Source organism: Tachysurus vachellii, chromosome 16 (assembly GCF_030014155.1).
Source record: "Tachysurus vachellii isolate PV-2020 chromosome 16, HZAU_Pvac_v1, whole genome shotgun sequence".
NCBI lineage: Eukaryota > Metazoa > Chordata > Actinopteri > Siluriformes > Bagridae > Tachysurus > Tachysurus vachellii.
This window is the reverse complement of record NC_083475.1, coordinates 14,969,523-15,033,806: the sequence shown is the minus strand read 5'-3', so window position 1 is coordinate 15,033,806 and position 64,284 is coordinate 14,969,523. Positions and strand designations below refer to the sequence as shown.

The following is a 64,284-nucleotide window of genomic DNA, read 5'->3' as shown; positions in this document are numbered from 1 at the left end:
CAGACTGTTTCAGGATAATCTTGAGTAAAATAAATAAATAAAAAAACAAAAACAGGCATAAAACAGCACAAACAATTACTTCATATATCTATGAGAATTACCCTGGTTACCAATGGTTCAATACAGAGTGAGAATACTGCAACTGAATCCATCTGATTATTTTATTGCAAACCAAAAAGTTAATGCATTCGACAGCCTGATGAAGAAATGATTAAAAAAAAAATAAACATTACACAGAAAACTTACAGTACAGGATGGTTGTTTTTTTTGTAATTGACTTAAAATTTGAATTTTGAGTTCATGAATTTTTTTTTTTTTAAATAGAAAAATTTCAGTTGTTTGGCAAAATGTAAAAACATTACCTCATATACACTAATATTTGGAAGCAAAAACTATAGCTATTCAGAGAATAGTCAATCTTCATACATTATCATCATACATTAAATCTGTTTTCTGTTTAATCAACAGAAACTGAGACAAGAAGCAACATACAAATCATATGGAGCATTAACATAAAAATCATATGGAGCATATCCTTACAGGATATGAAGTTGCATTTCAAATTTAGAACCAAATTCTTATGATTCCCAAATTGAAATATCAAACAAATGATGCAGATTCACTATTAAAAGTTAAAAATGCATATGTGCCTGCTTCTTCCATCATTTGTTCAATTTAGATTGTAATGCAGCAGAAATAAACAAGATTAAATACTTTAAGCACTATATCATGCATGATATGAAAACTAAAATAAAACACACACCTTAAACATTAAAACTTATCATGAAATCTCTAGATTGAAATCGAATTTGAATGCTGCAAAATACACAAAGATCCTCTCTGAGCTTCTGCATGTCAAAACAATTTGGCAGGCTCTTCCTGCTGTTTCCTGCTCTTGGAAATCACTGGTCCTGGTGTGACTGAGGAGCTTTGGGGAACAGCTGTTTCGGAGTAGTGTTAAGAGAAAGGCGCATCAGCTGGGAGCTGCCCAGTGGTGTGTCCACCTGTAATGATGGCACAGAGTTATCATCTGAGCTGCAGTAGCACCAGGCAAAATACTGGACCTACATGGTAATGTTGACATAACTGTAGATTACAAAGCATAAGATCACGTCATAGGCTGGGTCATGTTTGATGTAAATCCAATGCCGAATACAAGGATTTTATTGGAAAGATTGGAATGAAAAACTACACCCGTGCTGTAGAAGAACTCGAATGGCTTGCACAGAGCCCTGATCTCAACTCCATTGAACACTTGTTTTTCCAGAAGCATGAAGGATAATATAACAGCAAGGACAGGATGAATATAGAATGGGGTCTTCAATAAGCACATATGGGTGCGATGAATCTTTCACCAGATTATGTTCTATTTTGGTCAATTCCAATGCCCAGTTAGTATCTACTGTAGTTTATTCAAACCCCCCCACAGACACTAACCCATGATGTTGGTGATGCTCTAGTAAACAGGGTAGAGAGTATCCTTACAGTGTAAGGCTTACACCATCCTTAGCATAGCTACTGCATTGTCAGAATTTTTTTACCCCCTCTATGATATGGCATAGTCTCTTCCACCATGCTAATTATGACACTGTGCTGTTTGCAATAAGATATATGCCTACAGTGTTCTTACCTTCAATTGTTTGGATGGTGTTGTGCTGCTGTCTGTGACACTCACTCGCTTACTCGGACTTGGACTCGCTAACTTGGGGGAACTGAAGCAGCAAGCTTGGGATGGACCAGGGCTTGAGGATGACTCATGTGCAGATTGAAAAGAACCTCGCTTTGGCGTGTTGAACTGACTCTGACTTGGCTGACTGAGAAAATATTTCTTCGCTCCTCTCAAGTCATTGAGCATGTCAGCAACAAGGCCATCCAGTCGTGTATTGCGTCTGATGACGTGTCCTCGGATGGCGTTCTCAAGCCCGCCCTGTTTTGCTATGACATACACACGGTTCTGACCCCGTGTAACTGCAGTATAAACGTGTTTCCAAGTTTGACCTTTGCCATCGTCAAGAACATACACGATAGTCTTTTCCTCTGAGCCCTGACAGGAAAAAACCATAGCAGTTTTAGCCCCAATACCTGCTGTGTCAAGAGTAGTTCTTTAATTCTTAGTGACTAGTAAATCTATAGCATCTATAGTGTCAAATACAGCCTAGCTAGTAAAAGAAAGACACAACAGCATTTCTCCACAGCACTGAGGAACTGAAGTGACTGAGGGAATATGTGAAGAGAAGAAATGAGTGAGGTGTGTAAATGATGTTCACCTGAAAGGTGTGAATGGTTCGAGCCCAGGCATGCTGCAGTTTACACTCTCTCATTAGCTCTCTGTAATCAACAGTCAGCTTTCTGTCCTGCTTGTTATCTAGTGTCAGGTACCTCCGTTTACTGCGCTTCTGTCCAGCTTCTTCTGTAGTCACATCCTGTAATAAGAAGTCATACACAATTCCTGGCACAATTATCAGACTCCAAATATGACCAAAATCCCTTCACAACATCTAGACAAAATAAACAAATGAACCATTGCTTTACATAAAAATCATTAAAGTTACATCTTTCTCTTAAACGATAATAAAATTAAAGCATCAAGATTTTGCAATGGAATTTTCTACACACCTGTGTAATAAAGAAAATCTCTCCATTGCACAATCGTTCTTTTTTAACTTTGCTTTCATACATATCGTCATTTTTGACTTTGGCTTCATCTTCTTTGTCTTTATCCATCACATAGCCGTTCCTTGTGCAACATACCTTATCGCCAATCTGAAAGTTCATTTTCTTATCATAAGTCCTGAAGAGCGAAAAACAAAGGAGTAAAGTGATGGTGCCTTGAAGTCGGACTAAAAAATTGTTACAGTTGGAAACTTTTTAGAACATAGTTGATCCTGTTACAGTCAAAATGCAAATTAATAAGAATACTCACTTGGACTTAATCACACAACTTACCTGGTGGTGTGATTAGAGTAATGCTTGCAGCAAAGCTCATTAATCAAAGCACATTGCTTCCTATAAAAAAATAGAGAGATTTAACAAAGTACTTTGTATATTAACTGATCTAAAGACAATACTATTCTAAACAAATTTAGACTGTTCAGCGTATAAAGCCATGTTGATTTGACATCAGTATGTAAACAGTGATGGTTGAGACAGTGATGGTTGAGAAGACTACTTAAACTCAAACACAGAATAAGCAGCAGAGCTCAAAAAACAGGTAAGAATCTCTGATCTCTGCCTGTAAATCTAGTACAACTCTTAAAAGTGGTCATTTAAATAAATTATATTATATACGGTATATAGACACAATTGTCAGTCAACTGATTAACCCCATCAACACACAATAAACCTAGCGATAATTAATCTTAAAGATTTATTTACTAGGTATATATTTACTAGGCTCCATCTAAGTTCTCTAAGCCATTTTTACCTTGTGAAAGCAATAAATTGGGAATTTGCATCATCTTCTAAACCAGATGCTCGGCCATTCAGCAAACTCTTTATAGAATTCTGTAGATCTAAGATTTAAAAAGAAATTGCACAAAATATACATACAAAATATGTGTTTCTGGCTAAACCACATACATTTCAGCTTCTATTGTCCATCTACACTGATGTGCGAATCGACCAGAAGCCACAGCTAAGCTTTTAAGAACAGTATATTTTACTGTACGTACCATCATAATTTTCATCTGCTGGAAGAAGGATCTCGATGAATCTCTTTTCAGGTGATGGCAGTGTGAACGCTTTACGAAATTCCACAGTGGCATCATAATTCAGATGATGAAACCTTTTACTGACACCCATATCTGCTATTCTAAGAGAGAAAATGGCTAGAATTTAAATTACATTGCGGTTAAACACAACCAAAATAATAGTTCATTACAGACAATACAAAAACAACTTACAATCCAGCGTTTTCGACAATGAGTTTTGATTCAGCTCGGTGGTTGGTGCACATTTCAATGGCCCAGTTCATTTTCTTTAGACTGGTGAAGAGATCATTGAGGACATTTCCTGGTTTAATGCTGGGCAGCTGTCTTATATCACCTTTACCAAAATAAAAAGAAACCCCAAAATGTGCGATGCATTAAAGTGCAGTCTTCCTTTTTGTTACACTGACACATTAAGTAATACACAATAACAACAAGAACACATTTAACCAAATGTAGACAAAAGATATTTGTGTCTATAATTCTGCCTTTTTTTGCAGTGATTTTGCTCTGTAACTATAATAATGACTAACAATTAATGGAAATGAACTCAATCACATATTTTAAGACAAAATCATTATATAACTTTCTCTTGAAAGGGATCGTTCCAGATTGCCCATTACTACAGTTACAGATACACTACTATATATACAGAAACATTACTTTATCCTCACCCAGAATGATGAACTTTTGTAGCTGAGCATGTTTGGTGAGCAATAACAGGATGGAGGAAAGCAACTGTACACACACAAGACTGCCCTCATCCACCACCAGCACTCGGACTTTGTCAAACTTCCATTTCTGTGGATTCCCATTTTCGTCTTTTTTTGTTAACTTATAATTCCACAAGACCTAAAGGCAGTGTGAAGAAAAGGACAGTCCAAGTAAGTACTGGATTGTCAATAGATAACTTAGAACATGGTGCATCTCCTCTAGGAAGTTGAGGTACATTATAATTCTATATACAGTGGGTTTAGAAAATATTGAGAAGCTTCAGATTTTGAACAATTTTTTTACACATTTAACATAAATCTACAAATAATAACCCATAATGACAGTGCAAAACCATTTTAGTAAATTCTTGCAAACCTATTAAAGATCAAAAACTGTTTGAAACGGTACATCTTTAACTCTTCTTGGAGTCACATGTTTGACAATTCTGATGATGCTCCCTTCTTGTAAAGCTTTGCCTGCCTGGATTTAGGTCATTTCTCCCACTCATCCTTGCAGATCTTTTCAAACTTGGATAGCGAATATCTGAACTGCCATTTTCATGTCTCACCAAATATATTTTAAGGGTTTCAAGTCTGGTTTTTGGCTATATGCTTTATCTTGGCTGGAGGATTTGGGTCTTTGTTGTACTGAAAGGTGGAACACTGCCCAAATCTGAGGTTGGGTGCAGGTTACCTCTCTGTATATGGCTTGTATTAATTCTTCCCTCAGGTCTGACCTGTCTCCTTGGGAGTGGCTTCTCTCTATCTGTTCTAATAAAAAGAACAATTCTGTGATAATTTTCCAGACTGATGGTTTTAAACTTCTTCCATCTCACAATAATATAGCCAACTATGCTCCTGGGAACCTTTATAGCTTTAGAAATGGTGTACAGATTTCTCTCTCCTGTACAGATCTCTCTCTCTCAACACAATATAACTGCAGAGATCTACTGTATGTAAAATTCTTTGGACTTAATGGCTTGGTTTTTGTCTAACATGCACAGTGAATTATGGGACCTTATATATAAAACAAGGTTCCTTTCTAAATCATGTCCAATTACATTTTTTAACAAAATAAAATGCAACCACTGACAGGGGCTGAAGACTTTAAACATATAGTCTATATAGTGTGTAGATTCTTGGTTTGGTGTTTAGTTTAAAAGATATTTAATTTAATGTGATTTAAAAGTATATCAAAAATATAGCTACATTTAGATCATCTCAAAGCAAATTGGTTAACAAAATAGCGTCACTGTCGGGCGGAAACCTCATATGTCCAAATTTGGTCAATTCCATATTTTTTCACATATCGATGCTATTGGTCAGTCCCCACGTGGGTCTGTTATTTTTACAAGTTATCTAAAGTCTTGAAAATAGCTTGAGCGCAAATCTCATAACTCCATTGGACACTTCAACTGTCCACCTCTTCCTCACTCCGCGGGAGAGCTTCGCGGCATATTTCTCCTTAATAAGAGTCGCAACGAATCAACACATCTTCTGAGGTAAATGTCTTCAAAACATTGGGCTCAAAGAAAAAAATTCTTGACCCCCGCTAGTTCTGGTGCTAAAAAACAAAGATAATGCAAAAGAATGCATTCGTTTGACAAACCCCCTTTACAAAAACCAGAAGTCCAACTAAAAAAAAGGAAAGATATTAAAAACCTAGGGTAGATTAAATAAAAGAATTACAAAGTTGAATTGCAATTCAAAAAATATTTAGATAACTTGAACCAAAAGTGTTGCCTAATTGTTTGTGCTGATAATGTAGAACTGGACATATGTAATGTAACCGCTAGCTCTGCACAAATCCACAGATTTATATACTGGTTTTATTTAACTCGGACATTTGGTGAGGAAAAAGGAAGACACTACGAACCTGATGCATGGTGTAAGCTGTAAAGCAGGTTTTCTTGGTCAGTAGTGATGCAGCTCTACCTGTGGGGGCAGTAAGAAGAACCTCCACTGGCTTTTTGTCATTCTCTTTCTGCTCACCTTCCTCCAACATGCTGTCATTATTCTCTCTGCCCTCCTGCTGCTCCATGGCAGCTTTAAAGATCGTACTGACCACGGTGGTTTTGCCACAACCTCCCTTTCCACTGATCACGGTCACAGCATTAGCACACATCATCTCTGCTGCTCTGACCTGGTCTGGGTCAAGTGCTATATCAGCATCCAAGGTGGCCTCAGGTATTTCATCCATGTGTTTGTGCACATCTGAGGCTGACTCTCTGCTCAGACCAGACTTATCTTCTCTGTTCGCTTCTGAAGCAGAAGAACATGAATTGGTTGCAAGCGGGTCTCTCATTCTCTCACGAGCTGCAGAGCGCAAAACCTCCCTCACGTCCAGATCGATCTTCCAGGGTTCCTGCTCTATTAACTGGTGGAGACATTCAGCAATTTCCTTCTCATAGTTGTAGAGATTCTTCAGAGCAATTTTATCTTTTTCTACATTCAGCACTTTATGCTGGCGGAGGAAGGCCACAGCGTCCCAAACGCTCACTTCTGGCATCTTCATCCACTCGTCCAGAAGCTTCCGTGGGATGTAGGTGTGGCCGAACCGACTACAGTAGTTTTTAATCTCATTGTACACCTTCAGGGCATTTTGCTGCACAGTAGGCATTTTCCTGAATAACTCACAGGACATAAAGTTCTTCAGTGTAGTCTCACATCGGACTAAGTGGAACTCTTTATACATGATCTGTTGATAAATTTAAAATAAGAAATAAGTGATTAGTACATTTAACTTAGATACACAGTATTATTTACTCAGATCTTCAGAACAACCATTTTCTGATTCGCAATTGGAAGCAGCATCAATTTAATTAAAGTGTGCCTGTAAGATTATTGAAAAAAGGTGGAGGAACCTTATTATAGTGAATAACAATTGGGTTTGTCTTTTAGCTTACATTGTTTTCACATAATTTTTATTGTTAACCTTTTTTTATCTTTACAATTTGGTCCCACTAGCTAGCTCTCCTTTTCAAACAACAGCTACTAATTACAAAGGATGACGGCTTGCATGTGCTTCGCCCAAGACACATGAAGCCATAACCTCTTCTATTAAAACTGCTTTCCTTCTATCCAACACCTTGCATTTTTAAATAAAAAAAAAATGGCTCTAGAATCTTTAGATGGCTCTAAAAAAATCCTCCAGACTAATAATTAAAAAAAAACTTCAATTAGTTTTCTGTTACTAATGTCCAGTCTTACTTACATAGCCAAACCCAAACTTCCATACTTCAGTCTTGATAAGTTCCTCCAGTCTAGCTAACAAGGGAACCTTATGTTTGTGTGGAGAAGCATCCATGTTTTCTTTGTCATTTTTAGCCTGCTGTTTCTCCTCCTCCTCCTCCTCCTCTCGCCCCTTTTGTAGCAGATTTAAAAACTGCCCTGGCAGCAATGTTGGCAGGTATTTCATGATATAAGGATAGGTGGTGGTGGCCCTTACATTAAAAGCAGCATCTATTTGACGACAAGAAAACAAGATTGAGGGAATTGAGTGAAAGACTGCTGTTTTTGCCTGCTATAATACAAGTGATAACAGGAAGTTACTTTTTTGCAAATGTTAGCAAACTCAAACATTTTTGAAACAATGAATTGTGAACAAATGAAAGGGAGAAAGTACTGCATTACACTAGAAAACAAGCATGTTTCAACATGTTACTAATACCTGATTTAGATATCTGAGTGATGACATAATCAGAAACTTGTTTTGCTTCACTGCTGCTCTCTCCAAATTCATACACAGCTTCCTCTAGGTTTCTGAGGTTCATATATCTGTCCTTTGGCAGCCACTTCATGAACGGAACAACAAAAGCATCATCCACCATACACTCCTTCAGGAACAGAGATATGATAGACTGCCTGTCATTTTTCAGGTCAGTCCGGAGTTCATAGGCAGGGTAGCCATTGACCACCAGTTTACGGGTGTAACTCTGGGCGATGCAGGAGATCTTCCACCATGGGTTCCTGAGAGGAAATCGACCCCTAACACGTACTTTCTTTCCATCAAACATGAAATCCACTGGACATAAAGCAATGACGAAAGAATTAAAAACCACATAACATTTAAAGAAAATATATAGCAAAAACATCAAAGATATTTTCACAAAGTTTGGAAATGATTGCAATTATTAAATGTCTTATAAACACAGATCATGTTCATATATTAATTAGCACTAAGATGTACTGGCCTTATAAGACATAGAATCATATGTAACTGTACATAAGTATTGTCTTGCATCATTACAGCACATTATTGAGCTCTTTCTTGTATGTTAATTAATTGACATGCATTTCTATGTATAATTCATTGTCTTTATTGTAATATGATACCAACTCCATGAAATGTATTCGCATTCACATTATGCCTTCAACAACCAGGAATATGTAAAAACTAGAGTTGTAGTCTAGAGGAAACACCTGTGTGACAGGTAACTTTGTACAGTCCGCCATCTTCTTCTGTAGCTTGTGAACCATTTGCGCATGCGCAATAGCACAATCAGGCTGAAATTATAGCTCTATTTATAGAATATAAACATATTCGTATAGAATATACGTATACCTTCATCCGACGCGGGTACTGACTGCTGAAAATTGAACGCTCCAGAAGAGATAGCATCCATTTCATTCATGTCCAGAAACTCTGGCACTGTCTCTTCCTCTTCTTCGTCTTTATCCGACTCTTCATCCACGTTGTCTGTCTTTGGTGGTAAAATGTAACCCACCAACCTTTTAAGGGACCACATATTGTTTTGCCTTTTCTCCGCAGTCATTAAAAAAAAACAGCGTCGTCTTCAGTAGTTCGGGTTTCCCGCGCTACGGGTCGCGTGACTCAGTTCTGCCGCCACTTCCGTGTTAACGGTTTCTGACAGTTGTTTTGAACTCGTTCTGAATCGTTTGAAAGGATTCAAACTCGAATCATCAGTTCGACTCGAAATGACTCCCTGAGTTTAATATCCAGTTATATCTACACTGACTTTCCTGAGTCTCCATTGGACACGTGTGACATGATACCTGAGTATTTTCTGTGTATACGCATCAGTTATAGTATACTGATGACGCTCGAGTAAACCGCACAGTATGCGCATGCGTCAAGGTATTTTTTTTACTCATAAAACATTTATTTTTTTACTCATAAAACATAAAACTCATAAAACGTTCTTGAAATATGACTTATCAAACTAGTTATATTAGACAACATTTTTATTTTTTATAAACATACAAAAAAAACATTCAGACAAGATATATAAATGATTTTTTTTTTTTTTTAAATAAATGAATATTGTGTATAAAGTTTCTGTGTTCTATTGTGTATGAAGATTCTATGAGTTGGATCACGGTTATTGTAAAAGATTGACTTGATCAAGACAATTTACTTAGTATATTTTAGACTTGGAAATAACCGCCTTTGCACATTGCACAACAGGACATGCGTTTCTCTAAAACCACAAATAGGTCCCTAAAGACGTCTTCAAAGCTGCAAATCTCAGTTCTTCTTTATAAACCTTTTCTATATCCTCTTACTATACCAATCATTTGTATACTCCTTACAATCTTTAATTTCATTATCCATCATACCAAAGAGGCAAGAATGGAAAATACTCTGTTGTGTTGTGTTATTTTACTTCATTACGATACTTAAATATTATTTCTGGCATATTTATACTTCATTTGAGTTTCATTAACTAAGGCAATTAAGCCAATAACTATTTAATTATATTTTCCAAGACAAAATATTATCGAGTCTTAGGATGAGCAATGCTGGCTTTATCTCAGTAAAGTATTTCAGCAAGCTGGAGTATACAAAAAGACTTGTTTAAAAAACTTTGTCTCATTAATGCTAAGGAGACAAAGTGCAAAATGGTGTATATATGTATTTGGAGCTACTAACAGTTTTAGATCAAATATATCATTTACTTTTCACATACTTTAAAGTATGCAGTAACTTACCAGTTTAACCCACTCAAGTCTTTCTTTTTTGATACGTGAGTACATTTAAAAGTAGCAACCCTTTTCACTTAAGCATTTTTGGATCAACGCTTCCACTTTTAATTGAAGAGACTATTTTTAACTTAAGTATAATTTCTTTCTACGATTCCCACCATTTTTCTGTTTAAATAATTTGTTTATCTTAAAAAATGCTTATTCTTTAGCAATTATATTTTTGAAAGTTATTTCAGTTCAGCAGTGATGAAAAATCAAATTTACAAGCTTTATATTTTTTCAAGTAACCAAAAGAAGATTAGTGGTTTTAAATGACCTAGCCAGAGCTAGACACGAATCCATCTGAAAATCTGTGGGGTGTCATGAAGCAGGTTGTGCTCTGGAGACTACTGTACAATCTGAAGGCGGTAGAATGTTTTTAATCATGATGTGCCATGCTAAATAAAACACTCACCCCATAAAGACTAATACAATCAAAACGAAGGAGAAGTTTATTATAGTGGAGCAGTGACAAAATACAAAGGACTTTGGGTTCATCTGAGTCAAGAGAATGCAAGACAAATCTGCTCAAACATTTTATACTGTTATGTAATTTAAATGAATTTTCACTTTGAATGCAAATTGAGAGTAAGAACTGAGTATCTCCCCTATGGTCTGGTGATAATATTGTTTAGCTAGATGGTCATGTACAGCTTGGCTTGGTATTGTTACAGGTGTTATCATTTACATTTACGGCATTTGGCAGACCCCTTATCCAGAGCGACGTACATAAGTGCTTAAATCTCTAACATTGGATACATTAATGCTGGCTCACTAGGTTAAATACTTAATCACTTATATGTCAGGTGATACTATTGTTTAAATGGTAATCATGGCCACATACAGTCTTTGTTCAGAGATGGTTCTTGATGTCTTGCTGCCTCTCCCATGCTAAATTTTTTTATTTAAACAAAAAAAATTTTGCTGCTACATAATCATTAGTTCATTTTACAATTTTTTCTTTTATTTTACCCCTTATATTCTACACTGTCTGAAAGCACAGCAACACACCAACAAGTAAAATATATAATTAAATATTAAATATATTATATTATGTAAACTATACAAACTGATATGATAGTAATGACTGCACTGGATCATTCATCGTCAGTACATCTTTTTTGCTGAGTATCGATATCGGTAACCTTAGAATACAATATTTCTAACTTTGCCTTTAAGATACAGTACTTAAATAGCTAAGATTGTGTTCCATATAAAAAAGATCCTTTTGCACTTGAGGCATTGAGGTATTGCTGAAATATGTACAAACCCAGACATGGACAATACAGAGTTACTGAATCAGTCTGATGTCATTGAAAGCAGTTCCTCCGTCTTGAGTAAGCCTTGGTTGTACAACTGGATTTTATAGCGGAGCCTCATTTTAGCAGGATTTTCTATTGTACTTTCACAATGCTGTCTTCTGTCATCTGGCAAAGCATCAGAAAAGAAAGATTTAAGCGTGTCATGTAAAACCAGTTTAAGCCATGTATTAAGTTAAGTTAAGGCATGGTTATGGTTATGACATTTTGGTATGGTGTCTTTTGGCAGATTTAAGTGACTTTACTATCCAAAACAGACATAAGATTTGTTTAGTAAATATCTAGAAACCATGTGATTATTTTTTGCTGTAAAATTATTATATACCTTGAGGGATGAAGGACGGATTGTGGCTAAAGCCATTGGCCCAGCAGTCCTCACAGCACGTTTCCGCTCCGGCTGCGCAGCTGCACTCAACAGGCCAGCTGCTGTATAGATCCAGTGCAGGGGCGCATTCTGTCTGATGGCACTGCACAACTGCGTCTTCTCTCCTCCTGTTCATGACAGAGCTGCTGTACAGGCATCTGTAATGTTCTTTCTTATCCACGAACGTGACCTCTGACTGGCTGCATTCTAGAGGTTTGGACTCTACGTTGAGCTTAGGCTCATCGTCCTCCTCAGGCAGGCTGGAGCTCAGTCTATGATCAGCAACAGGTACAGAAGGTGATGTCATGTCAGCCAGGGTCCGTGGACACTCATCCAGGGCAAAGGGCAAAGGGAGAAGCTCATTAAGCTTTGCTAAAACCTAAAAGATGCAGATAAACAGCAATAATTCAGTTTATTTTTAGGATGTGTAACATTTGTTGAATTTCTTCCAGAATCAATAAAGCCTCTATCCATCCATCCATAGAAGCATTGCTCGTAAATGGTATATTTACATTGACCATGCTTGGTCTGGCTCGGGCTCGGCTGTTTGTACACTCCAGACCCAGGCGGAGCAGGCAGAGGGCAGCTGTGGTGGGCCACTCTCCTGCTCTGGAGTCCAGAAAGCATAGGCAGGCATCCACAGAGCCCTTCTCTTCTGCCTCTAAACTCAGCTCATCCCTCTTGGAGAATAGGAATAAAAATTATATTAAAGTATGTCTGTCTAGAGTGACGGTAGCATCGTTCATAATTATTGGAACGATTCAACTGTTTATGGACTCCTTCAGGATATAAATCCACAAAGTCTGTGAAATTTGAAGGAGCTTGCAAGTTCTCAAAATGACTGCAGATTTTTCACAGATTAAAGACATCACAACACTGATTCAGCCATAGGCATTTTTAATTCACATGCGTCGAGCACACTTAAGTACAGCTATCATAGAAACCACATTAATTACCTATGTGTCTTCACTGCTTGTAGTAAAATATCCCATGCTTGCAATTTCATATTCAAATAGTTTTCAGGTCATTTTTAAGGCAAAATCAAGCATGTGTGGCCTCAACAATCACAAAAAACTATGTGAAACCCTAGAAGGACAGATTAATTAAACTCTCAAACATTTGGATCACAAACAGCTGATCCAAATGTTAAATAGCTGTACAGATAAGCATGCTTATGAGACTACAAGGAATTTTGCTGCTCACAAGGAAAATCCATAATGTTTTTAGACTGTTTTGCAGTTAGCATCCAGCAACTTTTGGGACGATTACACCTTGACACAAATCACAGTCTCCAGATTTAAAAATAATGGAAACAGAAGTGTAAATTAACAAACCATAGACTTTAAAAAAGCTTAAATTGGGAATGGTCATGTGATCTGAAGCAGGTAAAAGTGTCTTCATTCTTGTTAGACAAAACCTGAAGATGATTTAAAAGCCATTTTTTTCATATTGTAAATACAATACTAAAGAAAATTTAGTTAAAGAAAGAAAGAAAGGTTTTTACTTTACCAGTAATGTTTGCTTTGGTGTCTCCTGTACCACTTTCTTTCCTGTGCATGTCTCCAGAATGACCTGTGAATAAAAGTGAACATTGTACACTGATCTGAATAAGATATGTAAGCAAGAATGGTGCAATATCTAACAAAAATAATCAGTGAACATTTTGGGTTGATTATATCATTAGAAACAGGAAGTAATGAAAATATTTTCAATGTAAAAATAGTAATGTCATTGTCATGTGTAGGTGTTGTTGGGCTTCCAAAAAAAAAAAAAAAAAAAAAAAACACAATGACCGTTTCTTCTTTTTTAATTACTTCTTCACACCCAACCACTCTCTCTTTAGTTTTCCTACAGTCCTTTTTAATCAAAATAAAATTCCTTTTAGACGTACAATATATTACATTACTCAAATATAGGATAAATCCTGCAATACTAGTTACATTTATTCAACACAAACAATAAAATCTCAAATTATTTTTACTTGATTTTATTTTCTTTCATTTTGGTTTAGTAAGAGAGCGGTGTTTTGAGGAAGATTGTTCTGTTTGTTATTTTGGCCTTGTCCTCCCCTGAAGCCTAAAACCCTTGTCAACTAATGAATAAAAGATTGTGAATTATAATATCTCTGTATGGAGACTTTCATTTGCCCATTCTGATGCGACTGACCCCTAGACAGTCGTAACAATCTGCTAAAATAATACGATACTAAATAATTAATAAAGTATTGTTTAATGGGCATCACATGATGATTGTATTTCCTTTTTTAGCAATGTATAACTTATATGTTAAGCTCATTTAATATATCTCTATCAGGGTTACTAATTGCAGGTTACAACTAATTGTAACGAACTCTACAGCTTGAATCAAATGCCTCCGGACACTGTAACATGCAGGGGTCACAAGAACAAACCGGCCTATTCTGTTAAGTCTCATTCAATAGATTTTGCACAGTTCCAGAAAATCTGTAAAAAATGTCTAGTTTAAAGACTAGAATCAAAAAAATTAGGGAAATATTTCAATTGTATTTTTTAGTATAGAAATAATTTAATAATTTAATATAATAATTTTACAATGTATTATTTATTAATAATAATAATAAATTATTTAAAAAAGAAAAAATGTTATTATTTAGACTGAAACAAAGATCCTAAATCTGTTTTTTCTGCACTAATGCAACCTACGTGATGTAGTTTAACTTTCAGTTTCACAATAAAAAAAATGCAAAATGATATTGAAATTTAGGATATATTTATATATTTTATGCAAACAACAAGAACCCTGTTAATTTTGACTCTCTGTTTGAGTGAGTGTTTGTATGTCTCCAACAGAAAGTCCTCACACATATTGTAAGACAGATGTGTGTGTGTTTGTGTGTGTGTGTGTGTGATCACCAACTCACCATACCAAAGCTGTAAATGTCTAATTTGACCGATAGTTTTCCATCACGTATATACTCCTCTGGTAAGTAGGCCAGGTTGCTGCGGGAACCTGTGTCCATGGTGATGGTAAAGCTCTGGTTAACAGTGTGGGGTCTGAGACGAGCCATTCCAAAATCGGACAGCTTGGGCTGTAAGCGTTCATCCAGCAGAATATTTGAACTGCAGAGCACAGATACATAGTTGAACTGAAACCTGTAACATGGTAACCTGTAACAACTGCAGCAGTGCATAAACCCCGAAGACACAATAATAAAAGCACCTTGTGATGTTTCCACAGATAACCATGCAAGGTTGAGCAGTATGCAGGTGATGTACAGCATTTGCTGTGCCTTTGATTATATTGAGTCTCTGCTGCCATGACAGGAGCCTCCCGCTTTCCTGTGTGAAATGAGAGACCCTGTTTATGCTGAGCTAGTCAAAAAAAATGAGCAGTAAACCTGAGAATTGTTTATTGTGGCTGTACTGTTAACATTCCGGTTTAACATCCAAAAAGACATACACTCACATACAGACAAACAGACAGACAGACAGACAGACAGACAGAATCCCTGATGCCATCTTAAGATCCATTTTATTTCTGTACTAACTCAACCGAACTCACTTTACTAGAATCATGTGCACCCTGTTCTATTCTCCTCCCTTTGTTTGCCACTTGCGTGATGTATGAGTCTCACTTCCAAATCATAAAGGGAAGTCAATGAGGTCATGTTAAAAACAGTACTAAAGAAGCTCACTGATGACCAACGCCCTGCATTTTGAAGCTTTCACTACCTACAACATACCAAGCTTGACAATGATCAAATTAGATGGATCAGTTATAGGACAATAGTCTACTCTGGAACTGAAAGGCCTATTATTTTATTTATGCTATACACTGAATTTCAGCTTTCTCTTCCTCATATGTTAAACACCCACTGATATCTCTAATCTGCTGCATTCTTCTTTAATAGTTCTTTTTACGACATCTTTTTCAGCGGTTGTTTGTTTTGGAGGGTTTCTACCTTCATTTTTTTTCTACAGGAGGTAAAAAGCAACTTAATTCAAAAATGCTTTAATTTTTTTTCACACTGTTTTTTTTTAAATCAATAAATAGTTCCAGAAGCAGCCACCTAAGCCATTAATGACACTAACTCCACCACGTTTCACAGAGGAGCTCGTAGGTTTAGCATCATAAGCAAGTTATTTCTTTCTCCACACTTTCTTTGTGATTTTAATCTGACTTTCTGATGCTGACGACTGCTTTCCATCTTGTGGATTGACCTCTGTGTTTCAGTGAGTTGTAAAACTTTCACCTCTGTTCCGTGGAGGTTGGTTGTGAGGTCTCTGATTTGTGTTTTTTTTTCACAGCTTTCACAATGTCTCTGTCACCTATCTTCTCTCACATTCAAATTGTCTTGCTTTTCTCAAGTAGACAGCTCTGTGGTCACGTTGTTTTTTGCTTTTTAAGAACAAATGTAAATGCTTCAACAAGTGCAACCCAAACCAAACGTACTACTGTTGTCAACATTGTTTAACAACTGATTTACCTCATTATGCAGTTTATGAAACAGAGATCCATTAGACATGAACGGATAGACCAAACAGTAGCGCTCATCCTCTGAAAAACAACCCCAAAGCTCCAAGATGTTGGGATGATCAAAGCTGAGGATGAGAAATAAAAAGGATTATTATAACATAACCAAAAACCAAATGTAACTAATGATAGTACAGTGTACAATGTTTCTAATGTATGTTAAATAAAAACTGGCTAAACTTACAAATTTAAAACTTCAATTTCTGTCTTGAACTTTTTCCACAAATCCTTCCAAGACTTCTTGTTCCCCTGTATTTAAAGTAATAGGGATGATATTAACATTTAAATTCAGCTTACACTAACAAAACACTGCTTTACAACACACAAGGAAAATTACAACACATACTAAAATGACATTATCCAACAATAAGTATAAAAGAACAAAGATGTAAACGGAGATAATTAAATAGTAAAGCCAGTTTAAGAGGCTAGGAAAGTCAACAAAAAAAAATATGTTTTTAGCCTAGATTTAAAAACTGAAACAGGACGAGCATTTTTGATGTCTGGAGGGAGTTGATTCCATAAGTGAGGAGCAGCTACTGCAAAAGCTCGATCACCCTTCGATTTGAGGCGAGATCTAGGGACGTGTAGGAGAGCTTGTTTAGAAGACCTAAGGGACCTAGGTGCTGAGGAAGAACGAATTAGTTCTGTAATGTAAGAAGGTGCCTGTCAAATTAGTGCCTTAAAAACAATTTTTGTAAAGCTAGATTTGTAAAGTTTGTCGCGACAATCTTTGATGCTGGCTTTGACGATGCAAGTATTCTCAACGGATGGTGCTTTTTGGAGGCAAGTGGACATAAGGGTTAGTGTTGCTTTTGGAGGCAAGTGGACAGAAAGCTAGATTGCCAAAACATTTGGAGGTAAGCGGAGACAAGCATGTGACATCATCCAAATACTCCTGAGGAAGTTCCCCACATTGGGCTGATTGTTTTGATATGTCACTTATCCATGTTGTGCTAATTTTTGATTTTCACGTGACATCACGTGACATCACGTGACATCATCAGAATACACATGAGGAAGTTCCCCTCATTGTTCTGAGTGTTTTGATATGTCACATGTCCATGTTGTAAAAAGTTTTTGGATTTTGCATATTTTGGGGGCGGGGCTGCGGCAAAACCGAAAGACCAGTCGGTACACCAATTTAAATCTTTGTTCAGAGTAACTCCCTAAAGGAGCTGGCCGAGTTTGGTGTAGATAGTTCAAAAGCTTGCCGAGTTATAAACCTCCAAAGTTTATAATGGGAGTCTATGGGAAAAAAAGCCACTTTGAGACCCGGTACCGGAAGTACCGGTACTCGGATCGCTTAGAAAAGTAACAGCCTCAAATTTCAGGCCAGGTTCTACAACATATCCGAATCTGGTGCATGTGGCTTGAAAGCTCTGGGCTGCAATAAATTTTATAAATTTTTGTCTAAGCTTAAATAGGAAAACAGAGCCAACATAATAATCTTGAACTGTTTTCTAAAATGAACTGAGAGTCAGTAAAGAGAGGCCAAATCTGGGTTGATATGTTTGTGCTAACAGCCTTGCGGCTGCGTTCTGGGCCACATGCAGACGAGCTATTGAGGACTGGGGAAGACCGAAGTATAAGGAATTAAAATAGCCCAGACAAGAAGTAATAAAGGCATGAATAACCTTCTCCTAGTCATTAAAGCCAAACCAGTTTACTCTTATCAATCATTGTGTTCTTGTGCCATATATTCACTTTTTTGCCTTTTATTTTTACCTTATTCAGCCTCCCAATTTATTGTACAGTAGATTGCATTTATTTCCTTATTGTTTTTGTATCTAATTTTATTTTGAAATTCTATTATAAATACTTTTTTAATCTTTATCTCGATTTTTTTTAATTAGCTACACTTGTCACTACATGCCATACTGTGTATGACTGTGTATGTGACAAATACAATTTGACCTAAAACGTCTTATTTACAATATAGGAAGCCAGTTTAATATTAATCATTTTTTATATTACTAAATGTTGTTCGTACTTACAGTATGTTCCCTACATAATTATTATGACATTTTACATCTTGATTAAATGATATTTATAAAATCAAGACAATGATTCTGCATTCTCGATTACATACAGTCTAAATAAAAAAATGTATAGATGTAGATTTGTCCCACATGTAGACAGAAACATAGTTCACAACACCTGCTTGAAAACCTTCACAGCAAAGCTTTTGTTTCCTTGTCTTCCCTGGTAAACTGCTGCAAACGTACTGTCTGCAATTTTCAAATCCTGATGGAAGTTCCTGGTTCCTACTTTGACCTCTAAGTAAGTGATCAAAGCCTTTTGTCGTCTGCCTATAAAGGGAAGAGGAAGAAATGGCTAGGGTTTAAACACCTCTGATTCTTTAGTTCTTTCAAACAATTAAACTCCCAGTTATGTCTAGAAGCCTTGACTTAACTGGCCTAGACAGATCTCATCTGAGAAGCTCAGTAAGTTTTCATTATACAGTAGCTTTGTAGAGTAATAAGCAGATAGATTATGAGCAACATTTCAGAATAGGATGCCTTCACCATAATATTACCTTCACCAAACACAGACTCCTGGTTAGGATCAGAACACAGTCTTGGTCCTTCGTCATGCGTTTGAGGCTGAATAAAACAAGACAACGTGTTTCACTCACGTGGCAATTAAAGCACATTCTGACATGTCTGAGATAAGAGATTATGAATAATGTGCTTCAAGTTCCTGAAAATACATACAGTGATATGTGTATAACTGCAAATGATTTGACATTACCTTAGAAATGTTCTGGGCTGAAGAGCTGTGTGGTGTGTCTTTGTATGTGTCTAGAAAAAAAACAACACACAAACAAATCAGTGTAGTATGATTATGCCTATGCTTAAAATACAGCTATGCTTTGCACCATTTATGCTAATTTGTTTAATTTCTTTTTCAATATGACATAGGTCACATGGATGCAGTGTGAATGGGAAATCTTGCTACAAACCACATTTTACTTGAGTCAGCAATTTTCAGTGGAAAAACAGATTAAGGCTCAGATTATCTTCAACCTCTCAAATGTCCTAAAAAATATTCATCAGGAATAATACTGCTATCACAAACAAAACAGTCATATTATATCTGCCCACATGCCATGACAGAATAAAACCTATAACAGCAAAAGCAAGAATATTAAATGTGGCTCTAGAGGTGAAAGTGTCAAAGGGGTATAATAGAAATGTATACAACTTAACAACCTTCCTATATTAACCACGTCTTTCCTCTCTTTCCTCTTTACACTGTGTATGTGTGTGTGCGTGTGTAAGTCGATTTGTGGAAAAGGAATTTCAGACTATAATCCATCTGTTGCTATGTGCTTGCTATGTCAGACATCCTCTAACAGTCCCTTAAATAAAAGTGTACCTAAATAGTATCTGATGAAAAGGCCAATTAATGCAAACTGGCACAAACAAGTATATTTATGACTATAGAATTCAGGTCTCAAAACAAGAACACTACACATACATTCTGTATTGTGAATACCATCCTTACTCATAGCATACATAAATGACTATATAATGTGAAAACCACAACTATTAACTGTTAAAGCTTTTCTCACTCAGTAAAGGTCAAATCATTCACCGGTAATTCGTCATTCACCACAGATATGCACAATATAGATACAGTCTCTCTCTCTCTCACACACAAACACACAACTAAATTAGTACTGTAATTAAAAATAAATAAATAAAAATAATAATATAATATAATAATATGATATCAAAATAATAATGACATGCCAATAGCCTAGTGGCAACTTCAGAAAGACACAAACACACATAATTATTTATTTGTTTGTTTGTTTGTTTATTTATTTTTTTTGTTTGGTTGTTTGTTTATTAACACATAAAATGTCCAATCAAATCTATATTCTGATTACAATCATCTTTTACACTAACTATTATTGCTTGATCTTAACTAAGTAACTTTATGAAAACAAGTTCTCATTATATGCTCTCTCTCTCTCTCTCTCTCTCTTTCACTCTCTCTGTCATTATATACACATATACAGTATATACACTACTGGAAAACACATACATATACAGAGGCAGGCTTGTCATGTAGAATCCTTAAGTCTGGGATGACATTTTTCCCCAATGTGTTTTGTATTTTAGTATACGTGCCAATTCAATGTCCCTTGGGCACCAGCAATGCACGTATGACAGCAGGTGGACACTCTTACTGTAGTAACACTCACATGTATAGTATATTCTTGAAAATACTAAATACAGCCCAACAACCATATGTTACAAGCTATCATCCCCACGACTTAAAGAGAAATTTTAAGCAAGCTTCTCTTGACTAGAATTTTAAATTCTAGTCAAGAGAAGCTTGCTTAAATTTTCTCTTTTAAGTTTCATATTAGCAATGAAATCATCTTTTTGTTAAACTATATGTAATATGTTTTCTTATACATAATAGATGACATATTTCATAATTCATGAACGCATGCATGCATACAGATGGATGGATGGATGGATGGATGGATGGATAGATAGATAGAGGCAGGAAGGGAGGGAAAGAGAAAGGCAGACTTACATCCAATGTGCGCACCGTGAGAACGGAAAAGATCGAGTGCTCGATGGTGTCCCATATCTTCCAGAACCCTCATCAGATCCTCTAGAGTTTTGTTCTGCTGAGCCCAGGACCAGAGCAGCTCATGAGTCGGGCTTCTTCCAGCAGCTACATGCATCTCTGTGCACCTGACCTCCAGCCAGCTGGGCAGAATGCGAGCCGCTGGACAGAGAGAGATTACAGCAACCTGAAGGTGTTATAAGGCATAACCACAGACAACTGATAGTGAGTTTGCGTTCACTTCACCGCTTCCTTACCCAAACCTCTCCAACCGAGGCTGTCAAAACCGCTGTCCATCACTTTACAAAATGTCTCCATTACCAGCGGTGGCACGTCGAAAAGATACATGGACGGCTCCAGTTTTCCGGCCATGTTTTACAGAAAGTGGTGCAACTGTTGAAGCGCTGAGTGTCTAACAATGGAATTGTAGACTTGTTGCAAAAGCTTGGAAATACCCAAGTCAAACCCATTTCCGCGCGCACTATGGTGACGCACTTGTTATTGGCGTGTTACAGTGCGCGTTTCTATTGGTCTTCTTCAATCTGAGCAAAACTCTGTTATTTTGGTTACGCAATTCTACTGGGGCTTTTAAAGCAGAACAACTGAGTAATTATTTACCATTTCTCTGGTCCTTAGCACGTTTACATCATATGGTTTGGACAAGCAGGATTTCCTCTCAAATGTAACCTTTGTTCATATTCTTTAGCCATTTAATGATTGCAACTAAAAAATTGCTGTTTAGTTGTCTTGAAAACATTGTGAAAGCCTTGTGTATAAGTCACATTCCAAATTTCTTTCTGATTTAGTCTGGAATCTGTGTCTTTGTTTCCTAAATCCAATAATGTGACATGACACTCTTCTGTATAATTGTTGAAATTATATCAGGATCTGTGTCATGAATAGAACATACAGTAGAACAAGTTTTGAATTGTCTAGTAATGTTTTGTTACAGAATAATCTTTTATTCTGATATTTTTTCAATGGGAGAAGTTGACTCAATTCCCTTCCAGTAGTGGTTACATGTTGTGTTAAAGATTTCAGAGTGCTTTAACAGCCTATCACACTCAGGATCATGTGCAATGGTCATCTTCTGTCAAACTACTGAAAGTTCTGCATGTTGTTAAGTTAGCTAGCTACCTAGCTAAAACAGTAAAGAATAATACATTCATTTATATACTAGTGATTGTTCAATATGATATTTATCATGTTATATCTGTCCTCCTCCTGTACTCTTGTTTAAGCTTGAATTTCAAATTTAAAATATTAAGCAAGATGTGTTTTATATCTGATTTATATTAGGAATGATACAGAAATGAAGAATTTGCTTTCAAATGTGAAAAGATTCTATAACAATTAGAGGATTTGACATTTGGACCTAACTCTAGGGGTTGGCTATATGTCTCAGTTGTATTTGGAGGCTACTTAATAATGGACCATCCTTCAGATATGGCTAAAAATTCTACAGTTTTTGACGACAGGTTGTTTTTATTGGTCCACAATTTTCAGTAAATGACTAAATCCTAAAGCACATCAGTAGGTTTTAAAAATGACATTTATATTAAATTGCTATAGTATTACACGTGTTCAATAACATATAGATAAATGGGTACATAAAATCTGTAAAAAAGAAAAGAATATATATATATATATATATATATATATATATATAGCCCATTTTATTTCACAGTCATGTTCATATTCACCACTTATCTATCATCTACTATGAGTAATGAGTGTTGCCATTTGCCATAATTTATGCTTAATTTATGACAATCAAAAAACAGTTAGTTTAAAAAGTACAAATACTAACAAATACTACCCTCTATTGGCGACCTAGAGCCAGTGTACTGCTTTAAGGCATAAAACATAACTTTAGGATTGTTCAGGCCAACAAAAAAACAGACAAGACTTTATTTAAAATATGTAGAATAAAGTAATTTCAATCCGCATCCATGAACTTACATGCTTATACAACAACCCTTTTTTGAGTGTGTACAAGAGGATAGGATAAATTAGTGGAAAATGATTTGCTGTGGCACCCATGAAGCAGCCGAAAAAACAATAACTGTAACCCTGAAAGTGACCTTATGAACCTAATATCAGCAAATAGTGTAACTTAACTATTCAAAGTGCTTTTCAAAATCCAAGACATTTGTCATCCCAACATGAAATTGTCTCCATCACCAGCCTCCAGTCTGTCACAGACTTGTAGTGCTTGTAGAGTCCCATTTCAGCTGAATTCACTGAATAATATTTTTAACGTATCCCTGCAAACAATAAACAAACAGTTAAAATCCTCTTATTAGGCTGGTACAATGGAGAATCATGAATAAGTAAATACAATAATATACATATATAACAAGATTTTTATTGTAATGAAGAATTTCAGATTTCCGCACATTTCATAGAACAAAATGACCTACCCTCTGTCAACTCATGTTCACTTTTACATATCAGGTACTGTCAAAAAAAGAAAAAGAAAGATAAAAATATAAGTTTTTTTCGACTCAGGTTAAGTAGCATTTGTAGAATCTCCTACACTTATACTATGTGGATATAAAATTAGAGCCATCCTATATGTTTCAAGGGAAAAAACAACAACCCAATAATCTTTAGTTTAAAAACCTGGTGGATATGTTTTGGTCTGAAGACCTGAGGGTCAGTTCATATTTTTTTGTGACATTGCCACCTTTTATTACAAACTCATGTACTTTCTTTAAATATGTACATAAAATACACAAAAAATACACATGTTTATAATTGTATTTAGAAATCCAAATGTAGTGTAGTATTCTATAAGATCTAATACTTACTCCAGGCAAAGGTCTGGGTTTTTTGCATATGCTTGACTCTGCATGAGTAGTCTTTGCCCTTTTGGGGTTTAAAAGGCACACTTTTGGTGAGATGGAACATCCAGCCCTTCTCAAAGGCCAGGTCTGTCTGATGGGCTTCAGAAAACACCTCTTCATCCATCAGAAGCTCAATGTGTATGTCCGGAGGATGGAAACCACTCACATGGCAGATCAGAAAGTTGTCCTTGCCAAATTCACCAGGCCTATAACTGTATACTTGGACTTTAGGCGATGCTAGAATAAATTAAAAATAGATTAGTGAGTTAGCATTTTTTTCAGCTTACAAACATAAAAACAGTACACTTTCTGACAAGTTGTAAATTACAAGTGATCTTGTTTGACATTAAACCTTTTACAGAATTTCTAAAGAACTTTGTAGCTTAAGTTTACAATGTCATGCAACAGTTAACATTGTATTTATACTTACATTCTTTTGCCTGTATACAGGTCCACAAAATGCAGATTACAAAAAAAGAAAACAGCTTCATTTTTGAGTTAGATATAATCCCAGATCCCAGGTCCCAGGTCTTTTGCAGTCTATATTGAAAGTAATACTTGCTCTTCCTGTTGTTCTGCTGTTTCACAATTGAACAGCCAATCAGAAACATCTTATGCATCAGTCACTAGGTGGAATATCCCCAGGAAGGTTGTCCCTAGTAAGATAGTAAGCTAGCTGGAAAATCCCAGAACTCCCACAGTAAAAAAAAAATCTACCCATAATTCTGTTGTGTAATATGAAAAATACCAACACACAAAAAGAAGAATATGAATAAAGGAGCTTGTAATATGGTCACCTATTCTGACTGTCTCCAGCACTAGCTTAGAAAGTGATATGAAGGTGGGATTAAATAAGACACCAGGAAATAGTTTTTATCAAGTGGGTTTATCATCATTGTGTTTTTTTTACATAGTATATTGCATTTCCAATGCATTTTTTAATGTAAATCCAAAAGAGAATATGTTTGACTCATAAAAATATTAGCTGATCTCTGTCACTAACACTAGTATATCCTAAGGGTTATATTTGAACATATTATCACGTTATAATGTTTAGCCATCAAACAACTCCACACACGCATGGCAGAGGCAGTAGTCAAACCCTCAACCCTGAAACTGTGAGGCAAATGTACTAACCACCAAGTCACTTTGCCCCAACTAAGATATTGTAACACTACATTTTTAGGTAGGTTTAAGTAGTTATTGTATATATGTATTTTAGGTTTTTATTCACACTATAAATGCCAAGCTGCCACTGTTGGGCCCTTGAGCAAGGCCCTTAACCCTCACGGCTCGAGTCGTGCTCTATCATGGGCGACCCTGCGGTCTGACACCAACCTCAAAAGCTGGGATATGTAAAGAAAGAATTTCACTGCACTATAACGTATACTGTATGTGACAAACAAAGGCTTCTTCTTTGTCTTTTGCATTCATCTGCAAAGATGTAAGGAATATAAATGTATTTTGTCTTTCTGCTTTCGTGTTTGAGCAAGAGGAATGTTTATTAGTTTATTAGTTCCTGATTACCTGGTACAATTTTCACTAGGGAAGTTTTTGTCATGGGGACAAGAGCTTTGAGCATTGCATCTCTCTCTCTCTCTCTCTCTCTCTCTCTCTCTCTCTCTCTCTCTCTCTCTCTCTCTCTCTCTGTGTGTGTGTGTGTGTGTGTGTGTGTGTTCTGCTGTAGTTATGGTATGCCGAGGAGGCACATGTTAAATGCGGCTTGGCTCGGAGGACTGTTCTTCTTGCCACAAACATTCCACCTTTACCCCAGTTACCATGGATACACCGAACAATATTATGGCACCATAGTACAGGGAGACCTTGTAATGTTTTATAGTGTTTGTACGGATGTGTAAAATGTCTACATATAGACTAAAGGCCCGGCTGCTCCTGCCTCATTCTTTATGGTATAGGTAAAGATATTTTATGTACCTTCTGATATAGTTCATAGCAAAAACAGCTGTGTCTGTCACAATACAGTTTATTTTGTGACATAACACCAAAACCAAGAGGCAAGCAACGGCAGGAAATAATGTGTACTGTAGTGTGTAAAGTGTAAAGTTGTGTTTTTAAGGCTTATGCATCAGTAACATAAGTTTGGGTGTGTTTTAAAGAGTGAGAACGTGTGGCTAAAGTAGTAAAGGTCATATGGATAACTAGTGCAGAAAAAATGCTCAATTTAAATAGTGTGCTATTTATTTTGTCCCCTAGATGGCAGTGTTGCACCAGTACTAGAGAGAGAGAGAGAGAGAGAGAGAGAGAGAGAGAGTGTGTGTGTGTGTGTGTGTGTGTGTGTGTGTGTGTGTGTGTGTGTGTGTGTGTGTGTGTGTGTGTGTGTGTGTGTGTGTGTTTGTGTGTGCCTCGTGTAAACCATAAGTTAGGATGAAGGTTTGTGGAAATGGATGTAACCTGGAGAGAAAAAAAAGGCACCTGTTGCTTTGTTTATAGACATGAAGGCTCTTTCTGTACATTATCAAAGATTTGCTCCCTTTAAACCCCTGTTCAGACGTGCATTCCTCCTGCTCACAACATGGTTCCACTTCAGTTACTGAATAATTTATAGAGTTTACTGAGTAATATGTTATAAGATAAATATCTGAAGAAATAATCCTGGAGTTTCAGATGGTTAAGAAAGATAACCCACTGTGTGGCCACATTAATTCTCTCTCTCTCTCTCTCTCTCTCTCTCTCTCTCTCTCTCTCTCTCACACACACACACACACACACACACACTCTCTCTCACACGCTCTCTCTCTCACACTCTCACTCTCTCTCTCTCTCTCACTCACTCTCTCTCTCTCTCTCTCTCTCTCTCTGCACATATGTTACTGTTAGTGTAAATCCTGCAACAAACACCTGAGCCAGAGAAAATAGCCCACTGTTTTGCACCTGTTTAGTTTTTCATATCTAAATCTACAGTAGGCCAAAAACCTTTAGGCCAACTCAGGTGGAGGTGTAGACTGCTGGGACAGCACATGTGGTAACATTCACTTCCCGGTAAAGGCTTCAGCAGAAACCATAACAAAAGCTTCAAAGACTGGAGAAAAAGCTGCTTTCTGCAGACACCACAGGCGTGCCAATCACCCATTTGTTTGACCCTGCACAAGAACAGCCATGCCGAGTGTGTTAACCACTTAACAACAAATAACTAGACATTTATAGAACAGCTTTATGGCACTACTGTGCTCTCCAGAACAGCAAGCCCTCACTAGAGTATATCCTGAGAGATATTTAAAAACGTATAGATACTTATAGTTTTATGAGACACTCTCAAGTGCCATACAGACATGGGGGGAGTCCTATTATGTGTGGTATTGTTACCGTTAGGTATGGACCACTTTCAAACATTTGTCATGAAACTCTAGAGCTGCTCAAGTCTCAGGCAGCTCGTCGAGTGTGTACGACGGTGGAGAACAGCGAGCAAAGAGGGAGGCTCCAGCCGTGCGGTCTGGTCTCGCCGCCAAGTCTGTGCTTCATTAAAATGAGGTCATTTGCAAAACCAGGGAGGGAAAAAAGGGAGAGAATGAGAGTGAGTGAGTGAGCGAGAGTGAGGGGGAGGGGGCAGCAAAATGAAACCAAAATGAATCACAGAGAGTGTAATCCAGAGAAAGCAGCAAGACAGGGACAGGAGGAAGAAGAGGAAATCGTTCCTCGATGACTAAACATGCATGGCCCTGTTGTGTGTGGTGGCACGCGAGCCCACAGGCAGTGACGGCGAGATGAGTCAGGACCGCCAGCATGACTCAGGGACAGTGTGAAGCCAGGCACACCCTCGATCAGGAGCGCTCGTACTACACACACCCACGCAATGCAAAAACAGACAGCCATGTGTGATTCATAACTGTCCAATTCATAAATACTGATTCATAAACAGTCCAATTCATAAACAGTTCACTGACATCCTCTACATTTTTGTGGGTCAGAAAGAAACACTGCCTTTTCATTCATCATGATGAAGCCACTCTGAATCATTCATGCCTTCACAGCCATTCATATCAACTGTCCTGTACACAAACACATCTCCATGTGATTCAACTGCTCACGGCCGTACACTCACCACTGGAAACGTCTCCAAAAATATAGAACCTCAGACATGCACAACCTCATTCATTGAAAGCGTGTTCACGCATACCTGTAGATCACAGCAGCAGAGCTATGAAACACACACAGACAGCACCACACACCAGCAAGGGGAAACCAGACACACTCCTGTCCCGCCCTTCGTCTGGGGCCTGCGGTCACGGTTATACAACCTGCCGTTTTAATGTACTGTGACTCACTCACAATGAACAAAATCCGGTTATGGAGAACAGCTCAACTATTAAGCACCAATACCATGTTACTTTTCATTGTATATACAGTGATACGGGTTATATTCAGGTAAACTGACACATATATTCAGTAGACAGGAACTGTATTTGCATATTATTTTAACATATCTGCCTATTCATTCATCATACATGTTTAAATATAAGGCTTAAGATTATAGATATTAGCAGCATTTTTGGTGCCTGTACAGATGTTAGCATGGTGTACAGTGGTGCATTTTTAAAACAGTTAAAGTGAACATGTTATTAAGGGGCAGGTTTTGGTGTGGTGCTGTGCTATCTTATAAAATCAGCTCACAGAGGTGTGAAATAAGCTTTTTGCTACTGTGCTTAAGTCTGATATTTAAGTATCATGTAATTCTGTTGACTTTTACTTACGACTTTTTAAAACTTTCCACTCAGTACATTGTGGGAAGCTACATCAATATAATTCCCTATAATCTTATATATTTACATATGTCATGACTTTTAACATCAGAGATAAATGAATTGAGCGTTGATCCAAATTGTGAAGCCAATTTGAAATTTAACAGACATGACAAGATAGATATTCAAGACAAGATAGTCAGATAAAAGTGCTAGACAGTGTTGAATAATACGTCCACACATTCTTTGGTGAAAGGCAAGTATCTAAAATGAGTGATTTTTGACATTCAATATTTTTCAGTGTGATGTTTTGGTCATTTTAAAATGATTTCATGTTCGGTTCATAATGGTGAAATCAGCAATTTCAAAATCGCTTTCAAAATAAACTCAGTTATTTCATATCAGAAGCTGTATAAACTTGTCAGTTTTATTACATTTTATTTGTATTTCGCTTTTAACAACAGACGTTGTCGCAAAGCAGCTTTACAGGAATATAAAATTCAGAATAAAAATGATATCAATATAATGAAATTTTTATTTATATGTATATTGTTTATAATATAAATAAAATAGAAATATTAATATATAAATTCCTTCGATTTCTTCAGTGTCATTTAGAGTTTTCTTCGGAGTCATGTAGAGTTTTCTCGAAGGAATTAACCCTCTTATTCCACCCTCTACTGTGTTACAAGATATGGAAATGGAGACGCTAGAAAACATTTCTTTTATCAACTGTCTATTGATCTATTCCTACTAAGATGATTCACGTGCAGTTCCTACTAAGATGGTTCACATTCAATTGTGTTGTGAAAGAATGAAAGGTGGCACTGATGTGCTGAGGGCACCTGTGCAAAAGACAAAGGATCCAAGTTTCTTTTTTCACTGCTTTTTATTCTCTTCTATGTTCCTTTTCCATTCAGGATCCATGGCATTGATTTGCTCCATCACCAGGTAACCAGGAATCAGACATCCCCCAGACAAAGAAGAGAGGGTGAGGGTGAGGTTGAGGGGAGGGTGGGGTGGTGGAGGAAGGAAGAACTTTAGCAGTTTCATTTTGATGGATGGGTGGGAGGAAATAGATGAAGAAAGGGTGACATCTTCTCTCAGGTCCCAAAGCCATTCATCTGTTTCAATACATTAATAAAGATTCATTGCACCATCTTTAGATACGACCGCTCAGTCCTGTGCTTTGATGCACAGGATGATAAAATGGATCATGTTGTGAATAGTAAATGATGACCTAATATGAGCATATCAATTAAGATATTCTGAAGCATATATCCGCTTGCTCCATGCTTCCAAAGTAGTCTTTATTTAGCTATTTTTATTATTCTGCTGTGACCCTGCTAGGGGCCAGAATGGCTAGCCTTAATCCCTCTCCTGGTGCAGGACGAGACAGGAGCGAGCTCTGGTCTTCCTCACAGGCAGACACCCACAAGGGTCATTTCCAAACACTTGTCTGCAGGAAGCACCCAGACTTAGTGTAGCCTCCAAGGGGACTTCCCCGCTTGCCCCTGTGGATCCCCCTCATATCCCAGACACTCAGCAGAGGCAGACAGGGAAAGATCAATGGCCCATCAAGCAGCCACTAAAAAGCTGTGTTCTTAATCAAACTTAAGACATGGGAAATGCACAGTTCGGGTCCACATGAATTTTTGAAGCCACTTTTGTCTGCCAGGAATCGCTGGATTCAATAAAAATAGAGGGATTTTATCCTAAGCACATTATTTTTTTCTTGCTTTCTCAAATGCCTCAGAACTGAAATCTCAGTACTTCATCTGTGCCTCCAAGCCTGAAACATCATTACCGGAACTTCTTTACTAAAATATTAGTTCTGCTTTAATGGGCGTAGTGCACTAAATTTGGCAAAAGATCAAATTGGAGTAAATTCAGTTTAAAAAAAAAAAAGTCTATATCCAAAGAAATTCTAGAGATGACTGGAGGAGGTCATGCACATGTGAAAAAATGGGAACTGGGTGAAGTGTGTGTCATGTGGTGCTGCTCATTGTCTTTTTTTTTGTCCTCCCTTAAGGAGATACAGAAGTCAGACTTCCTGAAAGTCCCGAGAGGAATACTGAGGTTAAATATTTACTCAAGAGGCTGGGAAGTGGCTGTTCAGGGTGTGTGCGCATGTGTGTGCAAGTGGAGGAGGCTATATCCTATTTTTACACCGCCAAACGCCTGCCTTTATCGTGCAGTAAAAACTTCTGCTCATTGTTACTGACAATATCCCTGCTTATGAATTATGAGCAAGGCTCTCCTCTTCTTAACCGGCTCCCCCTATAAGGCATAGAATTTTTTTCATTCAACTCTATAAAATTACAAAAATATGCCTGAAAAAATGAACTGATGACACAGACATAATAATAACAAGAACAAAATAATAACAATAATTATAGCACTGTGAAATAATTTTATTTGCATATCCCCAGATTAGGAAGTTGGGGCCAGAGTGCAGGGTCAGACATGATACAGCACCCCTGGAGCAGAGAGGGTTAAGGGCCTTGTTCAAAGACCCAACAGTAGCAGCTTGGCTGCTTGGCAGTGCTGGGGCTCGAACCCTGACCAAGAACCCAAAGCCTTAACGCACTACAGGGGTATAAATTCTTCCTCATTGCATACCAGTGTTCGAAAAAACAAGATAAATGAATTATTCCTACCACCATCAGACTTTAACCCTGACCTGACCTAGCTTTTTAATTTCCTTTTCTAGTTATACACTATACCTGCAAAGTGAGTAAATTGAATGAAAATGTTGGGCAGGACTGAAAAAGCGCTCCACTGTTTCACTCCTGGGGCTCATGGAGCCTGTGGCAGCACATGAATTGCATCAGGAGGGTGTGTGAAAGCTGAGCCTGGGCCAGCGCTCAGCAGCAGCTGCATGCAGACACACAGAGCAGGAAGTGTGTTTTATTTGCTCAGCGGAGAGGACGGACATCCTTTAGAATGGAAGATACAGGAAACAGCCAATTAAGTACATGTGCTACAGCTCACCTCAGAGGAAAAGAGTGAGCAAACAAAAGAGAGCGACAGAGAATTTACCTTCAGTTCATATATTTCTTTTCTTTTTAGAATATTAAAACAATATTGCATTTAGTAGGAAAGTCATTCCAGCTACAAGCAATAGTTGAGTATTAAATCTTTAAATTGGATGCATTGGTTGCATTGTATTTATTGTGAATTGTGGTGTCAACATAATAACAAATTATTGGACATAAAAAACTTTGCATACATTTTAATCACATATAGAACCTGTTAACCAACTTGGAAAAGTTATAAATAATGCCAGAAAAGAACGCATATTTTAAAATGCCTATTGAAACTGGAATATTTGTTTAAATAGTTCATCTAATATCTGTACGTTGCATGCAATAACTCTGGGTTTATGGGGTTCTCTGCCTGGCATGGAATTGTGTGTCTGGAGCTGAAGCAGGCAGTGGATTCAACCTTACTGTGGTTATACAGAATGGGAACCTCATTTCATGGAAAAGAGGAAGAGGTGGAAAGACCACCTCAAAATGTGGTTGTGGTAGCAGTTAAATCACCCTCCACCCAGACGGCAAGCTTGTTTCCACCTCCTCCCTCTCCTTCAGCTGTCGCCTCCCACTTTGCCCCTCATTTCCCTTCGTCCTAGTGGATCAGTTCGGAAGAATCAGTAAGCAGCTGTATGATGTGTGCTGTCCACAAAAGATGGACTCTTAAAGGCTGAGCAGAATGTATTTTGGGGGGGAAAGTGGGCTTTGAATGAGTAAAGGAACTTGGTGTGGCTTTGAAGTGTGGGCCTCCTTTCCATTCTGAGGGGCCACAATGGACAAAGGTCAGGGGCTTATGGGTGGGCCATATCTCCCCAGAGAGGGTGGCAGAGAGAGGAAGATAGACAGAAGAGGCAGTACAGCAAAAACCTTTCAGATTTCAACAATTTATTACAGAGATGTGAAAAAACTGCGGCATTCAATTGATATTCTGCATGATGTAAGAATCTACGAATCATCAATTTTGTAATACTGAGATGTTTATAATTAGGATGTTTTGGATGCTAAATAAATGTACACTGTTATGCTGCCAATTGTATGTACAATATTAATCTCAAAAACATGACTACTATGTATACTATGGGTTAAATATAAACACATTTGATCAGTGTTTATCAAGAATAAATTGTCATTCATTTTCAGTGAGAGCTCGTGACTTCCGGTGACATGGCAACTAGATGTAGGTGTGTCCAGTGATAAAATCGCTGTATATGTGAACGTAGCATAAGGCAGCAAAGTGAGGTAGTAAACATCTACAGAAGATGTGGTCCCCAGGAAGCTCCAAGAAGATTCTCCTGGATGGATAATCAGCTGGGTAAGAAATATAGATGCTTACTGTCAGGTGTACTGTGTGCTACAAATAAGCTCTGTGGCAGCAAGAGAAAAAAGATCTAATGGTTCATTGAGGTCTGGATGACAGGAGATTCAGTCACAAAGACTTACTCCACTGGCTACAGTTTCAAGTAGAGGCAGTAACTAGTTTTTTAATTAGAAAAAAATATTTAAGAATAAATTACTTTTTTACAGTGTAGAGAATATAATAACTGACCTTTTAGAAATGTTTCAGTTTCAGTACCAGACCCAATTAAGCACACTGGTTATTTTAATTGTTACAGTTCTACATTATTGCCTTTCCTAAAGAACCCCAGAAAAATCATTTTTAATGGTAAACAAATGCAAAAAAAAACTTCAGAGACAACAGCAGTCACAAGCACCCATTTTATTGTGCTGAATAAGGCAGTGAATATCTATAAAGAGAACTTTTTTAATCATTTTTTTAACAGGCAAGTAATTCGAAGTGGAATTATAGACAGCGATACTAGGTGAAACAGAGATAGCCATAAATGTTAGAAAGCATTGGAAGTTATATATTAGGTGGAGGAGGCCAAGAACAGGCGACCGTCTCTCCCCACAGCTAATGAAACTACATAACATTGCATAATGAAAGAAAAATGCTTTTGAACAAGGTAACTGTCCAGTCCAACTGTGACTGAAAGGCAGAGGCAGAGATGAACAGTCTTATAAAATGTATCACCCATAAAAATATATATGTTTTCCCTGGAGTCAGCCACCTGAATTTAACTGAATTTAAGCAGATTGAATAATGAGGTAAAAAAAAAAAAAAAAAAAAAAAAAGAGGCCCTCTTGGAGGTAGTAGTGTGTATTCGATTGTACTAGAACATGTTATCAAAGTCGACTTCATTAAGACACCCACAGCGAAAAGCACATTAACAGTGGCTCATGTGGATACACATTCAAACCAACAGATCAAGTCAAGAAAGGACTCAAGAACATTATGACATTTTGTCAGTAATACACACTGTTAGACATGTGCATCATAGCAGACAGTCCTTTTCACTTGTGATGTCTTTTCCCTAAAGCAGTGAACGTGATTCTTGCAAAGAGATGTTTGTTAGCGGTGAGTAAATATGACTACACAGTATATGGTGTCTGCTGATGAAGAGATGTTTTAGGAGTCTTCAGTATTTCTGCAAATGCAGAAAAAAACAGAATATACATTTCAGTGCAGTTATAAAAACGATGGCTCTCTGCAGGTACGGAGTTTACTTCCGGTATGTGAACGTGTCTGCAAAAACTCTACTTCTTCTTCTGGCTGATTTGAAATCCTTTTAAATCACACATTCAGTTCATCCTTTACATTTCTCTTTGGGTTTAACATAGGTGCATAGTTTTAACTTGTAAAACATTTTGTTTCACATCCACGCCTCAGCACTTTAGAGTTATCAGCATGGCTCCACCCCCTTGTTACTTTATACAGTAGTGAGATGTTTTAGTCAAAACCCTTGCATTCTAATCATGCTTTTATTAAATGTAACATGAAAAATGTGAGGATAAAGTTTTCCAGTTCAATTCCTTCAGACGGGAAAAGAACTCCATTTGCAGAATTTCTACATCACCACAAAAGAGATACATTTCTAGTGAACAGACATGGATGTTGATTTGATTTGAGTTTACAATTCCTTTCATGCTGTTTTAATTTAATCAATCACTGTCGGTAATGTGACCCGTAACAGTACGTTATTTTTGCTCATTTGAGCTAAGCCCCTGGATCTGACAGAGCAGTTGGATATCACTGTAAATAGGAGTTGCATTTACTCACAGAGCAGGAATCTGTTTCAGCCGAATAAATTTTAATTTCATTTTATTTCTCCCAAAATAGTCAATTTTTAAAATGATAAATGGCAGGACCTACCTACACGGTGAATACACCAAATTAAACTGCTTTTACATAAATCACATAAAACGACAGTAAACTGAAGGTCTTTACGGGGAGCTAAACTTTCTGATGTATCTACAGCCCCCAGAAGAGCTGCATTTCCTTTTGGATGCTTTATAAAAAAGCAAATAAAGGTCATTTATGTCTTTGCCATTAAGGTGCTTCATAATGTGACAATATTTTCAACTAGGTAAGTGACTTTTTTTTGTACTGCTAAATATGTAGACAGTTATTTAGCCTTACAGTGTTTGAGCGAGATCTAATGTTGGTTTGCAGCTGCCATGCTAAAGGTAGCCACACCAAGCAACTATGAATGTGTCAATTCAGGAGGCATGTCTGCTGCTCCACTAGCTTTCCGTGAGGCTCTACCTCAGACCCAGTTGAGAATACCAGTTAGCGGTTCAAAGGTTTTCATGATGATAATCTGAAAAAAGTGTAGCATTTCACTACATATGAAGTATTACATATAAACCTGCATGAACCACATGACAAGAACAGAAAATCACATTTGTGTAAAAGACACAAATCTTGCTAATCAAGTATATCTCGATATCTAGTAATTAAAAAAAAAATAAAGTCATGTATGCAATATACAAAATCAAAACATATATATATATATATGTATGTATGTATATATATATATATATATATATATACTTTTTAACCTGAAAAATTATCAAGTTTTTTTTTCTCTGTCTTCTCCCCCAGGAAAATGAAAATCAATTCAAATTTAATGTTTGTAAAGCATGGATTTTGTGCAGTCCTTTTTTCAGCGTACAATCATTTGAAATTGTGCTAAAATAGGCCAGGCAAAATCATTTTTTATCAAGACCGGAGGTAGGTATTTGTCAATTGATTATTAGTCTTTTTTTTTCTCTTTTTTTTTTGAGGTACATATCAGAAGAGTATGTATGTCAGAGGAAATCTACACTAAAACTCAAAGAGAAGAGAAGAAAGAAAAAAAAATAAGAGGAGCAAAGAAAATCCACTTGCAATAATATCATTTAGAGTCATACAAGCATTTGATCCATAGAAACAATTGAGTAAATCAGTACAAAACATATTCAAGTTAACTGATGTAAAACAGATGCCCCAGTTGCCAAGAAAGAAAAGAATCTTGTTACATATAACAGGTAAATGAAAGTGTTAAAAATAAAGAAACAACAATAATTAAAAAAAAAAAAACAGTACGTATTCCCTTAGCTGCTTGAGGAGTTCATCTTGGAATCCAATCACACCTCGGATTTCAGTCATCACCTGCCTGACTCTCACAAATCATTTGCAGAGCTTCTCTGTGCCATCAAACATTATTATTACAGGCATTCAAGAGAAGTTTTTTTTTTGACATTGGCACTCACTGCCATCCCCTGCTGAGTAATGAGTAGTTTATAGCAGCGTGTGTCTCATAAGCTGATTCGCTGGGTGAAGAAATCGGAGGTAGCTTTGAAATGATGAGGAGATTTTTCATGGGCAACAGTGCCGACGGGATCGAAGCCCTGAACCCCAACAAGGTCACTGTGCTTCATGGATCTTGTGTGTCTTGAGGTATAGTGTGGTTTCTTTCCTGTGGGTTATGTTTCTTGAGGTTCAGTTTTTGAGTCAGAATGTGATGACATACTTCCCTTTATGTGAAAGTACTGAACATTATGTCTTCTTTAAAGCTATTACGTCTTCTTTAAATGTTGTACAAAACAGAAAAAAAAACAGAAAGAAACACAATAACGAATCTGTACATGTAAAATGGTAAAACAAATATGCCAGGGTTGTGTATGTACAGTAGATTGCTGCATGGTTGTTCTGTAGTTCTGTTGGAGACTCGCGTCTCATTTACAATTTGCAGAAGTACGTTTTTTTTTTGTCTAGTTTTTAAGCTCACCACCGAAGATAGACAGGAAAAGTTCAAACTGAACAAACTCTGGGCTTATTTTAAGGTATTAAAGCTTAGTTATGTTTTTGGTTAAGATTTTCACTTGACGAATATATCTGATGTGATATTCTACATCATTTAAAGGTTATAATTCACCTCATATAATTTCGATACCTTAATGGCTTTTGGAGGGTTTTAAAGCCTCTAAATACCATTTATAATAAGTCAAAGCCATTCCAATTCGTGTACTCATGTTAAATATTGTTAACGTTGTTACATTTATTCTATGGAAAGACCCACTTATATTAAGGTAATTGTATATGCATACATAATGCAAACTAGTGTGAATAGGTTCCTTTTTGAAAAATCTTTGCTATGGAATTGGCTTTAAATACATCCAGCACAATATTCCTCATTAATGTTGACCCCAGACTCTATTTTCTTCTTTCTGTACTACAAAATTCTTCAAAAAAACTTTCTAATGATGGTAATTAACATTTAATAGGTCATGTTATTTTCATGTTCATATTAGTGAACATTTATCAAATAAAATGTTGTATTTTAACCTTTTATATATCTAAATACCCAGAATGGTTAATTTCTCATCTGTCTTTGGTGGTGTGACACAGAAGTAAGGTGTTTTCTGCATGTATGTGTGCACTTGTGATGGAGTAACGGTGTGTGTTGTAGGCTCTACCACAAACATTTAAATGACAAAACCAGATAGGTTTTCCTTCTCTTTTGTGTGTGTGTTGGTGTGTGTGGCAAGAGCACCAGCAGCACATCCCATGCGGCTAACTCCCGCACCTCTGTGCTACAGCAGTTTGGAATGCGGAGGTGAGCAGAATTATCATCTGCACAACGGTTGTGTTTTTTTGTCGATGTTGTTGTCGTGATTTTTGCCCCGCGTTCATGCTATGAGGTTTTGTGTGCTGATCACAAGAACAAAACCAAAACCAAAATAACAAACAAGAACAAACAAAAAATGAAACTAAGAAATGCAACAAATGAGAACGATTAACAAACTTGATAAACAAAAGTGGAAACTCAACAATAAGTGGTCAAGGCAGTCTTTTCCCTTGAAGAGAGCTGACAGCTGGATGAGGTAGAGGTAAAATGCTGTGGTTGATTAGTCCTCCTCGGGTGAGCCCTCTTCCTCCTCCTCTTCCTAAAAAGCACAAAAAACAGCCTTACTTCAATCACTGCCAATTTACACACACACACTCTGAATGACAGGACATTTGAAGGCTTTAATACTTACATTTTGAATAATGAAAAATAAATAAATAAAAAATAGTATATTAGTATAAATTGAAGAAAATTAAAAATGAAAATATTAAATTTATATTATATTTTGAGGGTTTTTTCATTATTATTATTATTATTATTATTATTATTATTATTATTATTATTATTATTATATCTACATTTAAGTTTGTAAAGCATGTGCAGTTGCCAGTACTGTAAAAATTTTGTTTAGGTCTGATTAAATCTGATCTCTATCCCCTGATTTACTTTTGCAACATCTGGCAAACACCAAAACAACTTACAGTTATCTCATTTATACAACTGAGCAATTAAGGGTTAAGGGCCATGCACAGGGGCCCAGCAGTGGCAGCTTTGTGTTCCTGGAATTCTAACATTCCAACACCTTAACCACTGAGCTACCACTGCCCTGTATTTAATATATACTCTAGCTGAGCATCAACCAGAGAAAAAGAGAGAGAGAGAGAGAGAGAGAGAGAGAGAGAGAGAGAGAGAGAGAGAGAGAGAGAGAGGAAAAAGACATTTGAGGGGAGAGTCTTTTCTGAACCAGGGTGGCGAATGCTAACACCTGACACATGCTCATGCAACATGACAAGTCAGCTGATGAGAGTGCAAACTAAACTCCCATATACATAACAAAAGCCTGCGATTGACTAGTGTTACTCTGATTGACAGGTGAGTCAGAAATACCATCCCTCACATTTAGCATGCATCTTTAATTAGAGAAGGCAAAAGAAAGGTCAGCAACAAGTAGCATGCACGGATAGCCCAACATTTATATCGCTAGCTGAGAGACGGCTCTATAGTTAAACCTAGTGAATAGCTCACTCTTTTTTCTTAATGCAAGACAAGGAATTTTACAGCTAAAGTATTTTCTAAAGTTAAACGTGTTTTTTTTCATGAAGCAGACAGAGAGGTAGGTAAATGTTCGAGCTGTGTGTGAATCGATTAAATCTGTAAGAAGTAAAAAGATATTGCAGGCAAGTAAAAAAATAAAAAATAGCCGTACATGTGTGATTAAAACCAGTCTTAGCACACATCAATACTTGAGACAAGTTATGAACTTCAATGATGAGTCAAGTGATCAAGTGAGGAGAATTTACAGACCAGGTTGTCAGTCCTGGCGTTTCTACATTCTGCTGTTTCTGGGGCTGTAATGATTGGTTTTATATTTAATTAATTAATTAATTAATTTCTAACAAAAAAATGTGTAGGACATGCCACTATGGGTTTACACATATGAATATATGGAGTGCTCTACAGACATAAATATAAGTGTGTGTGTCTTTGTGTGTGTCTGTGTGTACATTAAGGCTCTTGTTCCCAGTGCTCATCATGGCCCATGTATTCCCACACAGCAACAAATCAGGCTGCAGTTATGCATTCCCACCACAAAATGGTTCGCACCAGCAAACATAAAAGGGGAGGGAGAGAATTTCTTACCTATTCATTACTTTCCATAGGTGTCTTCCCACACTAATTAACATAGTCACTGCTGGAATATATCCTTTAACTGCACTTGAATGTATTTGCATTTGGAGAATGTTTTTTAACCAAATTCCTTTGATTTCTCATCTGTTTTTCTGTTATATCTAAAACATTGAAGTAAAAAAAGACCCTCCTTCCGATCTTCTAATCTTTAGATCTTATACTTCAGGTCAGATTCCATATCCATCGGTGAGGGCACATAAGATTATATATTGCAGAAAGATTTGATTTTATCAAGATAAGATTTATATTGGCTCTAGAGATTTACCCTGCAGGTCCCTGGCTAGACAAACAGTTGAGTCAGACATTGGGATTTGTGAAACCTTGAAAACACAAACTGGCCATGACTCTCATACACACTGATATAAGCACATAGGTTGAGCTCCAGGCATCCTTTATTGATAGACTGTGTAGATTTGGCCGGTGTGCTGAGCCCATAGCGGTCTGTATTCTCATGATTTGACATGGGTTGTATTACTCAGAAGCCATGCAGTTTCTAAATGAAATTCTTATTGCATTTTGAAGTACTAATGTGTGAGGATCAATGTGTGCTGGATATACTATGGATAAAAGCTTTGGTTACATAAAACTAGTATAAGAGTTGTAGTGTGTGTCTCTCTGTGTGTGTGCCTGTGTGCGTGTGTGTGTGTGTGTGTGTGTGTGTGTGTGTGCGTGTGTGCGTGCCTGCATGCGTGCGTGCGATCGTGTGTGCGTGTGTGTGGGTGTGCAGACTTCACCAAGAATAAATACATTTAGTTTACATACCTGAGCAGGCTTTTCTTGGACCACTTGCTGTGGCTGCAAGAAAAACAGCAAAAAAAAAAACAGGTTATAATTTTTTATCATTGATCATGGCACTGCCTACCATGCCACATAACAGCACATATCAATACCAACATTACCCAATTTATACAACTCTAAACTGCCTTCTATAAAGTGCCAACACCTAACCTTAAATTAAAGGCAAATTAGGCAGAAACACAGCAGAGCCCTTATAGTGGGCAAATGGGTGAGTTAACAAAGCCCGGATTGTGCCCTCTTAGTGTTACATCACACCCAACAAGCACTGCCACCCCACCGGAAGAGGCTCTAAGACCTCAAGCAGACAGCTGAGCAGTCTTCTGCTCTTCCAGAAACAAAAAAAGCCCTGAGAGTCCCTTGTGTTTGCAACTAAAGCTAGCCACTGCAAACACACACACACACATGCACACACACACATTACACTGGATTGTTGGGAACAGCTGGTGCATTTTGTGCCAGTTCCTGCCAGAATGTGAGCAGGCTGTAACATAGTAAATGTCAGCACCGGATGGACCTGAGTGTGTGTGTCGATAAAGTCAAATTGAGAGTAAGCGAATACAAGCTGGGAACTGTCAACCAATAATTCAGATGCCTGGTAACCATGTTTTTGTTGACAAATTTCTCCAACAAATTGTGGATGTGTCCTACATTTTAATGGCAAATCCTCTCATCAGTCACATTCATCGTGACAGATTACAGTTTGATTCCTTTATACAACGTACCATCATGGGCCTTGTGGAAGCTAATATACAAAGCTAGCTGTTCTTGAAGGTCCATACTGTATATGACAATACATGCACTGTGCCTTCACTGGTAATACTTGTGCAAGCTACACTGAATTGTCTATATTGTCTAAAAACATATATGTACATTTACTTACTTTACAGTGGAAAAATGAAAAAATATATTTTTTTATAATAATGGTCATGACATTTACTATAGACATCATTTTGGAGCTAGCATGGTAATGACCATGTGATAGGATTTTAATGGGAACTCAAACCGAATTGTTTTACCTACCCTTTAAAAACTGAAACGTGATCCTTTATTTTCCAATTTTATACATCAAATTGGAAATTGGATAAACAGTAAATATGACTTTTACAATTTTCCTGTTCCAAAATAAAACTAAAAAGCCAAAGTATTCAGTTACACATTAGAAGACTGAAATGGTTACAATAAAAAAAAAAGTTCAGTGAAAGCAAGTCAATTTCCATGCAAATATTTGATAAAGGATCAAGAGAAACTTGTCTCAAAATCATTTTGTGTTTTACATCTTAACACCTCTATAAACCTGTAGTTGCAAATCTCCATGTGAAGAGTGAGTTCCCACAGATCTCTTCCCCATCACTGACTGTGGAATGTAGCTCAGGACAAACAGTATTTGAAACCAGAACTCTATAGGTAGAGAGGCCCCCCATTTTCTATGGCTCAGAACGTTCCCTCCACCTCCTTCCCTTCTGCCCCATCTGCACAAAAGGGGAAATCTTGGCATTGTCTTTCACAAGGCTGAAGCTCTACTTTGAAGTTGCTTGGAGCTGACACTCTGGGTGCTGGTTTAAGATGTGGGCCAAAGCCGAGTGGGGCCTGCTGACCCTGAGGCCCCCAACATCCTACGCACACACATATAGACACACGTACACACACACACAAACACACACACTGTGTGCGGCCCAGTGCTAAAAGGGACCAGAGATATGTTCCCAGAGAAGGAAGAGATCAGCAGAAGAAGCCCCAGAGGCAACTGCCCCATCAGTGTTGAAACTCAACCCCCGAGAAAGAATGCATCCTATTCCCCCTCTCTCCCTCCTTTGCTACCCAGCTATCTTTGGACAGCCCTTCCCAGATCGACTTCCTTTTGAGATAATGCAGTACAAATCAATTGCCATTCTGGCACTCGTATTGAATGCAGGCAATCCTGTGATGAACTCCACATGGCACAGGACACTGGATCTCTACCAAGCTGTGTTACATATCCCATTATAGTAGTGTTGTTCAGTGACACTCAGTAAAACGAGTTGAGATATTTTGATCCTGCCTGATGGCACCCAAAAAAAGTCTTTACTACTATTTCTGTCCTGGTTGTGGTTTCAGGGGTTAATCATTTCTGAGATACGCTTAACCTTCCAGAGTTGGTTAAAATGTCTTAATTACACATTTTAATGAGAGACATTTCAATAATGACAAACAGGGAAACGCTGGTCAATAAGTGTCCCGTAGTGACACAGTTACACATTTTCCCTCTCACTTCCTCACACTCCTCACTGACTGATCAAAGGAGGAATGATGTGTCAGACAAAAGCTAATTAACTTGTGGGAAAACTTACTCCTGCCATTTAACATCTATGTCTACCTGCAGATCGGTGTAACCTGAGACTTAAACTCGTATAATCAGTCATTACTGGTTAAAAAAAAAAAGATAGAGGCCTTATTAAACAAACGAAACAAAATTCTTTCATTCTTCCGTTCTCTGGGTTTTATGAATTGTAAATGCTTGTCATCTAAGTCATTGACTAAGAATACCTTCAGTATAAAAACTCTGATAGAAGGAAAATATCAAAAAATACATTTTTCTTCTCTTGGCTATAAAAGTCTGTGGTATTCAAACTTGCAATCTCCCAAGAATGCTTTTAAAGATTCAAGATTCTTTTCAAGTGCAACTCACATATAATTTGGTTCTAGCTTAACTACAATTTTAAGAATTGAAATAAAAAGAAAAATTGCAGCCAAGGCGATAGCAATAAATAATTCAGTTCATTTAAATGACGTATAAGGTATAAATAAATATTTAAATATTTATATAGATAAAAATATGTAGATATAAATAGGCTATTGGTTAATAATAAGTTATTCTGAGTGACATATATGACATGGTCTACAGCTTATAAAAAAATAAAAATAAAGCCTACTAATAAAGTAGTAATGATTTTAATCAGTAATAATTTTCAAACCTTAATTTAATTCAGATTTTTTTTTTTATCTTAATTGCATAGAAATTCAGTTTAGCTTGATTTATTTGTTGATCCGAAAGCCAAAGCATATCTAGGACAACAGCCAGTAAATATGGTCTTTTCATGATCTATAAACTATGCCATCATATAGATTTTTGTCAACTGCTCACTACCAGGAAGAAATCAAGATTTATTATTACACAGTACATAACAATTATTATTGCTGCATGCTACAAGACACCAATATATTGTTTATATAACTGTGTGTATTATCAGCGGTGTTGTGTACACCATTTTTTTTTTCATTTGCATTGTCCAAAACACACAAATAAATGATCTACATAGCAACAGAACTGAAAGATACTGTAATATAAAATTATGTACACTTCAATGTGGTTTGTAAATCCTTTGGTCATTTTGTCATAGTGAGAAAAATTTCAGTGGTCTTAAAAGGTCTCATAAGTTTTTTTTTGTGCAGAGATCAAGTTGTGCGGCAGCCAGTGTAAGTTTCTTTTTTCTTTTTTGTCACTTCCCTCTGACTTGCCATAACCTGGTTTCCTAGCTTATAGTGTTTTGCATGCCTTGTAACAACTGCCTGGTGGATGACTGAAACACACGCACCATGCTCAGGAATGATAACATCAATGAATGCTCACCAGAGTGACGGGGGGAAAAGAAAAGCAAAGGAAAACATGGCATCACTGCTTTGTCTAAAAGCTAAAGGTTGCTGTACAGCAATGACACTCCTTCAGTGTGGCCAAAAAAATCTTCTACGGTTCTCAGCAGAGCACTTGGGTTTGCCAGAGGAATAAAGCATAACATGATAAGTGAGCTCTTCAACAGCCAGTTAACTCTCATCTGGACTGTCGGCTGCCTTTTCAAGTTCTGACAAAACAGGATAATCAGTTTGTCACCCCCTCTCCAACTGATGAGACAAGCATGAACTTTTACCAGCCAAAGTTTGTGTAGTTGTCGATTTGCTGGCAATAAAAACCTGTCTATCTCCTTCACTATTCCAGTGCATGAAGAAAAAGCAAGGAAAGAGCAGACCTCCTACTGTTCTTCTGCTGTCAATAGCTCTACCCCTCCCTGTGAAGTGGTAGATCTTCACTTCAGAATACCTTGGCAATGATTCATGCCTCTTGGATTTCAAAGAATTTACGAGTCAATTCTTGTGTAATCTTGCCTTGTCCTCTGTGTGTTCTCAGCACATGCTTTTTGGATATGTGACAACTCACTGAATTGGGGACCAGACCTTCAGACACCCACATTGTACATTGTTCAGAACTCATATTTGCCCAGTTTTCTTTTTTAATAAGTATGAGGCGTAATAGGCATGTGCGTGTATATAGAGCAAAGGTTACACAAAGAGATTATGCAAGGGTAAAGAGGAACGAGTAATGATTAGAGGTTTCTGACTTATGTAATGGTGAGACGACAGTCCTTGAACTTGCAAGTGCAAGTCTTAGCAGCTCCAAAGAAGAGCGTGCTGAAACAGTGTGAAGCCTCACACTGAACAGAGCAAAAGGAAAAATTCTCACCCTCAAAATATGCCATGTCTAAAGGTCCTCTTTTGCATGCCAGGCAATTTACTTAAAGCTGCTAACTACGGGGAACCCCTCTCTTCCTCTCAGCTCAAAACTCTTGGAATAACTTTATTTAATAAAATTTGGGAGTTTATCTTAAGTTTAACGAAAGGTCTGACACATGTTGAATCACCTTTCTAATTTTAAAACTAACAAATAAAAATCTGTCCGTCCAATTCTGCCAATTTGGTCGATTAGTACATTTGCACACACAAGATATTTATCCATAATTTCTCAGCAGCTACCAACTGATGAGAGTGAAGTCTAACAAATACTTGCTCAGATGTGTAACAACACTAATTACCTTAATAGGTATCGACAGGAATTTCGATAATTTTCGACGACACATTTTTATAAATCGACAGGAAAGAAAGAGAGAGAGAGAGAGAGAGAGAGAGAGAGAGAGAGAGAGAGAGAGAGAGAGAGAGAGAGAGAGAGTAAATTGTTGGAAAGTAATTCCTTTCCAACAAAAGAGATGGTTACTCCTGTCCATGGGGCATTTTCTCACTCCCACTGGGGCAATTTAATCTTGCAATCTCCCTATGGTATGGTATTTTACAACACTCCGAAGCTCCCTACACAGTTTTAACTATTTGTTTTGTCAACTCCGTTTATTGCTACTTAATGGTAGTATCTATTGCTAGGATGATGTGGCCATAACTTTGCGATTTGTCTAAACTCTAACAGACTTCTACAGAAAACCATGGCATCTTAACTACACAAGGCTTTAGATTGCCAAATTTCCAAATTGTGATTTAGGTCCTAATACCTTTGATTGTATATTTGATCCAAGCCACTATATTCAACTCTACCTTGGCGATGAACGATTTTGATGTGTTTCCTTAAGACTCTTGTTTTGTATTTAAATCGTACCACATGGTTAAAACGTGAATTATACATAGAAAATCAGTAATGCTGTACAATATTTGAAGCATTATCAAATTGTTAAGAGACCACCCATTTTTATTTTTTTTAGTTTATTAATAAAATAGAGGATGAAGTCTAGGAAGCAAGAGTGCAGCTCACGTTCACTTTAAATTTAAACTGAGAACACATGGTTTGTGTTTGCACAAAAGCCTTTTTTTAACATAGCCTCTCCTTAGGGCCGCTGACAAGAATTCCACAAAGACAGGAAAAATAAAAAACACTCTGCTTGATTTGATGAGGCAAACCTATCCAAGGACTCCCTCAGTCGAGGCAGACCCCACGGACGAGCCACCCAGTAACTGCATCCCTCCCCACCGCCACCACTTCTACGAATAAAGGCCACATGTTATATTAAACTAAAGGTGGAAGTGGGGAAAAAGAGCCAGGCAGCTCCTGGGTGCAGGGGTGGCACAACGTCAGCTTTGTGATTTCTTCTGGAATGCCTCCACTATTTCGGCTGATCCTGAAAAGGTTCTACAGCCAGGAAATCCAAGCCCTCCACAGCCAACAAACCTCCATCCACCCCTCCATTCCTCTCTTCTCCATTTCCCAATCAACTACACTCCTCTACCAAATAGTGCTATGAATGGCACCTATCAGAGTAGAGCTAAAACCTCACGATTAGGGGGAATTGCCGAAGGGCCCATTGTAGAGGAGAAAAATGTCTGCCAGAGTGAGGAATGTGGAAAATTCCTGGCAGGACAAGCAGCCTTTTGTTACGATTTTTTTTTTTCTCTTTTTTTCAGGAGGGGGTGTTCTGGAGGGAAAGAAAGGCGCAAATTGGATCTGCTCCATTTAGGAGCCTCTGCTGTTTGAAGTGAAATCAGTTCCCAGAGTTTTTCAAAGGGGGAGAGGGGTCATGGGCAGCCCTATAATTCAGGTTTTACTTCAGTTCCTTACAATTTTCTAGTTTGAGAATTTGTTGTCTTGAGAGTTTTTACCAAGATTTATTAGATCATATAGAGTATCTTATACTCATTTGTAGTTCGTTGGCTTTTAGTTTTTGCAGTCTTTCTCTCTTTACAACACAAATCCTCTGACGTTATTGATTGCTGTGAAGTTATTCATAGCCACTTATAAAGTATATAAGAGACCATGTATGTGTTCTTGGAACTATAGGATGCAGTTGTGGGTTTTGTTCAGGAATAAGAGTTGAGTGGGAAAGAATCCATAAGGAGCAGTCAACTCCGCCCATAGTAAGCTGAATGATGCAGATGTTGTGGATTAACCTGCGTTGCCTGGAACAACTCATGTCCTGTGTCCTATTGGCAGTGGCAAAAATACGCTAATAACATGGATCCTGACTAGATTTTCATAGAATCTGAAGAACAGCAGAAGTGTGGTGAGAAAACATGGAAAAAGACCAACTATTTAGCAAAGGGTGGTGTATTTACGTACACAATGTCCGTCTCACAGCAGTACGTGCTGAATAAGCCCACTAGCTCATTGGCTGATTTGCATTTAACACCCTTGTTGCACACATTAAAAGCTAATCGATGATGCTAACATGAGCATGTCTTTAGTTTTTGTTTGGAGTAGAAGCTGGATGGTGTTTATCTGCATAAAACATCCTATAAAAAAAGGTATAAAATTCAACACAAATTTGAAATAAAAAATATTTCTATAGCTTTATGCTGACTCGATGATTTATGCTGCATATTTTTTCCTGATATCCTCAACATTTTAGTTTCTATGATCTATTATGCTATTGGATAAACACAATACAAATACAGTAAATACAAGCTATTTGTAGTTCAGTAAAGGTTTCAGGGAACTATTCTGGATGTGTACAAGCCTCTGGATGAAAGACATCAGTGAAAGAAAACTGTAGCCCTGTATCAGCCCCAGCATTCCCCCAACAGGAAACAGAGACAGCACATGTGGGGCCTGAGACTGATAGAGGCAATGGATTCTGTAGAGGCCATACCATCAATAACACAGGCCACATACCTTTCCCTGCTCTTACAAACACAGTTGCCACCCCCTGTTATCCCTTTCCCTTCCTTTCCTCTACTTTCTCACATCGACACTTCTGTGAACACTAGCTATATAGCCTGATTGGATTGACTGTCAGGTAATTACGATATTATATTGCTTTTAAAATACTGTTTAATTTTAAAAAATACAAAAGCAGCTACAAATCACAAGCATAAAGAATACACTTTACTATATGAGAAAATCAGACAAAACTGTACATTTTCTTAATGCTTTTCAACATGCGTACTATGTGAGAGACATGGCATGACTACATGGCATGGCATCGCTTCTTAATTTATTAAAGCTCAGACATGGGTGTAAAGTAATCCTTTGTTGGAATAAATTTGGCCCAAGTGTGGTGCAATTGAACAAATATAGGGAGGTAAGCAGACAGAATGGACAAGAATGAGATGACAAAATATGGAAAAAAGTTACAGGTTTGCAAACATTTTAACTCTGACTCTCACACATCCAAGACGTGGACAAGAGCATATCAAAGCTACAGAGTGTATTAATATTTTTGCAGGAACATACTATGGGGCAAATGTAGTCCAAATCCATCTTGCAAATCTAATAGCCAATATGATGTGTACTGCTTATTACAAAATTATCCTAAGTGCTGATAATTAGTATGATTTTGCCAAACAATATTGATCCAGTGGGGGCCAACATTCCCACTTATGTAGCAAAAACAGGCAGCGAGTGTTCATCTTGGGTAGAAGGAGACCACAATACATGGACAAGACATTACAATTAATTAAGCATGTGTGACTTCTCATGCAGTTCTCATCCTTTGCACATTTATGCTGGTTGACAGCTCATTGAAGATTATCACACTCCCCCCTCCCCCCCATGGCTAGGATTCCAAAAGAGGAAAATTGACCATGTTGACTGTGTGAGGGTGGGACTGGTCTGAGTGACAACAATATGCAGAAGAGGGCAAGTTGTGCTTTATTTGTTTTGTGTGGCACCATGGTCCTGGAGAAATGCTGTCTCATTTCACTGTGTACTGCAACAGCTATATATGGTTTAAATGACAATAAAAGCTTCTTGACTTGACTTGACTTCCTCGGAGTGTGTTAATAAGCACTGTGATGTATCATAAGAAGCAGTTGTGGCTGGCATCACATGTTAGCCATTGGCCCTCCCTAGTTAATAGCTGGTGTATTATAAGGGGGTTAATGTGGTTAAAAAGGCCTGGGTTAAAAACAAATTTCTACCTGTGTGTTTTTCTCCCATTTATAATGTGCAAGTGAAACCTAGCACATCGAGCATCCGCTTAACCATTGTTTCGCACACTGATTCACTGAACTGCCAAACTCCTGGGATAACCACAGGAATCACTGACTAGAAAACACATGGGGCCAAGTTCAATATTTTGCCTGAGAGGATTGTTGACGCTATAAAAACTTTTTGATGTTTGACACTGAATCCCCATCATACTGTCTTCCTCTAAGCTTATATATGTGAAAGGGAAAAAAAAAGGTGAGGGAAAAAAAATTCACACTTTGGCAAAGGGTGAGGGTTTTCCAAGCCTCTCCACCACACTTTGAGACTATTGGAAGAATCCCAATCCCAGCGCTCATCTACTCCACCGATCTGCCTCCTCTGACTGCCGGACTCTCCCTCCCATTTCCCTGAGCTCTAATTCCGCTCCTCACCACCTGCCAACATTGTTTGTCCCATAGCCAAAAGCAGCACAGCCTTGTGTTAGATGAGAGTACTTCCTCTACGCCCCCCCATCCGCCCACACCCCACGCCCCCTACTCATTCATTTACTCATTCTCCTGCTTTTTCCAAAGGCGTAGGGTGCGGAGTCTCACTGGTGTTAGGTCTGCAATGACTAATGTCCCCCCACATACAGTGAACTGGCAATGGCTTCTTTTAAAGTAATATACAGGAAGGTAAGTGAGAGGTGAAAGGGCTTTAAGGCAACAGGTAAGATCACCATGTTTGGTGTCTGTGCTCTCACTCGTACACAGAGTCAGCTGTTTTTGGGTGGCTGGTGGTTTCAAGGGCAGAGGGGGGTCAGTGGATGCAGTTGACAAAACTTACTGAGGGGAAGGGACAAAGAACCTGGCAAGTGAAAGGGCACCATAAATCAAGATCTTGTCTTATACCTCATATCAAAGGAATTCTTGGCCCCAAAGGCTGCTGATGGCTTGCTTTGCATTCATTTGTTTTGGCTGCATGATTGCAGCACTGTCCCTGGCAGAATGGACTTCTATGAGAAAACTCGATAAATCATAAATCTATAAATCTATTGTTTTTGCCTATGCGCATTTATTCCTATGGAAACAAATGGACAGGTTGTCTGCAAAGCAGCCAAGTGCTAAAAATGCAACTGTGACATTACTAGCAAGAGAGGGGTCAACCTGCCGTGGAAAAAGAGAAAGAGCTTCCCTCTCCACTGTAGTTTTGCTTGGTTGGTGAGGAACCAAATGCATAAAACTGAGTGGACACCAGCCAGCTGGCAGCATGAAAGGGGGAACTGCTGTGCACAACTGATTAATGCTAGCTGTTTGAGGACAAAGATTCTTCCTCACCCTGCCAACTGTGGAGCCTGTCCGCTTGGCACAGAGGACCCTGTCCATCTCAGCACCTGTGCAGGATGCACACTCGGAAAAGGAAGGGGGAGACTGTAAATCAGGGCTTTGGCATGCTTAAACAGATCGACCTAGCAGCACAGATGCTGGATTGGAGGACTTGCTAAATGCTTGTAAAATTGTAAAAGTCATGCCAAATAAAAATTATACATACAAAGGGAAAGGTCACCTTCTGAATCTTTCTGTAGTCATCATTGGTAAGTGTTGGCTCAGCTATCTGGAAATATGCTGTTTGACGGTATGACGTTGCACAGTGTGATGTTGTTGAACAGGACAGAATCTCTTCATATTGACATTCTATTCTAAATCAGCTTCTCAAGGTCTTGGCTAGACACAGCTCTCTTTTCTTATCACCCTGGGGAGGGCAATTCCTATTGCTGCTTAGAAAAGTTCTAGATATCCACACCACCTGTGGAAAAATGGCATCAGTTATCCAAGAACCAGAAAACAATACTCATTTGTCTCATGTCCATCAACATTAGCCTTCAATCTTATTATTTATTTATTTTATTTTTTAGAAATAAATGATATCTGTACATTATTGATATAGCAGGTAGAAAATTGTCGTAGTATCTATGCCCTAACCAATTTACACATGTAAATCCAGAAACAATCAAGCAAACATACAAACTAATCTCAGCTGTAGAGTTCTACATAAAGGGTTAAAATAAAGAAGTCTTTTTTTTTTCAAGTACATTTCCCTACGGTTTATCAGTTAACAAGACTAAATGGGCTAAATGTTTTGTCACCTAAATCAAATTAAGTGAAAAATCTTATTATTGTACAACACAGAATTAGTCTAGAAATGTCAAGCAGCAAAACAAAAACTCATGAAAATCACACGTAAGCACAGAGTGTGCCTCCTTAACACCGAGGATTTTGCTGCATATTAATTCATCTCCTTAAATTTTGAAAGAACGGCATTTGAAATTCCTTCTCAAACTTTCTGATCTGAACATGTTGTAACAGCTTCAGAGACTTACTCTGTTTGAAAATGTTACAAAGGGAGGACAGTGACTAGTGTGCTAAGTCTGGTTGGGGTCTTATGATTTCAATTTCAAATTGTTTTTTTTTTTTTTAAACTCTCGACAAGACGCACACGTTCTTGGTTACTTCTGAGGTAGATATGGTTAAACACTACTTTCTTTCCCTTCTGGTGGCCAGAGCCACCTTCTTCTATTAACCATTTAGGAGGGTTGGGGATGACTGGTGGTGGGGGAAGCAAAGGAAAACATTCCAGTGGCCCCTTGTAGCTAAAAAGGATATGCTATAATTAGTTCCAGGAGGGCGAGTGGTAGCTGAATGAAGAAAGCTGGCTTGTTTATCCAGGAAAAGAATGGCAAGGCTCTTGACAAGTCCACCCTGTATATGTGAGGCAGCCATGTGGCTATGGTGGATGCCTGGGCCATGCCAATTCATCTGTGACAAAATAAAGCTGCCAAACAGATCATAACCTAGGCTTTCAAAGCAACACAGCCACCCATACATGAGGACAGGTCTGTGGACATACATTCCTCTAGTCCATTCATTTAAAAAAACAAGAGGGGAAAGAAAACAAGTTAGTGCTCTGTCCCTGACTGCACTAGTTGAGTTAATGGGCAATTTCTGCTGTGCGTCACAGCCCTTGGATAAATGAGACCCATCTACAAAAGTGGGCCTTGGAGAGGACACTCTCATGATAGCAAGCTGCCTCCTTGACTCATTCTCATTCACAAACTCGCTTCATTGTAGAAGGCTCACACTAAATAGCTCACTCTGCTACTAGGGTTTAAATGGCACACCAACTGGCCAGGCACCATATAGAGGAACTCAGTGATGTAATAATAATAATAATAATAATAATAATAATAATAATAATAATAATAATAATAATAATAATACATTCCCCCCCCCAAATTAACCCTTTAATACACATCATACACACAGTCACTTTAAGGCTGTCTATAGGAAATTATAAGACGTAATCATAAATCATTGTAAATCGTTATACTGATTTCTTTCACTCTGTAAACTATATGCAGTTTTCGATGATGCTATACAAAAAAAAAACACAAAATTGGTATAGGAGCTAAAATTGCTGTTTTTTAATTTCCAAAATCAGCTGCATTGCAACATTACTAAATTGATTAGGTACTCCACATAAAGAATATAGTGCTGTATTTTGTTTAAAAAATTATGTTATATTTATTAACACTTCATTTTGGAATTTTTTCAGGTTTTCAGGTATTCTATCAGTCTATCATTTAGTATTTGTACACATGGAGATTTATGTTTTAGTATGTCATATTTTGAAAATATATTTCCTTGGGTATTTAATTTAATATAATTAAATAAAAATAAGATTTTAAGTATGAACCTAAAGGGGTTAACATTTTTTAAAATTTCCCCTATTTTCCCTTCTCAGCCTTTATTTCCTGATGTTGCAGTTCAAATGTAAACTACGCTACAATCAATAATTTATTGTTGAAATCCCCTTCCTTGCTGTTAAGAGATATTAGAACAATTACGTGATTTCTAGCTTAAAATTCTGTCACATGCCCATTTTCCTGTATATGCAAGAAATTATATTTATAACTCATTTTTTGCCTCATTGTTAACTAATTTTTTTGCCTCATTGTTTGTCTATGAGTAATTGACAAGTACACACACAGGAAGTGTCTGTGTGTGTGCATGCATTTAAGCAATGTAAGCGTGTGTGTATGTGCGTTTCAAGTCAGTAGATTGACATACACGCAGCTACCATGAAAGAGTAGCCGATCGTGCCTCTGGGCATCAGTCCAGAAAAGCAGTGCAATAAACGTGACCCTCTTTATCAGGCCAGTCCAAAGTTTCCAGCAGTGGGTGGCAGCAGCAACAGCTAAACCCTCAAAAAATGCTCTCACACTGAAATCTCCATTATTATCCTCCTCTGCTGGAAGATTGCTGCTTGCATTCTTGGATGATTTAGTAATCCAGGCCATGTTTTCCTCCAGTACAAACACAATTATTTTTATTTTATTTATTTTATTTTTTTTTACGTATGAATCATTCTAACTTACAGGTCCAAGTTTTTTAAATAGTTATGAATGCATGCAGGGATTGTAGACTATTCAAGTGACCACATAGCTGCTGCAGATATAGAAATGATACTACTTAATATATTGCATGAAATGACCTTCTTAAGCAATACTCCAGCATTTAAAATCTAAAGCAGTTGTAGCACATTGTACATTTACACAATCATTTAGAGACAATTTCTAAATGCAGTTATTATGGCAATCTATTAATATTTATGTATAATCACATATCTATGTAAAATGCTAAAGAATTTGATAGAATTGTTAAATGTATCTGTAAATGAATCTCTAAATACGCATAATAAGACTATTATTATTCCCCGGGCTTGGATATAGGCTATTTATAAAAAGATCTCATGATTTCAATATATGATACAAGGTGATACCGTGTGAAGTAAGGCTAGTGCATGTCATTGCACTAATAAATAGATGAAACGAAATGACAATGAACTGTATGCGCTTCAAGAATCAAGAATGATGCCAACCAGTCTTCTGTGAAAACGCTGAGAGAAAAAAGACAGCACCTTCTTACAATACAAGCAACCTGACAAAACATCTTAACCATTACACATGTAGTTCATCATTATCAGCTCACAGCAGCCAAGTGGTAACTAATTTAACCAAGGCAATTCACTTCATTTAAAATCAAGTCTCTGATGTTATAAAGATCTGGTAACATAAGTGCATACGCACACACAAGGAACATTCTTTATGGATAGTGTTTAAACTGGGGAAGTATAAACAGAACTAAATAAAATGTTCTGTGTTGTCTTTGATTAATTCTATAGACCAAATTACACCAAGATATGTTGAATAAAATATTATTATATTTTATGCATCCTTGACTTGTCTTTGTTTTAACCAGAACTTCCTTTCCAGCTTACAGTGTCATGTTAAACCAACATGGCTGCACACAGTATCAGAAATAAACACAGTAGCACTTCTTACCTTATAATTTCAGTGATTAGGAAATGGGATAGTTAAAAAGGGGGCATGGATGAGAGTGGGAGTAAATGTCACTGGGGGATTTTGGTGGAAACAGAATTAGGGATATAACATTAATTGTTACAAATTAAAGTTATTATTTCTATTAAAATCATAAATGTACTTCCACTGCCTCATAACTTATAACTGAATGCTGGAACTGCCGAAACACTTTAAAGTGTGTTGTTGCTCTTTCGTCTCTCCAGTCGCTCAAACAGACATGTAGCTATGCATTACTATCAGTGAGTCTCCAAAACATTTACTCCTACATGTACTCAGCCTTGATGGTATGGATGCAGCCCTACACAAACTCTTAACTGTTAACCTGTAGGTAAATGTCTACTTTTTACTGTACTGCTACAATTTTTCTTTTGAAATTTGTAATACAAAAAACACCTTTGGTGAAATATTTTCTGTTTGTTTCACTCTATGATATTTAATTGTTTGATTTAAACAGTTGAATTTCTGTGGGGTTTTTTTTTTTGTTGTTGTTGTTGCATTATGTTTTAATCTTTTGCCCATGATCAACAGCTAAAGGCATTCAATTTCTTGAGATTTGACAGGTTTTAAAGATAGTAGATTTGGGTTAAAAAAAATTGCTGGCATGTAAACAAAAAATAGAAATCAATCCCACAACATTGGATATGAAACAATAAATCAAAAAGCACTTGTACTGGTTTATTAATAAACCAATTGAATAAGAATTCACACATTGACACATTTGATACTGAACCCATGTTATTAACTCATGCATCATAGAAAAACACAAAACCATCAACCAAGCATGGACAGAGAGAGAGAGGGAGAGAGAGAGTTCCTTCATGTCCATTCAGAGGGCTCTCTCTCTCTCTCTCTCTCTCTCTCTCTCTCTCTCTGTCTCTCGCCCCTGCAGGCTATCAATTTATCAAGGTGACACTTACAAGCTGATAGACACGTTTTTTTAAGCTCTCCGCAGAATTGCTGATGTGTAACTGTGGTCAGTGTGAAGTCTAACCTGACATCTAAATATTTTCTTTAACACATAATACAAACATTTGTACAATCTCATTAAGCACTTGCTGACGAGCAAGCAAGCAGTGGCAAGGCTGAGTGGAAGGCCTGTGGCAGTTTCCCAGGCACAGCCTTAAGCCTAGACATGGATTAAATTGCAGTGATTGATGGTAATTCCACATTAAAGAAAGTGCGTTTAGTTCAAGATTAGGTCTAATTTGGGCCCTTAAACATATCCAAATGATATATAATATCAATTAATTCAAGTAAAAATGAAAACTCAAATCTAATGGAAGCAAACAGGTTGCCTTTTAATCACATATTTGCAAAACAAATACATAAATAAACATCCATTTTAAATAGTCTAGAAGAAAGATTGTTATTATATAATATTATTATTATTATAAATATTATAATATTATTTGCTGCTGGAGACCTCATCAACTAGCTAAATTTCACAGACCATGTCTCAGTCATCTATAGTTCATACACATAATCCAGCTGTTCAAATATTAGGCTCATTATTTAAATATGTGCAATAATATTTCAGCTATTTATTGGAGCTTTTCCTTCTTGAACATTTCTCTTATATAACACATTTTTATTTTATTTATTTTAATTATCATTCAGATTCAAGTTAATAATATTTATTGGTATATCCTTAACCAGTTTGTGAGTTTGGATTAAACCCATTTAATTCTGGTGACCAGTCAAACAGTCTAATGACTATAATTAAAGTAATGTTGAGTTGTAATTTCCACCATTATGCATCTTGGACCACACTTGGAGAACCAGGAGATTAATATGTTCTAATCCACAATGGCTTAGGAACATCTGTGCAATTTTACCCTCATGAAAAATAACAGGGCTTATGAATATGCATTAATATGCAATGTCTTAATATCCTCCTGCAGTCCCAGCTAGTTTAGCACACCATTTTAAGAGTTTAAGATGTTTTTTCACATTTCTATGTCAGATATTATATTATCTTAGGGATAAATTGGGGCTAATATTAAAATGCTTAATGTATACACCTATAATATAATTAAAATAAATGAAAGTGTGTAACATACCCATTTCCTTGGTCTTCCTCTGGGTCTCTTCTCTCCTGTGGTCTCAGCTTTCTGTGAATATCAAGGACTATGAGTTAATACTCATTCAGTTCTGCTAAAATGCAAAACGCGTCAGAAAACGTTACATATCAATATACTGTTGAATCAGAGATTCTTGTATTTTAGCAAAGTAGCACCAGAGAGTCTGTGTAAGGTATATCTTAGCATCTGAGAAGGAGCTGTCTGTGTATCTTGCACATAGGATGTTCCCAACCTGAACAGCATAATATTTCACTGGTGGAATTTTATGCTATACAAATGGAAATGAGAGGGCCATTATCAGCGGACTCACTGCTGAGATAAGGACCATAACAGACTGTTATGGGTTTTATATCACATTAGGGACCTTGTGGTAACAGCTAGGCAATGATTTGGAGTACTTCCAATTTCTCAGATATCCTTTACCCATTTAAAATTTGAGACAAGCACCATTATAATCTGCTTATTTATCTCACCTCATTTTACCTCTTGCATCAGGGAAATGATTATTAAATTACTAGCATTTTATGCACAAGTGTTGTTTTGACTGTTTATCAGACAATATTAAATGCAATCTTCAATACATTTCTTATGATTTCTTATGATCATATTTCTCAACCTTCCAAATTAAAAGTCATTATAGCTAGACTATATTAGTGGACCATATTGACTTTGCGTAATGTTTAAAAGAGCCGTTTCTATACATTTAACAGATTAAGAATCTAAAGCACCTTTACATTTACCGTGCAAGCCTCAAGAAGGTCCCATCTTCACAACAGTCGAGGACAGTTAACAAGACAAGATGCAACTCAATAATTGATAGAATATAAAGTGCTCTCCCTGGGTGCTACAAAAGTTAAGCTGAACTCTGGAGGAAACACTATACGAATGATAAAATATCTATGAATTCAAATCAAATCAAATCAAATTTTATTTGTCACTTACACATACATACAGAGTACATGCAGTGAAATGCTTTTTACGTCTGTCCGGTATTCAAGCATAAAAGGAATGGAATTAAGGATAAAAATAAAACCAAAAGGAGGTAGATAAATAAAAAGCATATAACAAAAAAACTATATAACAATTTGAAAAATATATGTGAAAAATATATGTATATACATAAATGCTTATGGTTTTTAATGCTTGTTCTTAAAGTGTCCATGTGCAGTATAGTGTGTATAAAGTGGCACTGTGCTGTACAAGTCCAGAGTTAAAGTGACAGTCCAGAGTTAAAGTGACAGTCCAGAGTTATAGGTGTCATAGTGCAATTCTGGGAAGGGGGAAGGACAGGTGTCAAAAATACCTGTCAATCCAGGACGTGTTTCAAATGCTGGCTGGTTCCCAAAAGGCATCGTAATGTTAAGGTCGTCTTAACTGGCTGAAAGACTTTGGGTGTCATTATTCTCATTCAATAATAATTATCTTGCTACTGCAGTGTAAAGCACGTATTTAAAATGAAAACTTTCCCATACATCTTCTACACACACCAGTACTGTTTGTTTTTTTTTGTGCTTGCCCAGAGTGAGCAATGACATCAGTGCCACACATTACTGTTTAGCCAAATAAGTATGCTTTAACAAAGGCCATAAACATATGCAAAAACATTTTGTGCAAGTGTCACAAGAATAAAACCTTCGAAGGACACAGCCGCTTAGTGCTCAACCCAAGTCTGACCACAACCACCACTCTACTGTCCGCTTAGCCAGCTCATGTAACTTTAATGTGTCAGACAGGGCATATCAAATTCTTAAATGAGAGGATGGGTTACACCAATTTGTGATTTGATTAAACAGTTCTAGAAACCACTAGACTGATGCACTTCAATGATGTACTTCAGTTCTACCTCACACTAGAACAAACAAATCAGCCCATAGGTCAGCCACAGTTCTTTGAACTTCTTCTGTATTTTTTTTTCTCACTACTGCTGTTTGTCTGTATGTCTCTATCTGCTGATGTCTCTTTAACCAATCTGTGTATCAGCTCTCAGTTCAGGTTGCTGCATATTTAATTGGGATATTTAATGGTCTGTAAACTAACACCCTTATTAATTAATCATGGTTTTGCATGTCTTGTCCAGCAATGCAGCCTATTCTTGTGTCCACTATGTATGCCTTGCAGTCACTGTTGAGCCTTTACTTGGCCTTCCCTGACATGACAAGTGTATGTTAGGCAAGGCCATTGCAGATTAAGGGGGTAGGCAGAGACTGGGTGAGCTAGATTTGCCCTGTCAGGCCTTGCTTTATAAAAGGATGGTTTAAAATTAGCCCCCTGAGTCCAGTGTATCAAGTTTAACAATGACTGCTCTATGGAAAATATTCCAGCTCTTCATTAGGACAAATGCATTAAGCAGATGATCAGTGTGTGGTTCAGAGTGTGCTTTTGATAATAAGGATAATAGCATTTTAACAGCCAGTGAGGTTATCTTTTCATTTAGTTTGGTCATATGATATAGTTTCAGGAGCTCCTAATGCAGTAGTTCATCATTTTTGCATCAAGCATTTAAAGTGTAATGATTATTGTAAGCTGCACAGGGCAACATTGTACACTGCCTTTTTTACGTTAACAATAGTGTTCTTTTAGAATAATATATCAAAATTTGTATTTTATACCCAACTCTGCCGGACATCATTTAATTTGAAACGCTTCAATCTTTTCTCCCTACGCTCCATTCATCCAGTCTATAACTGCTCAAAATGAGCTTTCAAGAAACAAGATTTCTGCCTATATGCAGAGTATTGTCAAGTTACAGTCTTTTACCTAGATCAGGCGCTTGCCCATGTTAAAGAGTCTCTCAAGTGAAATCTCCACTCTGTTTAGTTTAACTAGTGTAGCTACAGTCTGGGGATCAGAGTAAGGAGTGGCAATTTAAACCAGCGATGAACACTTCGTTTCAATCTGTAAAGCAGTAGAACCCGGTGAAGATGATTAATTCTGGGTGGGAGAGCAAACTTTGTGAAAAGTGTTTTGAGTCAGGCGCCTTGACGATTTCCACTCCTTTCATCTTAGCAGATTTATCTGCTCACTGTTTATCATAACAATGCCAAATGAGATGAAACAGAATTATACCGGCAGAAAAGAGCTTGGGTTTTTCAAAGTGGGCCTGAGACTGTTTACAGTGGTACCTTAATGTGGAAGAGCGCAAGTCGGACTGTCAGTGAGTCATTACCACAGTCTGATCCCCCTACCACCAGCAGATAAATGAAGACATCCAAACTCCCCCATGTCTCACAGATGAAAATCACACACTAATACATCTTAACCAAGACTGCAAATGATGTTAAGGAACGTCTCATATACAACAGGTCTGAGCAGACCACACACAAAAATGAAGGGATATGTTAATGATTTCATCAGCAGTTGCCATGTTTCTGTTTTTGGAAACATTTCTATGTATGAATTTGATTACAAGATTGCTTATGAACATACTATATTGATTTCTTCAGTTAGAAATTTATGAGGGCACTACAGCAAACTGGGTGTGCCTTTCTCTGAATACATGAATATGCATGTGTGTGTGTGTGTGTGTGTGTGTGTGTGTGTGTGTGTGTGTGTGTGTGTGTGTGTGTGTGTGTGTGTGTGTAGTGAAATAAAAAATCCTGCAGTGGTGGGCTTACTGTGCTCTGGCCTGGTATACACAGCACCGAAGTTGTATGATTGCAACAATAATTAGAACAGTTCCACACTACATACACGCACACACACACACACACACACACACACACACACACACACACACACACACACACACACACGGACTCATACACACCACACACAATGTTTAAACTGACTCAGAGGTATGGAACACAAAATCTTTCTTTGCTTACTGATACCCTTGGATGTGGGGTGTATGATAGCATGCAAATACAATTGTCTGTCTGTCTTTGTTATTACAATCAACCAACAGTGACTGAATGCCACAGAGCTGTGTAGCAGTAGTTAACATCCTACCTTCTGTGCTGCTTTGGAAGGCCCCTTGTTCTTGCTTCCCTTGGGACGTCCTCTTGGACGTTTGGGGACAGGCTCACCCGTGGGTTCCTGCAGAGGAGAGAAGGTAAACACAGCAGTTGAGGTCAGGTAATATAGCTGTTAGACAATTTGCCCCAAAATCAATTTAACTTCCCACTGCCCCATCTATAGCCCTTCAAACAATCCTCTTATTTTCTGGTCAGCAGGTATGCATCCAAAACCCAGTAAAAGGTATTATATGATATTGTGTGACTTTATGAGTGTAATTAAAATGCAAAATGTATTTAAATTAGTAATAATTGGATATATATATATATATATATATATATATATATATATATATATAGATATATAGATAGATAGATAGATAGATAGATAGATAGATAGATAGATAGATAGATAGATAGATAGATAGATAGATTCACTTTTTACATTTTACATTTTACATAATATTTTGTTGGACATTTTGTCTAAAACATACTATGATGTAATTTCTATTTTTCTATTTGCAAATTTATTTATGTAATAACCGACAAAAAATATTTACAGTAAAATGTATGTTGTGTCGGATAAGCGGTAGAAGATGAATGAATGAATGAATGTATGTTGTGAAATTATGTACACTGTTAAAAATGTGATTGTTTGATGGTTCTTTGGATGCTTAAGGGTAATTAGCTTAGAGGGGGAAGGCCTATAAAATAAAGAAACCATAAGGGTTAAAACGTTAAGAGTATAGACCATATACAGTATATATATATATATATATATATATATATATATATATATATATATATATATATATATATATATATATATAATCGGAAATACTACGGTATGACAAGTGATCCAGCATAAATCTAAAAAAGTTTGGAGTTTTATAAAGTTTTATAAAGTTTGGAGAATGTTCAGCATATCAGCTGGAGTCCAGGATTTTACGCGCGCAAGTTCTACAGTGAAACCCAAAGCCGTTTGCTGTTGTACTAAATAGTGTTTCAAAATAGTGGCTATTTAACTCACTGTTTAATACGGTAGTGTTCAGTTTTGGACGTAACTTCTCGTGTGTCCCACATGTGCGGGCGACAACTAATTACAATCGGAAGGCTGACTCACAGAGAAGCTTATGACAGTGAATCACGGCTTTACGGTGCGTAAACACGCGCATGTTCATGACTAAACTCTCTTCCGTGTCGTTACACTGGAGAACGTGAGCAGGCTACGAGCTGGAACAACGAAATTTAACACAAATGGTGAATGCAACCAGTATATGCAAAGGAGTTTGTGTGTAGCGCTTTATCTGAGCTGCAGAACGGCGGAGGTCGCGGCTCGGTCAGGGGCGGCGTAAAAACAGTCGTTAAAGACGCAACTTCCAAGCGTAAAGTTTGTACACACTGAATAACTGCGTCCGGCAGCAACCCTGATGCAACTAATCTGTGATTTCAGGGAAACACTAGAGAACACAAATTCCCAAAAATCACCGGCAGGCAATATGCATCATTTACTAAAACTATGCAGAAATAACTTCGTTTGTTTGCGGTCCAAAAGCAAAAAGCAATATATTTGCATAGCTGAATATTTATCTAATGCCAATGCGTTGATCATTGTTAGACTCTAAGAAAAAGTTTGGGATCATTGGTTCGATTTGGCATTTTGCAGTTTTTGCATGACCCTAGTATTTAAGCTGGAACATCTTCCCAGCACAAAAAAAGGAGTTGCATAAAAAAAGGTTGCGCCCCAACGAGGTATAATCATGAACTTACTCGATAACATTATTTACTATTGTTGTTGAATGAATTGTGCATTCATATTTCAGCTCACTTCATACAATCAATAGACCACAGCACGAGACATCAAGAGACAGTTGCATGCTCACGATATACAGGACCGAAACTGCAAGATATTCATTTAATGCACCGGTGTGTCAGATGTGTTTTAGGCTATTATTCAATATTCGTTTTAGGACTTAGATACAGAAGTGTAAAAAAAAAATAGGAAGAAGAAGAGGAAGAAAAAGAAGATGAAGAGGAGGCGGAAGAAGAAGACAAGCCAACGGCACTGACTTGCTGCGGCTTCCGGGGTCTTCCCGGTCCTCTCTTCGGAGGCTCGGCGGCCGGAGCGGGCTGCTCGCGGGATCCCGAGGCTTCGGCGCCTTCCTCGCCGCGCGCGCTCATTGCAATGACTCACAGCCAAACGGGGAAGTTCCTGTAGATCTGTGCTCCTGCAGCGCGCGCGCTCTGTGTCGCGCACCGGACGTCCTGCTGCAGTATTACGAGACGATGGTTGATGGGGGATCCACTGTAGTCTGAACAAGGTCTGAGGATAACGGTAATGAATAAACCAAGGCAGGTGAGACGTTAGGGATGCAAAATAGTATCTAAAAAGTGGGCCTCGTGAACCTGGAGGTGTCGCGATTTGCACGTGCTGCCCGCCTGAGTATTTGGCACACGCAAGAAAAAAACGTCTCGTCTTTAGAACAGAGTGGGGGTGGCTATAGTCATAAAATAAGAGAGCGATCAATGAGAATGTTGGTCTTGTCCATGCGGACGAACTCGACGCGCTGTCAGATGTGCGCGTTGTGCTCGCTGGGCTCAGTGGAGTTCCCAAAAAACCTGGAGGAAAAACTTTTCTACACGGGACAGCTTAGGAAAAAACATTCGCCTTTTAAATGCATCTCTGTTGCCCACACGGAAATAAGTCCACTAAGTGGACGGGGCTGTGGTATATATATTATTTAAAAAAGACGAAAATCACTTTTCCCGTGGGTGGATAATATGGAGAGGGAGGGGGCACAAAAGGCGCAAAGAGAGAGAGAGAGAGAGAGAGAGAGAGAGAGAGAGAGAGAGAGAGAGAGAGAGGGAAAAAAGAGAATTGGACGGCTGCCACAGAAAACATGAGAAATTCTGCGAGGAGAGACCACATCGAGACAAACTCCTGTGTCCAGCACCATTCATGCTACTGGACACGGTCCAACGGGTTTAAAGAGACCAAGAGCGCATGCATGCTTTAATATTGCTCATTACTCAAGTCATTTAATAATGCCTGCTAAATTCCATGCAGATACATGCAGGTACAATAGTGAAACTTGACCAGGCTTACTTTCCGTGTTCATTTCACTGGCAGGTATTTATTTAATATGCAACAATCAGTTACCTGTAATGTTTATGTAGATCAGTTGCTTATTCAAAATGAAATATGACTACTACTACTACTACTACTAACAATAATAATAATAATAATAATAATAATAATAATAATAATAATGGCTTTAGCTGGATTGTGCAGCTGCATGTGTGCGTGGAGTGAAACTTGCACCCAGACCTTCAGCAGTCGGTGGGCTTTGAAGCGACCCGCCCATCGGCGCGCGGTGAGATCAATTACACAAGAACAACAGGTCCTGAGAATGAAGTGCATTACGTGGAGGCCCTTTCCCACGATCTGCCCGAGCCTGCATGACAACAGGGGGGACGGCAAAGTCCTCCCCTAACCCTCTCCACACCAACTCAGCCTTGGAGACTTAAGCTGATACAGCAAAAAAAGGAGATGAAATTATTTAATAACCAACAAAACACCTCAAATCAGTGCACCTAAGTGTGTTATTGTTCATTTCCGATCCAAAGTGTCTTTCCACATCTAAAGCCCTGTTTTATTAGGGGGAGTGGAAACGGTGTGGTTGACTTCGCATAAGAAGTTTCCTGTGAAAGAGAGTGGGTTCATTTGTC

At 37.5% G+C, this 64,284-nt stretch overlaps 3 protein-coding genes across 3 annotated transcripts; all 3 read right to left on the bottom strand.

Moving 5' to 3' along the window:
• Nucleotides 1–207: 207 nt before the first annotated feature.
• On the bottom strand, nt 208–9,476 carry helb (helicase (DNA) B). The gene is made up of 13 exons (XM_060889979.1): nt 8,985–9,476; nt 8,091–8,444; nt 7,635–7,882; nt 6,297–7,118; nt 4,382–4,559; nt 3,903–4,044; nt 3,672–3,811; nt 3,425–3,512; nt 2,947–3,006; nt 2,617–2,791; nt 2,268–2,423; nt 1,631–2,044; nt 208–1,004 (listed from the first exon to the last, which is right to left on the bottom strand). The coding sequence occupies exons 1-13, from the start codon at nt 9,193–9,195 to the stop codon at nt 903–905; spliced, it is 3,090 nt and encodes a 1,029-aa protein (XP_060745962.1). The 5' UTR covers nt 9,196–9,476; the 3' UTR covers nt 208–902.
• Nucleotides 9,477–10,834: 1,358 nt separating this feature from the next.
• Nucleotides 10,835–23,459, bottom strand: irak3 (interleukin-1 receptor-associated kinase 3). Its single transcript, XM_060889069.1, has 13 exons — nt 21,451–23,459; nt 21,158–21,355; nt 19,355–19,404; nt 19,140–19,206; nt 18,761–18,912; nt 16,785–16,849; nt 16,554–16,668; nt 15,287–15,405; nt 14,988–15,186; nt 13,598–13,660; nt 12,601–12,768; nt 12,050–12,467; nt 10,835–11,832 (listed from the first exon to the last, which is right to left on the bottom strand). The coding sequence occupies exons 1-13, from the start codon at nt 21,563–21,565 to the stop codon at nt 11,705–11,707; spliced, it is 1,857 nt and encodes a 618-aa protein (XP_060745052.1). The 5' UTR covers nt 21,566–23,459; the 3' UTR covers nt 10,835–11,704.
• A 10,017-nt stretch (nt 23,460–33,476) lies between these two features.
• On the bottom strand, nt 33,477–63,211 carry hmga2 (high mobility group AT-hook 2). The gene is made up of 5 exons (XM_060890065.1): nt 62,626–63,211; nt 60,551–60,637; nt 56,582–56,632; nt 40,396–40,428; nt 33,477–38,044 (listed from the first exon to the last, which is right to left on the bottom strand). Exons 1-5 carry the CDS (start codon nt 62,734–62,736, stop codon nt 38,006–38,008), a joined length of 321 nt encoding a protein of 106 aa, XP_060746048.1. The 5' UTR covers nt 62,737–63,211; the 3' UTR covers nt 33,477–38,005.
• Nucleotides 63,212–64,284: the final 1,073 nt, after the last annotated feature.

Coding starts and splice junctions, on each gene's coding strand:
- helb (XM_060889979.1), bottom strand. CDS start 9,195: ATGACTGCGGAGAAAAGGCAAAACAATATGTGGTCCCTTAAAAGGTTG. Junction 3,812..3,902: donor ATTGTCGAAAACGCTGGATT/GTAAGTTGTTTT, acceptor TTTCTCTCTTAG/AATAGCAGATATGGGTGTCA. Junction 2,424..2,616: donor AGATTTTCTTTATTACACAG/GTGTGTAGAAAA, acceptor TTCTTATTACAG/GATGTGACTACAGAAGAAGC.
- hmga2 (XM_060890065.1), bottom strand. CDS start 62,736: ATGAGCGCGCGCGGCGAGGAAGGCGCCGAAGCCTCGGGATCCCGCGAG. Junction 60,638..62,625: donor GACCCCGGAAGCCGCAGCAA/GTCAGTGCCGTT, acceptor TCTCCTCTGCAG/GAACCCACGGGTGAGCCTGT. Junction 56,633..60,550: donor CTTCCAAAGCAGCACAGAAG/GTAGGATGTTAA, acceptor TGATATTCACAG/AAAGCTGAGACCACAGGAGA.
- irak3 (XM_060889069.1), bottom strand. CDS start 21,565: ATGGCCGGAAAACTGGAGCCGTCCATGTATCTTTTCGACGTGCCACCG. Junction 19,405..21,157: donor TCACGGTGCGCACATTGGAT/GTAAGTCTGCCT, acceptor TTTTTTTTCTAG/ACACATACAAAGACACACCA. Junction 16,850..18,760: donor CTGTGAAGGTTTTCAAGCAG/GTGTTGTGAACT, acceptor CTTTAAATACAG/GGGAACAAGAAGTCTTGGAA.